This window comes from Taurulus bubalis (genome assembly GCF_910589615.1).
Source record: "Taurulus bubalis genome assembly, chromosome: 12".
NCBI classification, from domain to species: domain Eukaryota; kingdom Metazoa; phylum Chordata; class Actinopteri; order Perciformes; family Cottidae; genus Taurulus; species Taurulus bubalis.
Window position 1 is genome coordinate 15,947,118 of NC_136600.1, and position 72,089 is coordinate 16,019,206.

General features: G+C 42.7%; 1 protein-coding gene across 1 annotated transcript; it reads right to left on the reverse strand.

Annotated features, from left to right (window-relative positions):
* Window positions 1–2,116: 2,116 nt before the first annotated feature.
* On the reverse strand, window positions 2,117–29,387 carry grik5 (glutamate receptor, ionotropic, kainate 5; the record flags this gene model as incomplete). Its single annotated transcript, XM_079227264.1, has 19 exons — window positions 29,261–29,387; window positions 28,444–28,608; window positions 25,278–25,375; window positions 24,734–24,899; window positions 20,799–20,977; window positions 20,004–20,057; window positions 19,084–19,242; window positions 18,525–18,677; window positions 17,140–17,244; window positions 14,644–14,751; window positions 13,071–13,274; window positions 11,935–12,048; window positions 11,219–11,328; window positions 10,830–11,003; window positions 8,993–9,158; window positions 7,616–7,841; window positions 5,360–5,488; window positions 3,971–4,092; window positions 2,117–2,746 (listed from the first exon to the last, which is right to left on the reverse strand). Exons 1-19 carry the CDS (start codon window positions 29,370–29,372, stop codon window positions 2,117–2,119), a joined length of 3,174 nt encoding a protein of 1,057 aa, XP_079083390.1. The 5' UTR covers window positions 29,373–29,387.
* Between the last annotated feature and the right edge of the window lie 42,702 nt (window positions 29,388–72,089).

Here is a 72,089-nt window from a genome sequence, read left to right on the forward strand (position 1 = left end):
CTTAAAGGATAAGGCTGCCAATATTGTATATTTTCTCCCATGAAAAGATCAAAACCACTAATGTGTTGGTGTGTCTCTCAAACACATTCTCACTCCTGACTCTTTAAACACCGACATTTAATTAGAGCTCTTAAGGATCAAACTACGACGCTCTCGGTACCTACCTCAAGCATCACTTCTGAACGTGTCTGAACAGGTCTCTCAATACTTTTCGACTTTTGCCTGTTTGTGGCACTCAGCCACTTTGGTCTCATTGATGAAGCAACATTGGGCACAAATAGATACTTTATATGAGGCTGTGGCTACTTATCAGTCAGATCAGTTCATCAATAATTGTGTGTTTTCGTCTTTTCATTGGATTTGTTGCCAGTAAGAAAAATATAGAATGTAAGCCTCATTCATTAATGCTTTTTGTAATTATACCATCATTTCTTGCTGTGAAAGCACAGGCTACTTAGAGATTGGAGGTAAAGTGTCTAAAATTGGAAATTAAAGGCCTAAAATAATAAAAATCCACAGGGTATTATCTGTATGCGCCATAGCTAACACATGGCTAATATACGGTGGTGTTTAGTTTTAGTTGGAGTTGCTGTAACATTAACAACATAATTAAAAGAGGCCAGGTTCTCTTCGGAGCTGGAGTGAAAAACATGCATTTCTTCTAAATCTTTTCATCAGCATGTTTCCCAATGTTCAAACCCCTCCTGAATGAGCCCCCAGACACCGAGGGGAGTAATTAGGCGATCAAAAGCTTGAGACAGTATTGACAAGGCTGTGTTGAGTCTATCACTCTGGCAGGAGCCTCTACTGTGGATGGCCAAGTCTGTCTGTTTAACAGAGAGAAAGGAAGAAGCTGAAGCTACAGTCTGCTGGCACGTTAACAAGCCCCTTAAAAGATGCCCAGAATTAACAGATCAGGACAGATCTAATAATGGAAGTAGTTCAGTTAGGGATTTCTCATTCAAATTCAGTAGTGTCCTTTTCACTCTGCCTCTTTCCATCTCCTCTCTTTCTATTCTTCTCTATCTTGCCTCTTTGTCTCTGCCTCGCCTTGTCTTTCTATCTCTTCCACGCTGTGTGAACAGAGGTGAAAAAGAAGTAAAGGCTTGGCAAGCGTTACTCAGGATAACGAGGAACATTAATTTCACATTTCAAAGACTCTTGCTCTTTCTCCTCTTTTTGTGGCTGTCTGATCATTTAACATTTATAGAAAATTGCTGTTTCTGGGAACATAGTTCTCCTCACTTGAGTAGTCACAGACTTACAGGAAGCAGACATTTTTACAAAAGCACAGACGCACAGCGTAAATGAAGGCAGACAGTTTCCTCTGCTACCGTTTGCATTACATTGTCTTGAAGTAGCTCCATCCACCTTCCCTGATACCATCCAAAAAGCAGCTATGGGTCACAGGGAGGGACACAAAACTCTTGAACACAATTAGCCTCAGCCAAGTGTCGTACTATGTTATGATTCACCATATTGTCACACGTAGTCTGTATTTAACTCTGTAATTCCCACTCAGAACAATGGAAACAAAACAAGAAAGACAATAAAAGAAAAAAAAAACAACAGGAAATAATTCTCTGAAAGTCTTTTAGTTGCTGTTTTAAATCACATACAGATACAGTATGTCCTCCAACAAGGCTTAACTTTACTACAGGTGTAGAGGAGAGAAGTGTCTGCGGAAGAAAAAACAGCACACTCCAATCTAAAGGTGAAGTGAGAGGGAGAATGAGGAAGGAAAAGAAGGCCAATAGAAACCATCATCTGGTCATGTGCATTTCCGCTCAGATTTGTTTAAACTGAACTGATCTTCAGAGTTGAGTACAGAAGCTTCACAGACAAACATCTCACAGCGAGCTTGACGCCAGTTCTGTATCTGTAGGACTAAAGCAAGAGGCTCTCAGTTTTACCTCTTTATTCTCCTTTTAAAGGTTGTTTGATTTTTCTATTGGCTGACCTTGCAGAGTTTTTTTCCCCTCCAACTCTCCCTCTTTTGTTCTCCGATGAATTTCACCTGTGGAAACAAGCAGCGTCTCTTTCAGCAGCACAAATGTTCCTCAGGAACATCACCGTCACTTCCTGCTGCCCTCTCACCCGCCCATTGCTCCTGGTCTCAGTTCTGTTCACCCAGTAGGTCTGTGGTGTTGCTGTTCTGTGGAGATGGAATGGGTCGAGAGGTATGAGGTGGTGGGCTGTGGTGTAGCCGCCTTGGGCTGGGCCCCCCTCCGCCCTCACTGTCTGTGTTGGATGAGGATGGGGGTGGGGGTGGGGGTAGCCTGGGCAGGGGTGCTGATGAAGGTGGTATTCTTGTTGTGGTTGATCCTAAAGTGCTGCCCGATCTCACGCTCTGGATCCTCCGGCACTCTTGGCAGATCCGCACGTGGGTGCAACTGCGGGCGGGCAGCATCACAGGGGTAGGGGCTGGTGGAGGAGGGGTGGTGTTGACCCCCAGTGGATCCTCAAGGATCCGCTGGGGCCCTGGGCCTAGGTCGGGGGGCCCCGTCCCCCCTGCTCCACCTCCTCCAGCTCCACCTGTCAGCGGGCCGGCTCCACTGTAGAGCTTGCCATTGCTAAGGCGCATCTCCCGGACCAGGCGCAGAGGTCGAGGGGCCCCCAGAGCGATGCGTGTGGGATGCCTCAGGGCTGCTGAGCTGCTGAGGGGTCGGCGGCGACGCATACGGGAGCTCTTCTTACAGGAGACGGCGTTTCTGAACTCTGTGATCATCTCCTGACAAACAGACACCTAAAGGAGAAAAGAAAGAAGGGAAGAAAGAGGGAAGATGGAAGGGAAGGAGGCAAAGGGAGGGAGGGGAGCCACAGACACAAAGTAGGCAGGCAGCAGAACAAGACGGTGGTAAAGCAGTACATAAATAGGAGAGCGGAGGGACAACAAGTAAATTGAAAGGAAAAGCAAAAATACAAAGCGGGAACAAGTCAGAAAGAACAGACACAGTGAAGCATGGTAAAAGAAAAGTCGCAGGACAAGCGAGGGCACAGAGACCAACAAATGGTGGGATGGTTTTTAAACAGAAATGAGGAGGCGATGGGGGAGAAGGATGTGGAGATGAATAGAAATGGGAGAACATCCAAGGAGCAGAGAGAGTTATTACAATCCAAACACCAAAATGTTGTTTAGTTTATGGGCACTTCAATTATGGCACTATGCACTATGAACGGACAGGCAGGCCTGCAAACTCAGGTGCATATATACAAAGGCACACTCACGCACACCCTCAGACACGCCCACAAATCAAAGCATTATTCCAACAGAATGACCACTGTAATTTGCACAAACAACAATCAAAATGCATCAACAAGTCCACAACAGACAAACAACATTCTCATTGAAATCATAAAAAAAAGAATGTGCTCACATAAACAGAAACAATACTCGTTATCTGAGAACAGACACTGGTGACAGGGGGCGTGTGTGTTTGAAAAAGAGATGGAGAAAGACACACAGTGAAATGGGTGAGAAGTAATCCAAGAATGGAAACGAAGAATACCAGCGTACATGTGAGGCGTGTAAAAGAAGATACATCGTGACATTTAATGCCAGGGAATAAGATCACACTACTTTTTTTATGCAAGCAGATATTGGCATTTCTCAATATTGCTTATCAGTACCATCAAGTTTAGCTCACAAACACTTGCTGCCATACTGTTAAACACCAAACACTACAAGGGCACAATGACTCCAAAACAGGCAGGACATGCAAAGTGAAATCAAATTCTCTATTTGTTTTATACATTTTGGACAGAAGTTCAGTGCCACACTGGAACATCCTTCTCATCTCACATGCACATTCATTGAACCTCAAATGTTGGAGCACACAAACAAACAAACATACAAATGGAGGCAAAAGCTCTCACACACAAAAAAACAAAAGACAAAAAATGGCGGGATGCCATGGTAACCTACTGGGGTGTGTCTGTGGGGTCGGCGTGGGCAGGTATGGGGGCATACCTCATCGGTCTCTGCAGAGCGGCGTGTGGACCACACAAACTCCATGATGGCCACAAACACGGCAATGATGAGACCACAGATCAGCACCACAAAGATGCCTCCAATGTTCTCCATGCCCAGACCTGGGGGTGGGCCACAGGGGACAAACATTAGTATGCGAACGCAGAAGCATGGTTTAAAATGTTTTACTTTACTATTCAATGTTCTGTCATGGAGAGTACTACACAGACTGTTAAAACAGTTGTGTAATGTTTTCTGTGGCTCTGTGGAAATACATTGTTTGCTGTCTTGCCGAGAGTTAAGTGAGAACGTAGATTTCACTCTCTTTCACTATCTGTACGATCAATATGAAGCTAATGCAAGGTAGTTTATCTTTGCACAATTTACATTTTATTTGCATATAAAAAATCACAAATTTGCTTTGGAGGGCTTTACAATCTGTATAATATACGACATCCTCTGTCCTTTGACTCTTGCATCCTAATATTAGTAATAAGTAATAATAGAACAATTATTAATACTAATATTAACAGCATCAGTGGATAATTATCATAGTATCTACTTTCTACTTTCCAGTGTCTATTCTAAGCTAAGTCAATCAGCTGCTGAGTGGTAGCTCTCTTCTCATCTAACTGTTGGCAAGAAAGCAAATAATCTCTCAAAATGTCGAACTATTCATTTATTTCTGGTTGAGGACTGAAGACCACAGACGTTTAATTGACAGCCTGTGTAACAAACTGCAGGGAGTTCGAAAGATACGGGCCTTACCACTTCGGGTGGGTCTAAAAGGGTCTAAGTGAAGCATAAAATATATGGATTTTTCAGCCTTTGAAACTCAAATTTTGACCACTTTAAACACATCTGCCCCCTGCAAGTATCTGAATGTTATGTCAGTGAAGTAATAAATCGCTGGCTCTTTGAATTAAATTAAAAACACAAAATGGCCCATCTTGTGCGAACTGTGCGCTCAAGAATGATAGGCCCCTGAAACACTTGAGATTTGTTGCCAAACAACATTCTCAAATGAGATTTCCATCTGACAACAGTGGCATACATGTTGAGACATTATCATTGTCATTTTGACACACACACACGCGCACAGACACACACACACACACACACACACACACACACACACACACAAACAAACACACGCGCGCACACACATTAACATGTGAACAGACAGACTCACTCTAATAAAACTCCCATTACACACCACCTGAGACCAGCAGACGACATTTGGGAAGGAAAGTAGAACGTGCTAAGCACCCTTCACAAAGACATTAGGTTAGGCATAAGCCATTAGCTGGACTCAAAGAGTGAGGAGACTATTACTGGGGAAATTAGAGAAAAGGTGGGAGAGGAGACAGACAGCTGCGGTCGACTGACCCTTGGCACGGTGGTCCTCCTCTTTGGGGCATTGGCCTCCCTCCCACCACCGCCTCTTCAGTATCTCCAGCCTGTTATTCTCGTGCAGCTGGAGGATGGCCAGCGTGATCTCATCTCTGAACGGAGACCCTGGGAAATGACAGGAAAGCAGGATAAGTGGTGGAGGATGGAAAGAGCCCAGAACAAGAGCTGGGGTTTATTTCACAGGAGGGGAAAACATGAAATGTGAAGAGAAAAAAAGAGAAGGAATCACAGGGACAGAATTGCTGTTGCAGCCTCAAGATGGCTACAAGTGATCTGAGTTTGAGAATAAAGAGAGGATTAGTGAGAGATAAAGAGCGAGATTACAACCAGACAGAGCCAGTGGTACAGCTGCTAGTCAGACCGCATACAAAGCATGCCGTGAACTAGATAACAGCAAAAAAAGAAAAAAAGAAGAAGAATGGGAGGGTTTAAAAAGTCAGTTACCCAAGTGTCGTTGTGTCACGGAGATAATCAGCACACCACAATGTGAGCAGTTTTCATAAATATCTGCTATCTGCAGAACCGTTGACAGTGTGTGCTTTGAATTGTGATATAGATACTGTTTCTAGATCACCTGTTCTAGCCGTTATCCTCTGGGAGGCGATACGAGTCACTTCCCACCATGACAGACCACTTTAAAAACACAATTATCTCCCACTGCATTACAGAGCCTGAGCTCCTCCCTCCAGTGAGATGGTTGTTGCAGTGCAGTGATGTTGATAGAAATGTGCTTTTACACACAGAACCAAAGTCCACCTGTCTGTGTGGTCATCAAAGTGAATTATATGAATTAAAAGAATAGTTCAACTCTCCGTAAAAGTACGCTCATTTGCTTTCTTGTCGAGACGTAGATGAGAAGATTCTACGGTAAATATTAAGCTGCAGCCAATTAGCTTAAACTGGTTATGTTCAAATTGTAATTTAAATCTGTCTACCAACTACAATAAAGCCAACTAATTAACATGTTCATATCCTTTGTGTTTATCTTTTAAATAAAACTAAATGGGAAAACAACGAGTTACGCTTTTGCAGGGTTTTAGTGTCGGACCATTTCCTCCTGAATGCTTGTTGACTTCGGAAAGGCAATGTTCCCTGCGAAAAAATAGTCCAAAACATAACTCCCTGTAAAACCGCATTGTATTAACCTTTGGGCAGAGCCAGGCTAGCTGTTTCCCCCTGTTTCCAGCCTTTATGCTAAGATAAGCTAACCATCTCCTGTCTGTAACTTCAAATTTATTGATGGTATCCATCATTTAATTTCTGGAAAGAAAACAATCAATTTTATTTACCAATATGTCCAACTATTCTTTTTAAATTGTAAGAAAACATGTTTGTTTTTTTGGGTGAACCAACCATTCAGTATTTCTAAATATTTGCCTCAAACATCTTTCTCCTCTCTAATCTCCATCATGATGTACAGTTAATCTATTTTTCTCCACAGCTTTGGTCCATCAAATCTCCCTTTCTGTCATTTTCCTCCCTCTATCTCTCATTCCTTCTTCCTCTTTTTTAGAATGGATCACTGTGACACAACGACACCACCTCTTAGTGCTTGAAAAAAAGGAGCTTCAGAAGGGCCGGACGTGTGTGAAAAAGCAATTAACTTAATGTTCATTACCAATTGAAATACTTCCCCTCAGATAAAAAAATAAATCAAGCACGTACAAGACGTTTTTCGGATTTAATCTCTCACCAATCAGTACTACTACATGTTTCTATTTAGCATAATTGATCTCATGCAGGTGTTTCTGCTTCTCCCAGTCAATTAAGTTTGTATTTGTAAGAATATCACAGTGATTCTCAATCTAGGGGTCGGAACCCCAACGGTCGGAAAGATGAATCTAGGGGGCCTGATATGATCATGAATTAAATCTAAATTATGCTGCATAATATTATGCTTAGTTTCTTTTTAATTCATTTTCTTCTTTTCTTGTAAAATGCTAAATAGTTTAAACTCTCTGGGTCTGTATTTGACTGAACTGCCCACAGTTCAAACACATGCATATATATATATATATATATACACACACATCTATACACACATATCTAGCTATCATCTATATATATATATATATATATATATATATATATATATATATATATATATTTCAAACATATTTCACTTTTTGAAGTTTTCAAAGTTATTTGAAGTTATTACCTGGTAGTTATTGAATTATCAGCTGCTACAAGCACGTTGTAACAGATTGAAAAATAATATATTAGTAGTATTACCCAGTGGCATGCCGATGCCGTAACCCTTGGTGTCCAGTAGGCCTCCTATCTTTGTGAGGTTACAGTTGAGGCCGCGGTAGTACTCGTTCATAGTGCTCTCCATCAGGAAGGCGTACTTCGAGTTGACCACGCGGGCGATGCCCTCCTCTGTGCTTTTCACAAATACACTGGGCTGCTTGGAGTTCATGTAGTTCCACATCCGCTGGTAGGTCTGGTAACGCGAGTTCTGCAGAGGAATGTGAACACAACAATGAGAATTAAACACTGATTACAGATTACAGTACACTCGCGGTTTCCAACATGTCCTATCATCTGTCTTTGAAGCAAAAATGAAATGGAGATAGATAAAAGATAAAATAGGGAAGACAGAGGAAAAAAAGACATGCATCCTCAATGAACAGGGAAGTGTGAAGAATAACACTCAAAGTAAAACATCAATGGCAAATAAACAACAAGAGGAGTGAGGAGAATAAGGGGAAAAGGCAGCATGAATAAAGGCAACAGATTATTCGCTCATGGCGTAGCTGATGCATCATCTTTCATACAGATTGAGGTAAAAGAGCACACAGGAGGTGGTTTCAGCACTAAGCAAAATATGGTAAACTCTAAAACAGGATTAAGTGTTTAAAGTGCACAATTACATGTTGCATCTCTGTGTGTGAGAAGAAAGGAAAAGAGTAGAGATGGCGGTCTACATGTGTGATCATCTGTATATGTGTGTTTGTGTGGATTAGCCATTGAGTGGGGTAATGTACTGTAGCATTGAAACTGGCTTGTGTATGCAAACATACACCACTCTTTCTTATACCCCCAATATGGACAACAACCACGATACTGCAAAACACACACACTCACAATTTGGCATGTAGCCATTTCCATGCATGCACACAAACAAACAAATAAAATGTTTTTTTATATACACTCACCTACACACACTCCCACATGCAAACACACCTACACACGGAGACAAAACACACACGCTCTTTGACAAACACAGATGCCGACACAGATGCCGCAAGCGCTCTCATAAGCAAACACAGGCAGTCATCCACTTAATACAAACAGCTATAAAGAAAACAAGAGAGAAACTCAGAGATATAGTAGCAAATATGGGGAACAACTTATTCTAGGCACAGCAATAAAGACAAAAACAGTGCACTAAATCACACATATACACACAATCGCAAATATTTTGTGAAAGTGTTGTGATAAATAAAGACAACTCAGGAAATTGTCATAATCTAGAGTAAATCCAACTTTCCACAAAATAAACACAATTTAACATGATAGCACGGATACAGAAACAGACACATAAACCCGTTCAAATCACCCAAACACAAAGCCAACCAGAGCCATGGCTGCTGCAGTGGGTCGTACCATGAAAAAGGTCATGGTGCTCCCTCCGTGGATGGTGCCATACTCGATGTTGGTCTGGTCGGCCAAGTCGTCCGGAGACTCGATGGGAACCTCCATCCTCTGGACGGTCAGGAAGGCGGCCAGGTTGGCCGTGTAGGAGGAGATGATGATCAGGGTGAACGCCCACCTGAGAGGTGGAGAGAAGGGGAGGGAACATGTGAAAAGGGTAAGCAGGGATGCATACAACTATGTATCACGGGATGTCCTTTCTGGATCATAAAATTATTTTATTTATAGTGATGTAGTAAATTGTCTGGAAAATGGCTGGAAATACAAGATATTCTATCACACTGAAAATCCAATAAAAATCCAATATAACTACAAATCAGCCCAAACGGCCTAATGTAACGGGGAGGAATAGCTCAGAATAAACCTTATACAGTAAAAATGTCCAAATATACATTGTCATACAGTATTGATCATCACATAGCCTACCTTTAACTCTCAGTTTTCCAGGACTAACAGATACTACTCTACACCCTCACATTGAAGAAGGGACTTTCTTATGACCCTTCTAGTCTTAACTTTCTTCAAGCACATCATGTACTCAATATACTTAATAATATCCCCCTATCCCATATCTTGCTCAACTCAGTGTAATTTGGTCTTCCTGTCTTCCTCTACCCTTTATCTCTTTAGCTCTTAGCGATTATTTCTTTACTGTGTGTGTGTCTCTTTCACAGTCACTCCGTCGCCACAGAAATATCATCAGGCTAATGTAATATTTCTGTGAACTTAGCATTTTTGTACTGTTTGCTTGGTGCTCAGGGACTAAAAGGTATAGGCAATATGTCAAATGTAAATGCCATTGTCTCACAGAGAGCATGGAAAATGCACGTTGTTCATGAAGATATTAGCTGAACCATTGAATTTTCTTTAAAGCACTTGTATAAAAGGGAAGAGCTTTTGCAATCATGGTCCCCCAAAAATGGCTGATTCTCTTATTAGAATTAGTAGAGCTTGGACTTTGTGATGCAATCTCCATATAATTGTTTTTATCATATAATCTTATCTACTAGCCTTATTATCATGTTAATGTGTTTTATTGTATTATGTTACTGTTTTATTACAATTGCATTAATGTTTTATCTTAACTGTTTCTACTATTCAGCATTCCTTTGTTTCTCATTTTGTTTATCCACGATCTCAAGTTTCCATGGATCGTGGCTGTCTGGAGCTGGTCCTGTCTCCTGTCTCCTGTCTCCTGTCTCCCGTCTCCTGCCTCCTGCCTCCTGCCTCCTGCCTCCTGCCTCCTGCCTCCTACCTCCTGCCATAGCAGCCCTGCTGATGCCCCTCCTCTCTATCTCCTTCTGCTAACATGGATCGTGGACCATGCCTACTACTCATTATATTTCTGTCATATTAATTGAATGTGCTGTAACTCTGTTACGTTATTCATTCTGGTCACATGACATCTATTGCTTCTGTCCATCCGGGGAGAGGGATCCTCCTCTATTGCTCTACTGATAGTTTCTTCCTTTTTTCCCCGTGAAAGTTGTTTTTCAATTTTTTTCTTGATCCGATGTGAGGTCCCGGGACAGGGATCTACAAATATGCAATTTTTTTTCATTTGCAGTTTGTGTTGAAAAGTCTTTTCTCTGGAGGCTTCAGTTTTGACGTTTTAAACTCAGATTTAACATGAGCACAGAGTAACTTTACCCCTTCAGCAGATTAATGTGAAAACTGCTTATTAGTGTCGAACTATGAACTTACACTATTCTGCACAAAAACCTAAAACCCAATTTTGAGTGGTAAGGACTTTAAACTGGCACATAATTGTACCCATTCAGTAACTTACCACACCCCGCTAACACATCTGGTGGACAAGGCTCTGGGCATTATCTCTGATCCCTGCTGCATAAAGCCTCCAACAGGGAACCACAGGCTGTTTCCTAGCGTGTACTGGTTCTCCAACATGTCCTTGCGGTCTCGCAGACACGGGTGAGGGTTGTACCACTCATATGGGCTCAGCCTGGTGGGGAAACACAGGCATAGTGGAATGACCTTGGGGTCAAAAGCACCTCTGTCAAATCATTCGAGCCACAGCCAATCAGTCATTCAATCCCTGTCAATCTGTCTGTGGGAGGATCTTTTGAGTAAAGAAACTGTGTGACAACTTGTGTTCAACAAGATAAATGGCGATGGAGCTGCAGACTATTGGTACAGTGTGTGATGTAATGTATTGACCTTGCAGCCAGGAAGAGCACACAGCTGACAGCCAGGTAGGCGAGCAGCATGAAGAGCCAGACGGCTGGAGAGAAGGGATCGAGGAAGGAGAAGTAACCTGGCTTCCGACCCTGGTGCAGAGAGAAAGAAGAAGAGGAGAAAGAGTGGTAGAGAGATGGATAGTGCAACAGAGACAGACAGTGACAGACAGATAGGAAGTTACAGCGTCTTAGAGAACAAGGTGTCATGTCTCAGCAGGCAGGGACTGTCCCCTCTGCACCACAGGAGGGCAGTGTCCTTCACTGCACGCTGACAGTAAGTCTGCAGTGCTCTGATACGCTAATGCTACGATCCATAAATGCACCGATTCGCGATGCCTGCTGCTGAAGCATACTTGGCTAAGACCCAAAACCTAATTAGCAATGTAAAGCCTCCACTGTTAGCCAGTTACAGAGCAGTGACTTATTGAGCAATTTAAATTACACCTATAAATTTCACTGTGGACACAGTGGATGCAGCATACTACATAAACACAATCCTCGGCTTCAAAGATGATATCAGCTGTTATGTAATATGCGGTCTGATTCCATAAGAATCATCAAACAAGAGAAGCTCGTCGCCTTCTGTGTGACCCGGCCAGCTTAAAAGCAGCGCAAATAAAAGAAATGAAATCCAATACGAGATCTGTAGTGAGAATCGTGCAGCGGGCACCCTACAGCCCCAGATAACACCCTCACCAGCTGAACTCTGTACAAGATGCTGATCCCCAGGGTCATGAACGGCTTAGAGAAGTCGATAACTTTCTCTCTCTCTGACGTGATGGTGAAGCCTGCTACGGCCAGGTCTGCTTTCTGTAGAGTTGACATGGAAAGATAGGTGGATTGATAGTAGTGGGGGCGAGAGAAAGGTAGAGGTAGTGAAGGAGAAAAAAACGACAAGTGGTCAGGTAACTGCTTAAAAATAGAAAGACACTCAACACTGCACTGGGTAGATGAGAGAGCTCTGTTTGAAATGACTTGCCAAATGAAAAATGAAAGGTTTTGACTGCGGCACTTGAAAATACATTTGGAAAAACATACAGACGTGCACTCTGTCTCTTTCCCTCTTGCACGCACACACACACACACACACACACACACACACACACACACACACACACACACACACACACACACTAGCCACAATCCAAATTAGGCTAATTGCAAGTAAGCACTGGGTGACTGGTCTTTCCACCTGTATAAAACCTCGCAGGTCTTTCGTCGCTCAGCCTCCCCTCCATCTCTTCCATTAAAAGCTAATTGATGAACATGGGCCACTAATTAGAGCTGAGTGATCAGGCAGTGGGGAGGACATGGAGGGAGAGGAAGTGTGGAGAGCTGGGGGAGCACCAGTGTGGCAGGCCCCACACAGGGACCACAGTCTGGTAATTGAAGTATACCGTATGGTAATTAAGCAAAGAGGGGCTCTCATTAGCCTGCTTCAACCACAGTGTCTGTCAAAGGCGCACTAGGCCTGGACAGGGAGGGAAAGAGGGGGGACGGGAATGGAGAAGGGTTACTGTGAGGAAAGATGGTGCAGACAATTTTAGGCAATGCTACCACTCTCTTTTGGGGAATTATCAAGTCAGCTTTTGTCCTAGATAAGAGTCCTACTCCCCTCTGAGGGCAATTTAAAACATGGGAAGTTACAGCAGAGTTTTGGTTTGGGTCTACAGCGAGAGTGAGTGTGTGGGTGTGTGCATGCATGTGTGTGTGTTAAGCCTAAGTTTCTGTTTGTAGAGACACTGGATAGAACATTGGAGCATGTTTCTGTGTTTCTGGTTGGTTTGTGAGACAGAGAGGGCCATATGGAGGGCGAGGGAGAGTATACTCACCCTGTTGATTAGCTCTCCCACCATGCCAGTCCAAGAGCCGTTGGGCTCCGGAGCCCCATACTGGCCATCGTCCACCAGCTTGATCTTGAAGGAGAATTTTAAGATGTCTGCCAGCTCCTTCAGCATGTCGACACAGAAGCCCTCGTACTGGTTGTTGCCCTGGAAGTCCTGGTAGTTGTCTCTGCGCATCACATATGGGTTTTCCTGAGCACGGGGGGGAACATGAGGCGTTTAAATCCCAAACTGAGAATATCCAGTTTGAGCAGAGATTACTGACAAAAACAGGGATTTATATTGTATTGTAAAATATGAACTGTAATGTCAATGATATATGGTTCAACGTTTTAGGAAATTTGCTTTCTGGCAGAGACGATTAATACCACTGTTGTACTGAAACAGGATGAAACAGAGCTTGCCCTGCTCTATCAGATGTTCAAATCCACCACAACACTTCTAAATCTCAGTTATTAACACATTATAGATTAAATAAACATATTTACTAAAATGTGGAACTATTCCTTTAAGATAGCACAATTTGCGATTAGCATATTTTTGGTATCTTTTAAACCATCTAGAAAGCATTTTGAGTCTCTACTCAAATTAAATGAAATCCCACCAATTGCCCACATCAGCATGTAGAGAATCACTCCGTCTGTCATGTCAAGCCTATAAACAAGCGTTTTGGGTTTTAGAGACATTCTACTCTTTAGTCTTTACAAAATATATATTTAAACTTGCATTATGGGAATAGTAGGATTCAGCATTTTTGGAGCTTGAGCAATACTTTGGACTGCAAGAATCAGTTTAGACTATTCTTTTTTTCCCGTCTCTTGTGAGCCCCCAAACATGATGGAAGTCCAATACTAAATTGCTGGAGAACTCCTTTAAAATACATGAAATGGCTTCCAATCACTGGACCTGTCGACCTCCAAATCTCATATTTTATTTGCAGGTCTTACAGCTGCAAAAAAGGGGGAGGGGAAGGGAACTGTGTGGAAGTCCTAGCGGAGAATTATTACAGTGCACTATATAGATATATGGCGATTTTGTTCTCCTTTTTTGATATGATATAAGAGAATGCAGACTGTGTTCTCATTGATAATTTCACTTAATTTATTGGTTGTCCTGTAAATTTATATATGTATCTATTTGTCATTCATCTTTTTAAATTTTCATTTAATTCTTTGGTAAAAACTTCACGTCAACATTCATGCCAATAAAGCCTATTTCATGTTATATCACAGCGTAATGTGATGCAGGGTATTTATTTACTGTATCAGGGTTTTTTACACATCTGCACTGACCTGGAGCATCTTGGAAGGGATTTATTGATTTTCTGATATGACATTACTCATATGGAAACCAAAATGAGATAACTTGTATTGTTCAAACATTACCAGAACAGGCAGTTTTTAATTCAGTAACACATCTCTCTCAATGCTCTGTCAGTTTCTATGACAGCTACAGTGACAGCAAAATTAGCAGAAACAGACCACAACACAGCATGAGCTGCAGCACCAAAACAACTCTGACCTCACAAGCGTGATAATCCAGAAGATAACTGTGACCTTACCAGTATCGTGGTGACAATGAGTGTCTTGTTTGCCAGTGTCTCTGAGACATTGATATCTAGACTGGAGGAGTTCATTGCCAGAGTGTTGTTGGAGTACCAGACCCCGATCTAACAGAGAAGAGAAAACGAGAAAAAATCAATGACTATCGTGAGATAAATAATGTACTTTTACGTTCTGACTGTACTGCAACTGTTTTACTGTTGTGGCAGGCTACACACCATCTATAACAATCAAGTATTTCAGTGAGTACATTAACACTATTGCTCTATTGTCTAGAGAACCTTTGTATGTTGAATATTTTATGCTTTGTCTTGATATCCATACTGCTACATACCGTAAATGCATATTGATTTAATTGTCCCATTGGAGCCATACACACACCGGCAAATAGCATGCATAACAACAACAACAACAAACACTTTTTTACAAGCAGAACAATGAGCTGGGAGAAGATGAAACGCATTCTTGATCAGGAGTTTTATTGCGATGTCTATTGTCCTTTATAAAGACTTCTCTTAAATTGTATGAGAAACAGCTCACATATTTCCTTTTTATGGAGACAGTATGTAATTTATGTACATAAGTATGTGATTATGACCTAACTAGTGTGCAGAGGTGTAGCCACAGCTCACAGAGGCATTTATTTGAGTGATGTTGCTGTACATTTTTCAATAAATAAGAGGAGAGGTAATGACTCCTCAGACAGAATCACAGGGTTTCTATAACACTCTTTATCCTGCCCTGGCATTAAAGAGTAGTCTTTTCTCTGTGAACCACCACTGTCTGCTTACAGTGTGGGGGCTGTTGTGCAGAGAGGTGGGCTGAGTTAAAATGGTAATTATTGCAACAGAACTCTCTCATCGAGTTAAAGTCTTGATTTAAGAATGGTCATCAGGTGGTATTTGGGAGGCAGTTGGCCCAGAACCGAGCTCGACGTATTAAGGGAAGGTGAAGAGAAAGTCTTTCCTCCAGTCAATGAACCGCAACGTAATTCCCTCAAACGGGATCTGCAGGGATGTGTGTACTTCATTTAATCTCGACTTTGAAATGCTGGTGAAATGCATTTTGATCTTTATCTTCCCTCACCTTTCCTTCTAATGCTCACTGGAGTCGTCTGCATTGACAGAATAATGGCAATTAAATGCTCCTAAACACCTCATTGGCTGGGTCTGCCAACATTTTATTTTGGTTCCCCACACTGTCCAACTACCCTTAACAAATGTGTTGTGGCATATAACTTGTACATCAAAAAGATGAAATGCCCAGACTGACAGCCGAGGTCTGGTTCAGGAAAAAAGAAAAGAAAAGGAATTCATGTGACAAAAACTGAAAAGTGAGACTATGATTCTCTTACAAAGTAAAAGTCGAAGTCTTAAGCAAAAAAACACCCTCTTTATTAATTCAATACACTCTGGGGTTTTGCTGCTACGGCCTTAATTGTTATTGTATGACTTCAGATAGATATTGATTTGTAACTGGTGTTACTGAGTAAATTGGCAAACTTGCCTCTTCACTAATTGTGTTATTCTTACGCTATGTTTAAACATTTACAATTATCCTGTAATTGCCATAGTCCCATTGTCACACAAGTTTTGTTGGAATTATTCATATAAACAACGTGATTTAATATGATCATATTGTCACAATTCCACTGAAAGGCAGTAGATCATAATATGGATTTAATTCCTTGCCCGAAATGCAACTCAAACCCAATTGATTTGACTGGTGTGCTGCTCAAAAGAAAAGTAGTTTCAAAACATATGACTTCAAGAGGAAGCATTGTAGTCATGACCACTTTAGTCTCTGTCAACTGCAAGACCCGATCCACTAGAGCCCAAGTGAAAAGTAAAACAAAAAATCCAATACAAACTAAGCCTGAACAAATCCAGTTGTCTAAAAGACAAAGATAACATTTAACTCCATTAAACCTCCATATAAGTAGTATATTATAGATACAGTAGGATGAGCAGAGATGCAGATATATCTGCATATCCACTGAGACTGAGCTGATAGATCTAAGTCTATGAACAAATGTCATTGTTTGTAGACAACAATTAATAGAATGCTCCCACAAACAACAACAAGCAAAGCGCCTGGAACAGGATCAGTCCAAACATCAGAACACATTCATAAGACATTGAAATTCACCCAAAAAATTGCAATATCACTTTGCAACTGTTTGAAATTCAATTGATGAACAAAACAAGAAGCTAATGTATTCCAGTAGCCTGCAGATGAGATGAAAGTGAACACGTATTTGCAGCTTCAACATGACCCACGTCTGATGGCAAGCGACACTACAGGGCTGTCAGGTGAACCGCATCAAACCAACTTCACAAAGTGAAGATATTTGGCTACTATCATGGGAGCCTGCAATGGCTGACTGTGTTAAACAGCTCCTGCGGCATCGTGAAATCAGACGGCTGACCTGTGTCTAACCCAAAGCCTGAGGGCGGTGTGACCTGGCTGCTGCATGATAACAGATGACTCCTGACCTCTTTGTGGCCTCCTCGGTGTTTCTCCAGAATCCGCAGGGTATAGTTGGTCCTCTGACCTTTGCTGTTGAACTCCACACGCCCTGTCAGACCATCGTACTCCACCTGGCAGGCAGACGGAGAGAGTGAGGTGGGAAAGCATGAAAGAGGAAGGGAAGGGAGGACAAGAAAGGATGGGAACATGAAAATAGAGGAGGTAGAAATAAAGAGAAGACACAGGAAATCTTCTAAATAAAACAGCATGTATACAGACTTTCTACAGTGATGAGGAAGAAAGAGAGAGTGAAAGACACAAAGAAAGAAAGTGCAAGAGAGACAGAGGAAGTGTCTGAGACTGGACAAGACAAGGTTGATTAGTTTTGGATCAACGAGGAGAAAGTGACTGACTGAGCGGGGCTCAGATAGAGCAGCAGAGAGAGTCAACAGCTCCCTAATAAGACTCGGGACGGCACCTCACAGCTCAGCTCTGTCTCTCCAAAACCCAGGTGCTGGCACAGTGAGCAAGATCTATGACGAATGGCACGGCGCTGAAGATGGAGCACACCATGATGTTGACTAACAAAGGCAGATGTCGGGCCGGTGGGGAGGACGCAATGAGAGATGGGGCTCAGGCTGCCTTGACAACAGGTAGTCGATGAGAGGAGCACACAGACGACCGGAGATGGGAGATGACAAAGAGTAACAGGAGACAGAGGTTACATGCAACATGAGACGAGGATGATACAGAGTGTTGCTGTACTGTAGTCATTAATCAATAAGCCAATTAGAGAACAAAATAATCAATCACATCTTATGAGGCATTTTTCAAGAAGAAATGACAAACATTTGCTAGTTGAACATTCTCATATGCTTTTCTATGATACATATCATTAGAATTTGAAAACATTTAGGTTTTTGTCTGTTGGTGCGACAATACAGGGCTGCAATGATTGTTTTCATTATTGATTAATCTGCAATTAATCATTTTGTCTATAAAATAACAGAAAAATACAATCACACTTTCTTTGAGTCAAGGTTTTTCTGTGTTGTTTTAGCAGACTAACGGTCCAAAACACGATTCAAATTACTGTCACATACAACAACAAAAAAAGAGGCAAATTCTTCAAGCAAGTAAATGGCATTTTTGCTTGAATAATGACTGAAACGATGAACTGATTATCCAAAATAATTGCCAATTAGTTTTATTTGAAGGTGTCACCTCAAACTTTGGGAAACATTAATTATAAACATTTTCTAACATTTCATTTGAATATCACAGGCGCGGACAATCAACAACATTCTAACAAACTGAGACCATATTCTAAACTCATATTTGAATGCATGTACATGTGTATGAGCATGTACTGTAAATCAGCAGGTGATGTTATAATACTTCAAGCATTTACCATGCGCAGGTAGTTCATAAGACTGGTCCCATGTTGCCAGATCTGGGGTGAGCTGCAGCTGAGTGGCTTCACTCCAATTTCCTGACTGCGGTTCAATTCCCTTACCGCCCCCACCACCACATGCACCGCATCAAACATCAGTGCTGATGAGAGCTGTGGAAGGGAGAGAGGAAACAAGAGAGAAACGGAGGGGGAGAAAGGCAAAGGGGGAGGAGGGATGGAAACACGGTGAGGAGAGACAAGGAGTCAAGGGAGAAGATGCAATGAGAAAAGATGTGCGAGCAGAGATGATTGAATGGTTAACAGGGATGGAGGGAGGGAGCCAGGGAAAAGAAGAGAGAAGAGATGTGAAGTATGAGTAAACCAGTGGGGAGGAAACACAGATGGATACATCAATACCCATTAAGTACAAGCAAAAGACTAGCTGAATCTCTTTAACTGCTCCATGAATCAGTGTGAGGAATAAAGTAGCTTAATGTTTTGTGGCGTACAAACAAAGCTTTAAAAATCCCTCTTGAATGTGCACACGCATGAGTATTGAAGTGTCTGTGAGACTGACCGCAGGGCCGGGGTACGTAAGGTCACATCCCTCCCTCCAAGAGAGGTTCAGGCTTCTGATGAACTCCAAATAGAAGGGATGGGTGGTGTTAAACATGGAGAAACCCACAATGTTTGACTGCTCGTCCACTATATCATCCAGTCTCAGGAGTGGAAAGTCCTAAAAGGAAGGGGAGGAGCATTGAGGGTGTTTGCAGAGGGAGAAAGAAAATGCAGGTAAGTGACAATGTTGACAGTGTATAAAATCTTCGCACAGACAAAAAATACTGTGCAAAGGAGAATGAGATAAAGAAAAAGAGTGTCAACAGGGGGGTGACAACATCTAATCTCAGATGGAGAGAGAAAAACGGATATAGACATCTATAAAAATGGGACAGCAGTGATACAGGGGGAAAGACAGGCTGCTGGAATGGCAGAGATATACACACAAGATATGGCATCCAAAGCACAAGAACATGTCATGTAGAGAAGAAAATTTAAAAAATCAGACGCACAGCAAAAAAGTGACACATTCATTTGAATGGTAGAAGATGAGGTGAGTGTATCAAAGGGGCAGATGAAAAACACCGGAAGCGTAGAGAAGGTGGCGGGTGGCAGAAGAAAAAGGGCACATCACGTCTGTCATCACCTTCACCTCAGACCCCTTTTCCTTCAATTTCTTTGCCATCCTCACCTGCACTTCCCCATCTTTGTACAGTGGGTTCATTTCTCAGATCCCTCTTTCCCTCTCCCCACCCTTCATCTCCTCTCTCTTTTTTCTCTCTCTGTCACCTCTCTCCTCCCTTTATCTCCTACTTCCTACGCCTAAGCACCTTTGCTCGCTCATAAAGGGACAGGAGAGGAGGAGCAGGAGAGAGGAACAGGTGAAAATGGAGGAATAGAAGACAGAAGACAGGAGGGGTTGAATTGGTAAGCCCTTACCATCGTGGTGAGTATGTACTTGTAAAACGCTGATGTCATCCCCAGTTCAGACGCCTGTGGGACAAAGAGAAAGAGAGATTAAAATGACTAAATGAAAGTAAGGGCAGGTGGGATACAGAATGTGGAAAAAAAGAGACTGCAGGAAGATGTAGGAAGATTGATAGAGGGAGAGAGATGGGGGCAAAGAGGGCGAGTTATTGAGAAGCAGGGAGCAAAGGACACAGTTGGGGGACAAAGTAAAAAGGAATAAGGAGGAGGAGAGGGAGCATACGTTAATCATGGTTTTACATCATCAGGCTAACACTAGGACATTTCGCTGAGGGCAGACAGCCGCTCCAATGTGCCCAGTAAAAATCTCCCATACACATTCAAACTATGACTCACTGCGCTGGCTATCGGCATTACAGGCCGTACTATGAATCAGAATAAGGCCGGGTTACATCTGCACCGCATCCCAGCAAAAGATGTTCTTTTGTCAAGTATTTTCTTAAGCGTGCAAGTGATTGTTGCTGGCAGACGTGCATACATACTGTTCCCTATGCAGCCCCGGAGGGCAGAGAAGGTAAAAATGCATGTTAATTATGCGAAGGCAACAAACATGCAGCCCCTGAGAGAGTTGTTTTATCGTTTTGACAGATAGGAGCTCTGCATGTCCTTCATGACGATAATCTGTATTTCCCAAATGGGTACATTTGAGAGGAAAAAAGCAATTGTTACTGTGTGAACTGGATACGACTTCATATCTTGCACGTATGTGCGGCTGTGAAGATCTGAGATTGATGCTTGAGAACTGACCTTCTTGAGGATGAGATAGGAGACAGAAGCGTTGGCGTCGATGATGATGGTGGCCACTTTGTCATCTCGGATCTCCTTCAGAAGCGGGGTAGGGTCCAGGTTGTCATCCAGCATTCTGATTGACAGCGTCTCCCGAGATATGAGAAAGCGGCGGATCAGTTCCTCCAATCTCAGCAGGCCTGAGGCAGAGCCAGAGCACAGATGAGCTGCATATCAACGTCTGTATCAGTAGACGTAAACTCATATTTCCAAAATGTAAGCTTTGAGGGACCTTTGAAAAGCTTGATGTATCCTCGGGTGGTCATGTATTTGTGTCATTGTGCATCACATGATCGATGGTTTGTCTAAATTAAACATAATATAATGTGGAGTCCACAGCGTCTGCATTCCTTGTTTCTTAAAGAAAGACTTAATTTCATCTATTCTGACCTCCACCAAGGAAAGTTTAAATCCAGTGCCATATGTTTGGTTCTCTGTTAATGAACAGTGTATCTGAAAATGAACGTGACACATTTTGTTCGTTGAATGCCTTTACACAACGGGGGTGTGACGGAAGTAATGACTCAAAACAGTGGCACTTCTTTTCGCTGCAAAAATGCATTGACGTGCAAAATAATCGCACAAAGAAGAAAGAAAAGGTCTTTGGGGGTCATGGAACAACTTTTAGTGTATTCTGTGTAGCTCCACCATGTGGCCATTTATAAAGCACTTTACATTTTGCTCTTAATGGCTGAACAGTGAGGACAAATTCTTCCTCTGGATTCTTTGACACCACATGATTCTTTCAGGCTAAGGCATTTACATATTGTCATCACTCCTCCTACATACACACTGATGAAGGCAAAGGTACAGATAGATGTTGGTGTGACTTTAAAGAGTTTAGAACAATACTAAAGGTACTCTGTTTTGAGTAATGATTTGTTTCAGCTATGTTTAACTACTAGACACAAGACGTCTCCTGCAGTGTAGATTTAAATTAGTGTTTGATGACGACACAAAGGTTTTCCTATAAGTCAACATTGTACTTGGTTTGACATAAACATATGTCAAACCATTTTAAATGCAACAAGATAATACATGAACATATGAAGCCCTAATGTATAGTGTTACATCAAAATCTGATGACATTTCATCCATATGGATCCACACCAACATGACGAAAAATAACATAGTGCTTATGAGTCTGACTCAACTGAAATTCATCTCTGTACAAAGCCCTAATATTCCCAGAGAGGTTTGAGGTATCCTACAAAATTGATGAGGGCCATCAGCCAATCAGTATGACAAATTTCTAAACATGTTCTATTAATAGAATAATAAATCTAGAGAGTTGTTCAGCCTTGGCAGAGGTATGCGCTCTTTGAGTGCTTTGTAATTCACTCTGTTGTCCCATCCATCAAGCAGTGTTTTTCAGTTCTTTGAGTGATGTGCACCATGAGCAAAATAGTATATGTTAAAAAAATTAATCCTTAAAATGAAAAAACAAAAAGTGGAGACTCAAGGTGCGAAAAGATGAACAGAAATATCAGCAGAAAGACTGATATACAGTATTTGAGACAATGCACACACTTGTGAATAAAGTGAATTACTCTCCAAAACAAGATTATGACTCACTTGACATTGTGTGTGGAATGAGCCTTTACCATGAAGTCTACCCTGATGTTTCCTAATTGTAATTCCATAGTAAAGCACTCCTAGCTATGTAAATAAGTGGTGGGGCAGGCATCTGGGGGACGGAGGGGAAGGAGAGAGGGAGAGGGAGGCGTGGAGGAGGTGGAGAGGCAGAGCACGGAGCCCTTCAGCAGGAGAAAGCCTCTGTAAGCAGTGGGGTAATCACTGAACCAGGCCAAAACTTTAATTAGTTTGAAGAAGGAGGGGAAGGAAATCAATGCACTTTACAGCTTCCTCGCCTCCCCTCTCCCACTTTCACATATTCTCTCTCACACACATAAACTCTAACCTCTCCATCTCTCTCGTCTTTGCCCTGTGCTCTAGTTACCTCTCTCTGTCTTTATCCATCTCGCTCTTACGCCGCCACCATCTCCTCCTCCTTGTGCTCAGTCGCTCCCTCTCGCTGTCCTCATCCATCTCATGAAAACTGCATAATGGAATTAGGCTCAGATAGCGCGTTGTGACCCAGGCATATGTCGGAGCGATATGTCGGAAATGACCCAAAATCTCTGACTCACTCTCATCCAACAGACGATCTGTTCTACATCCTCTGGCTGAAAAGGAAATATTGTAAATAATGCTATTAACGGGGTGTTGCAGAGATAACCCGTTTCTAAATACAGCACTTAATTAGGATGAGTGCATGGTGTCAATGAAATGTGTGACTTCACATGTTACTCGCCTCACTGATAAAAAAGAGAGAACGTCTACTTCACTTGAGCACACCACTCTACACCGGGGTAAACAAGATGAATAAAACAAGTGGGCTGGTGGCAAACATTGTCTGATGTTGAACCTCTGCAGCGTCTCAGCAGAGCCACACACACAATCACACAAGCACCCTAAAACCCCACTCACACTCAGAGACACACACGGACGCTCAATACGCACATGCACATATACACGTGCACAAACCGGCAGGCACATGTACAGACAAAGTGAACCAAGCACTCCAAAATATATATCAAACGCACACACACACACACACACGCACACACATATCGTGCCACACACACCCACGCGGTCGTTCAGAGTGTGGAACAAGCCTGTTGAGTGGCGGTTAGCACCTATTCCGCAGCCATGGCAACCAGCTCCATGGCGATAGATAACGCAGCCAAGTGGGTCAGAGTCTGCGAGCGAGATAACCTTGTAAAGATCACCTTAAAGCAAAATACATTACAAACACACACCACTCAGTCTCTCCAGTGGTAAAAGTTAAATCTTTTGACCCGGACAGTAACGATGATGCGATTTGTTGCCTTTAATTCTCACGACAGGAAAAGCCTGGTGAAAGACGGGGGCTCTTATCTGCACATTCAACTGATGATCAAAACCGGAAGGAAGATAAAGAGAAGTTTGATGCCATTTCAAAGCTCTTCTAGTTCACTGAAGTGACAAGTCCACAAGGAATTCAGCTTACGTTCTGGAAAGCACGAGGCGGCTGGCTACCTACTGCGGAGATAATGATAGCATCTCAATGACTGAATCAATTTTTCATAATGTCACAGCTCTTTGTTTGTCAAAATCTACCCTTTTCACGTTGCCACGAGAAGTGTTCACAGACTTCAATGGTCCCATTTATGCTTTATGTAATTGTTGCATGGTTCATCTTGGCTGGTTTGAACAGTCAACAGCTGCACAACCGCTCAGTATCACACACATCTATTCACAAAAGTTTAGTTTGAATACTACAGCCACCATCCAACCAAGCCCTTGAATTCCTGCGACTCTCAAGCATTGCATAATAAATCAATAACGCACTCTTTCAAAATGAAAATAAAGAGTGCTTGTGACTAAGCCCTGAATCCCATGTGATGCTAAAGCTCTCTGAGTGCCTGGCAAGTTAAATCAAATGTGCCCTAAGTTCTTCCAATGCTGGAAAGCATTTCAAACACTAATATTTATTAAATTGGTTTGGCCTAAAACCCCTCTGAGGTGGATAAGAGATGGCACAATCAAGAAAAAAAGAAGAAGGCTGCAGCAGAAGCCATGTTCTGAACAGACAGAAGTTCATGACCAGACCGTCAACATGAATGACCAACAGTACAAAACAGTCATATCCGCACAAACAGTGTGATTGTGCCAACACTCTCACAGAGGCGCGCGCGCACACACACACACACACACACACACACACACACACACACACACACACACACACACGCGAGATGAATAAGCTTGCAAGAACACCCTCCTAAACAACAAACAGCCCACAGTCACACATAATGTACTGCATGCCTATAAAGAGCTGCATGTGTACTCACACTCAGCCTTGGCACAGACCAGGCTGACTGACGGGTAACTGAACGAGCGCAAGATGGATCCTATGGCCAGGCTCAGGTCCTCGTTGCTAGGGTACAGAGTGACAGAAGCAAAGCGCAGGTAGGGCAAGCGGGGAGTTTCCTCCGGACCAATCTTGACATGAGGGATCTGACAGAAGGGGAGAGGAGAGGAGAGGATAGAGATACATTAAGGAAGGCAAATGTGTCCTGATTAGCTCCCCTCCAAACACACTCCAGGGACAAAACAGAATATTGAAGCTCCATTAGAGGCTACAGGGTAAATAGAGAGAGACCTGCAGGATAAAAGGCTACAGGAAGAATAGTTAGAAGAGGTGGCTGATGGTTAATTATATGAGAAGAAGTCCAATAAGCAAGAGAACCAGATCTTGAGATACATTTATCACAATGTATGCGATTTGGAGGCGTAATAAGTCAGAGAGGAGGTACGAGATGTCTGTTCGTACATGAGACACCGATACACACAGATTTGTACATATTTGTGTGTGTGTTCATCTTCCACACTCACCTCCTTTTCCCCACATATATGACTGACAGTAGAGCCAGAGGCGGGGCTGGAGGCGGGACCTATCACAGAGACGATGCCTTTGGGTAGAATCTGACACACTGAAAGGGGAAAAGGGAAAATAAACATTGGATATACAGACACCTTTCGCTCTGCTTCATTTTGATGGCAGCACAGACTTGGCATACAGTAGAGGCTGTACTTCGGGGAAAGTGTTAAAATGCAGAAAAAAAAAGCGGATGCATTAGGATTTCACTTTAACCGCTGATTCTAATGTAGCAGCATGATCCGTCTCATTATAATCAGATTTATTTTGTGATAAATACTCCAAGGACCACAGCAGGGCAGGCCAGGCATTGCCTGCAGCTATTATTTACTTATTTAGACAACTGCTTTTAAAGATTTTTAGGACTTTTTGCTTTAATTATATCTTCGGCATCAGAACAATTCTAACAGATTCGGGGGTCGCCTTTAATTAACAAATGCCATGTTATATCATTATCCTTTTTGCAGGAAGACATTGATGTGGGGAGACCTGTTTTACACATTTTTTTATTACAATAAGTACTTTGTTCATGTATGGCTAAAGTAAACACTTATTGATCTCTATGATTCAGTTTACAGTCTGTTCAAGCATTGATTTCAATCCTCAAATTCCCCACATGACCAAAGTTTAGATATGAATCTGATTTCAGACCTTTTCATGATACATTTATCTCAACTTGTTTAATATACTGTAATAATGACACTCATTATCTCCCACTTTCTGTCCCAAATACCCAACGAATCAATGCATACAGAGATGAGGCTCGGGTATTGTCTATTCTTTTGAACTATGAAAAAGATCAGCTATGGATTTAAAATTGTTTCATTAATAAGCCATGTGTCTAAGCGTAACAAAATTTGTATTTTATTCTATTTTGTATCAAACGTCTCCACTATGTTGAATAGAGACATCCATGATTAAAAGTAAGTAAGACACAAGCTGTGTTCATCGGCTGTCTTACACTTGACAAATTGACCAGCCTGCAGTCTGTGTTACTGATCAATACACTTATTCACTTTCTTTCTCAGGAATCAGATAAGAAGGCCAAGTCTCATGTCTGTCTGTACGATAAATATGAAGCCGCGCTAAACTAACCCGGCTGAAGTCTGGAGTTTCGGATTTAGACTTTAGACATGAGAGTGATCTCATTGAACTCTCGGTAAGAAAGCAAATGAGCATATTTCTCTTTAAAATCAAACATCTGCCATTGGCTAGTAATCATAACAGACAGAAGTTTGATCATGACATGTATTCAGGGTTTTCATCCTTTAGCACAGTGATTCTCAAAGTGGGACTCCCAGGAGTCATAAATAATTAGCTATAAATCATAAAATTGTGCTTTATCATAACAAAGTGCATATCTACAGATATGACAATTTGCCCCAGTGAAAAAAACATACTATCCATTACTCCCAACCAAGTTAGCTTTGGGCCAACTCGTGAATGTAACACACAGCAATAAGTGAATTAGTTTTAAGTTAAAGCACTTACTGAAATATTAAAGTCCAAAAATTACTTGAACGATTAATTACATGACAAAAAACATTGAAATGGCATGGTTCAAATTTAAATGTGTTTGTGTTCATCCCCATGAAACCGTTATTTAGGTTGAAACATTTTAGAATACAAATAATTTGAATAGCATCAAAATGTCCATATGGTAGGTTTTTCATCGGTTTTACAATAAGTAAATCTTCTCCCCTGTCAAAGGACCCTGACCCAAAAAGGTTTGAGAACCCTTGCTTCAGCAGACAGAGAATACTTACCTGTTTGTATACAGTATAATTTGTTTGTGCGGTAAGTACATGTTTATTCATGTTTTCTGTCTACTCACTGAAAATTCACAGATACAGCACCCATGAGTCTGGTGACTGAACTGTGTTATTCTGATAATCACACGCAATTTTCTTGTTGGCATATTGGGTTGGTATTTTAATTCATCCCAATTAGTTCTCTTCAGTCCCTGCCACTGTCGTGTGTGTAGCTGTGTGTGTGTGTGTGTGTGTGTGTGTGTGTGTGTGTGTGTGTGTGTGTGTGTGTGTGTGTATGCCCAAACTGTGACTGTGTGTGAATGTGCATGTCTGTCTGCAGAAAGGGATGTTTGTGCATGCATGTGTAAATGCCTGTGTATGCTCGTGTCTGTGATTGTGTGTGTGAGTTTGTGCATGTTTGGGTGTGTGTGTGTGCGTTCGTGCGTGCGTGCTTGCGTGCCTCAGAGAGCCGTAGCTGTAAGACGATGAGCTCTCTGATCCAGAGACGAAAAAATGCTGCGAGCAACCAAGCCTATCAGAGTCTCCTGCCCATCGGTCAGGGGCACGCACACGCACACACACACACACACACACACACACACACACACACACACACACACACACTTCATGCATGCACATATGTACACGACCCCTCTCAAGCACACATAGACATTTTGCCAGTAGCTTGTGGCAGGGTCAGTGAACTATTAGAATAGGAGCAGAGCGCCTTGTCTCTGTGACTGGATTCAACAGCACTGCTTTTGTCTTTACGGAGTCCATACATTTTGTTTTAACTCTGGATATCAATACAAATTCCATGGAGCGGCTGTGCTCTGTGCTTTCTGCTGTCCTGCGCTGCTGATCTGTATTAATATTTGATGATTTGTTTTTGTCGTGGATGGCACAGTAGGCAGTGCCAGCTGTTACTGGAGGGCACTGGTCCACTGTTTTTAATGAGACAAGCTTACTGGCCCATTACTGGTCTCCAATGACGTGTAAACTAATCAGCACAAGCCCTTACTGGCCCCTAATCACATGAAAGTGGTGGAGGTTTATCGTTTTGGTCATTATTTGAGGATTTTGCTCAGAAAAGGGTAGCTTTTTTGGTATATCAGTGCCCTTTTTAAGTGGAATAAAACCTGTAGTAATCTGTAGACTACTCTTCTTTTATACTCTATACCGGTGACTATGGATATTAAGAGTCCATATTAATAATAAGATCTACTGGTATTTTCAGTGATCACTTTCTGCCTGTGCTAATTAGAGACTATGCCCTACTAGACTATAATAGATTCAGCAGGATTTAATCACTCTGATGGGTTGGGTGAATCTGCTCTACTGGTTCTCTTTGGCGAGCATCGGCTCCACTCACTGGTGTCAGTAGTGTCGTACTGGGAGTCTTTTTGCAGCTCGTATATGTCCACCTCCACTCGGGCTCGGGCCGGACCCTCCATCACACTGTTGATGTTCTCCCTGGCCAGGGCCAGAGCCAGCCGCTCCCCACGCCCACAAACAGACTGGTCATCCAGGATTGCCGCTAGAAAGGCAAAAAGGGAAGGAGAGATTGGTAATGGTCTTCTCATCTAACTCTCCATCAGAAAGCACATTTGTGTATATTCCAAAATATCAAACAATGTCTTTAATGTTTATAATTGTGATTAGGATGCTGCAAAGCTCAAGTCCTTCAGTCTATCATATGTTTACAGTATGTTGTCTATCCTCTGTGTTCATGAGTTGTTTGATGAGATAAAAATGTTTTGTGTTTACAGAAACATTCTAATTTGCATCCTGGATTCTTACAGATAAATCTGGGAAATCCACTAATGTTTAAAACAGGTGCAGGTGCTCTCTTCCTGCTCTTGATGGAGGCTTTTTTTGGAGTAAGCACTTTTATTCTTAATACTGCATATATACACAGTAGTGCAAAATGATATAAACTAATAATAATTCTACCAAGATCTTTTAATCTCTCATTGCATGGGGAAATATGTTGCTGTATAAGGACAGTTTGGACACAATAGGTATATTATCAATTATTAAGGCTCATTTGGCAAAGTGCTTTGCTGTCACTTTATCTCTTGCTGCAAAAGCCACTTTGAGGCACCAGAGCAAAAACAAACCATGACAAGTATGTTGAGAAACTTTTCAATCCAGGTGTAGTAAGGACGGATGGACGGCCGGCCACTCACCCATTCGGACGGAGGAGAGCAAAGGGGCCTGAGTGAGGGAGCTTGGCAGCATGGTGACTAACAGGAAGGGAAGGACGTGTATTGACAGCAGCAGTGCTGGCAGAGCCGGCATCTTCTACTGCTCCTCATGGAGAATGTTCTGCTGGCTGCCTGTACCACCACCTTCAGGATCGGAGGACACACTACACGTTACTATACACACAATCATTCTCTCTTTAAATTGTCATCCTGCTGCTTATCTTCAGTTTGCACTGTCACATTTCCATGGAGTGGGAGCACCTGTAATTTGACAGCATATACAATAGACTTTTATACTGAGCCATGAAGATGTTCACTGTCATATTACAGAGGCAGCCAAGTTCCATGCACACTGACTGTCTAATAATAAAATACAGTACACACATCTCTATACCATGTCTGGAGAGTTTGCTGCTTAAAAGTGACAGGACTCAAGCCTTGAAGAAATCTCCAAGGGGTTCAAAGAGGACATCACAACAGCTAGCACACACGTCGCCACACATTCACTCAAACATACACATAAGTACATATAAACTAAGCCATACAAACAGTTACTAGAAACACTTTGTACAAACATACAAAGAGACTCACAAGGACAAAGACAACAGCCTTGAATACATACACAGCCATGTACTATACACCTACGCACGGCGAAACGCACTTTTCCTTAAACTAGCCCCCTACCCCAACTTCCAAACAGACACGCAACCACCAAAAAGAAGCACTCAAAGAGAGCTCAGCTGAGCTCCACTGGTGCTAAGCATCCCTCTTCAGGAGTGACAAGGCCTTGCTCTGACAGACATGTTGACAAGGCACTGGCGAGATGAAGGGAGGGATGAAAACAGAGAGGGGAAGGAGTGTTGTGTGACAGACAGGGAGGCTGAGGGGGTGCTGGTGGTGGTTGTTGACCTGGGAATGTTGCAAACGTCTGGTTCACCGATTAGAGCTAGACAGACAGCTGAAAGACTAAGTTTATGACCTCCAATTGACCCTTGCAGCTGTAAACATAGGGTGGTAGTAGGCTGCCCTGTGACCACAACAAGTACATGAGGGAACAGAAATGACTTGGCGTTGTGTGTTTGTGAATACATTTGTGTGTACATCAAAGAGGAAGAGGAAGCGGACTGTCAGTCACTGTGTTGAACCTCCATCCTTCTTCTTTTTTCTATACAGCCTTTTCACTTTTAGATCGTCATTTTGTCTATTTTCTCACCACTCACCTTTCCAGCACGTCTTTAGCTTTGATGTCTGAAGCACATCAAAAAAAGAATCAGCAACCCTGCTTTAAATCTCTCTTCACGTCTCATAGACCAACCATACTTCCCCTTTTCTCCTCCTTTGCTTTCGATGCAATTACCTACCCTCCTTTCTTCCTGCCTAGCCATATTGGTCTTTCATTCTTGGGTTTGCTGTGTCAAAGGGTGGGCATGCGTGTGCACGAACATGTCTGTAATACTAATTGCATGTGCCATACTGTGCAGATGGCTGTGTTGCTCTCATTATGGTTACAGTAGCTCAAAGCGGGCAAAGGTAGGGCTTATGCTAGGCCATTTGTATGTGAGACACAACATATAATAACTGGCACACAATGGGAGTGTTGTTGTTCATTTTTCCTTTACAATAAATTGTTTATGTTGTAACACAATGGTACATGTAAAGGGAAACATAAATAAATATTGCATGAAAAGGTAAACAGTTCTATGCTGTTGTCATATTTGTGTCCATGTTTATAATGGTGTAAATGTACAACAGAGACACTCATGCAACAGCTGATTATTCTGACCACACATTGAGATGACTACGGCACACTGCTGTCACACAGTGCGCCATTGTGCAGGCTGTTGCTACTGTATTCTGTTTGCTGCCCACATCAGTGGTCTCTTTCTCAATTTTCTCAATTTACTCTTCATCAAAATATGTGTGTGTGTGTGTGTGTGTGTGTGTGTGTGTGTGTGTGTGTGTGTGTGTGTGTGTGTGTGTGTGTGTGTGTGTGTGTGTGTGCGCGTGCGTGCGTGCGTGCGTGCGTGCGTGTGTGTGTGTGTGTGTATTATTGATCGAGCCCAGCTGAAGTGGCGGGCCTTCAGGTGCAGTCGATCAAAACAACGGGGAACCTATGATGGGAGCGCTGCATTTCACAGGAGCCATCTGATTGGCTATTACCAAGAAGCAGATTGCCATGATGACAAATAAGATCCTAACTGGGGATATGCCTTCATCAATGATGGGATGGAACTGGTGGTATTTCATTGTTATTGAGAGCTATTGACAGCATTAGACAGAAAATATTACAGTATCTACACTCCAAGCAGAAGAAGAGGGGGGGGAGTGGAGGAGATGGAAAGCTGTGATAGAAGTAAGGAGAGTGAGAGAAAAAAGAGGCAGAGGGAGCGGTGCTGGGGACGATGAGGGAATAAAAGAACAAAATTGAATACAGAGAGAAGAGATTGGAAAATGTTTCTGCAAAGGGATGCGGTGCAAGATAAAGATAGAAAGACAGAAGAGCAGTGGCGGAAAGTAACCTAGTACATTTACTGAAGTGCTGCACTCAGGTGTACTCGCTACGTTTCAGAGGGAATTTTTTTAGTTTTTAGTATAACCTCTATATGTGAGTTACTTTGCAGAAATAAAATGAACCTACAAAAAATACATGATTAATATATGAAATGGGATACATCATCAGCAGTACATTAAAATTAGCTCCAACTCACCAAGTTGCCGCATTAAAATGCTGCTTTTACATGACAGTAATTCACAGGGATCAATAATAAAATGTACTATATTGGAGAACACAGTCACACTACGCCATCTTTACTTCAGCAGCCTGCTACACCCTGTTTATCACGATGTGTTACGCTTTACGGCCAATCACAAATGTCATACTCGTAACTGCTGTGTAACTAATTTGTATGCACTCTCTTACTGACAAGAAGAAATAATCATCCTATTGTATTCAATTCTCAAAGCATTACAGCTAAAGCTTCTAAACTACCTCTCATCTCTTCTCTCTCCGCAACTTCATTTAAGTCTTGCAGCTACAGTGCATGGTCCACTAACTACTTAAACGTGGTGTTAGACTCTAAATCTAATGGCTAGTGGAAAGGCTGAGTGAGTCCGAGGTTCATTTTATGCTATTTAAATCTATTTGTAGATTTCTCCATTAGTTTGCAGGTTTAAGCTGTGCAAAGAGATAACATTATTAACAAGAAATCAAATTTCTCAAAAGAAAGTGTGCAATAATAAACAAAAATTGACTTAGGTAAATTAACTTACAAGATGCTCACAATATGGCTGAAGTCAGAAGTAAAGTAGTAATAATAATAATAATAATAATAATAATAATAATAATAATAATAATAGAATAAAAGCACCAAGGCAGCACTTATAGCCGCTCGTTTGGATGAAGTGATTGCACCTGAGGGGGGCGTGTCCTTTCAGGGCAGGAGCGCTCCTGCTGTCCTCCCTTTCTCAGGTAAGATCATGTGACTTCTTGATGGAGACTTCTGACACTTACAGGTACTTAGATATCCTATAAATACAGTGCTAACGTATATGCAACATTGGACTGGAATAAACGGCAAATTGCACTAAGGCTAAATTATATTTTTCCCTTTTTAAAAAGGATTTACTATCCAATTCTGTTTTACGATTCTTTTACCACTCAATATTGTTTTTATTGATTCTATTTCTTGTTTTATTACAGGTTGTTACAGATCATGTGCTGTTATTGTATGCAAGGTGATTCTCTTAAAAAAAAAAGATCTTGATCCAAATAAGACTACCTGATTATAAATAAAGTTGGTGACTTTTGATACATGATACATTTAGACTTTTTGCACTGTTGCTGTCGTTGATTGTTGTTTGTCTCGTCTAATGTCTAATGTCTAATGTATGCACCTTCCGCCCAACTAAATTCCTCGTCTGTGCAAACATTCCTGGCAATAAACGGTTTCGGATTCTGATTCTGACTATAATTATAAGTATAATGTACCTCTTCTTTACTTTGATAACATTTTTAAAGCAGGGCTATTTTTACATTGTGGCATTCGTGGCTTTACTTAAGGGTCGGAGAACTTCATCCACCACTGCAGGAGAGAGAAAGAAAGCAAGTATAATGTGTTAGTGAGGAGGGGAGGGAGTCAGAGGTAATTCAGTCACAGAGACAGAGAGAGAGCAAACGGTGAGATGCTATTGGCGTGTTTAATCTGCGAGGACTGTGTGTCTGGCCGTTGAACGTGCTCTGTTGCTGTGGCAGTACACGGCCGAGTCCCTGTAGTTGGGTGTCAGTCGGCAGGGAGCTGGAACAGCGAGAGGGCCAAGCGGAGCCAGACTAGTCTGAGTTGTATGTACAAAAAACATTGCTTCTAGCCCCCTCACTCACTTTCATTCTGCACCCTATGCTGTAAATCACCCGGCATGCCGGCACCACTGACAAATACACAAAAGCAAAAATACATAAATATCTGGACTCGCTGTGTGCAAGAGTGCGAAAGAGAGAGAGAGAGAGAGAGAGAGAGAGAGAGAGAGAGAGAGAGAGAGAGAGAGAGAGAGAGAGAGTGAGAGAGAATTGGAAGTGTGAGAGGGGACATTCATCCTAGTTGGAGATTTAGTTGTTTGGTGCATGTATTTATTTTAGTGTGCATATAATGGCATATGCATATTTATGTATGTTTGCTGCTTAACGTGTGTGTGTGTGTGTGTGTGTGTGTGTGTGTGTGTGTGTGTGTGTGTGTGTGTGTGTGTGTGTGTGTGTGCAGGAGACTTGGCATCTTGCTTATAGTGTCTGTAGTGCCTATTATGAAAGAGAAAACCGTAAAATCCGAGATCTTAATTATCTAGAAAGAGTGTGAGGGAGAAAGGGGGAGTTAGTGGTAGGAGAGGGAGGGGAAGCAAAGCGAGATCCAGAGTGGAATGAAGGGAGGGAGGAGGGAGATACAGAGAACGAGGGACGCTATCTCGCCTCACACCCCCGGGCAAACGAGGAGAGGATGAACAGAGACTAAGGCAGAGGAGGCAGGATGAGCGATAGCAAGGGAAGAAGAGAGGGATGCAGAGAAAGACAAAAAGAAGTGAGAAGGAGAAAGGCAGCTTGAGGAGGAGGATGGGTGAGACGAAGGAGAGGAGAAGGGTGTCGGTGGGGGGGCTGGCAAATCATTTGTTTTTCCCCTTCTGCCTTATTGTATGACACAAGAAAATCTGACAGTTATCATAATGGAAGGATGAATCATTCCCATAATTGAATTTGCAAGTGGAACGGCTACAGAGGCTGTGGATTTAAGATGACTACACCGCCGGCCATTACGGGATAGAAGTGTTATTCTGCTCTTTCTTCTCACAATTAAAAGGCATTGTTGACGACAAAGCACCGGCTGCAGACAGCTGGGCTGCAGTCCCTGGATGAGCATGGTCAGGCCATTTAGGAGCATTTGTCTTCCCCCTCGACAATATGGATGAGCAGGGAGGTCCGGTTGGTGTGTGTGTGTGTGTGTGTGTGTGTGTGTGTGTGTGTGTGTGTGTGTGTGTGTGTGTGTGTGTGTGTGTGTGTGTGTGTGTGTGTGTGTGTGTGTGTGTGTGTCAGTGGTAGAGGGAAGAAACACCAAGGACCATTGGTTCCCCGCTTTTGGCTTTTTGTGGGATTAAGTGTTGAGCACTTTGTGTCTGCATCTAATATCAAAGCGGCAGCACATGTTCTTGGTCGCATTGACTCAGCATTTTCACTTTGCACCCATTCAAACCTCCTCTCCTGTCCTCTCTTCTCATCTCCTCTCCTCTCCTCTTACATGTACCTGTATAATCTCACCATCTCTGCCTTTTACTTGTATCTTACCATTGTCCTCCACTCTATACCACCATCTCCCTGTTCCTCTTATCCCTTTCCTTTCAGTATTTGGATGTTTTCTCTCACCTCTCCTTCTTGTTGTCATTCTCAGTGATAGGGCTTTTGAGAATTTGTATTCGAAGCATGCCTGTAAGGTGAGGTTAAACATTTTGAGCAAACATGATTTATTCATGTGATGTTGCCTACCAGGAAGCTGGTATGTATATCTTAAATAGGATTTTTGAAAATGTTTACTTGACTGCAGGATGCTGGGTAAAAGGTATAATATTGGCTCGGCCATATGGAATCAGAAACGACAATAACACGAACAGCTATTACAAATAATGCAATTCAATACAAGTACTGCAATAAACGCAACCTTGTGAAGCATATAGTGTTGAATGTTTGTTTCTGAGAAGAGTTCCCCTAACTATAGCAAGCGGGGAAATAAAATGAACATCTAACAATGCAGTGCAATCTAATACAGCAACATCACCAACTGCAGCCTGAAAAATGAGTGGAATCAACGGCCCATTGCCAGACAGGACTCTGACAATACTGGACGAGTCTGCAAAACCACACAGTTTATCCAATGACAACATTTTCTCCTGCAGTCTTCTCCACAAAACTCATAGGCATAACAGTGTTACTGCCACATTAGAGGGCACACTACTTTCCGCATTGTTACTATACTATTGGCACCGAACACTGGCAATGGAGATAAATTATGCACCACAGAATTCTCCAATATGAGCAGAGATACTGGGCCGCTCACTCAGAGTTTTAAAACAAGCTTTTAGTTTAAAAAAACGCAACAAGTTGATAGTTATTAAATGTCTGAATCATTTATAAAGCACACATGTAAAAGGTGCTGTTTCCAGCAACTCATATATGACAGTTCTTGCATTACTTTTTTTCATCATTGTAAATTAAGTTTTTTTGGAGTTTCGGGCTGTCTGTCGCACAAGACGAGTCTGAAAATGTTGCCTTAGTTTCAGGGAGAGTGCATTTTTAAGTTCATGACAACATAAAGAATCATTTTGCTTGCAAATTGACTCCAAACCACACATTTATCTCATTTATATTACGTATTAAGTAGACAGTGTTTAGAGCCCAGTTGGATCAGGTCAAGAAGAAAGAAAGTCATGGAGAAAATGCTTGTCCAACTGGGATCGAAACGTTGTCTTTGTTGGTTTTACAAAAGCCTCGCACCACCATGTGGCTAACTAACTAACACTTAACTAACTAACACACACAACTAACTACATACCTTCTCATTTGTCAATCAAGAATTAGTTGCAACCTTATTCAAAAGCGTCACTATATTTATTTCATGACAGACATATTGTGGGTTGCATCAAGTGTTTGTGTAATTGTGTGACTCCCCCTCACTTCCTATGTCTTCACCTCCACCTCCCCTCAGCAGGGCTGCGAAGACTTTGATCTCTAATTTCCAGCCTCTCTTCCTTCCCCTCTCTTTCTTTCTCTTTGTCTCCCTCTCTTCTCACAGGGCCTCTATCTATTTTGTCTCAGGAACACTCTATACCCCTGTCTCTTTACTGACCTCTCTCTCTCTTCTCCTCCTACCTTAGCTCTCACTGGTCTCTTCAATCTCGACAGTGCACTTTCTCTGTTACAGTGCCCAGCTCTCTCTCCCTCTCTCCCTCTCCCTCTCTCTCTCTCTCTCTCTCTCTCTCTCTCTCTCTCTCTCTCTCTCTCTCTCTCTCTCTCTCCCCCGTCTTCCTTTCTCACTCATTGGACATGGACAAATTCTTCCCCAGTGTTCTCCTTGACAAAGAGGCCCTCAGTCAGTGACACAGCCTGCTTGGGGAACCACCGTGCTCCTCTGACACTGTCACATCCGAGTATGTCATGCACAAACATACACACACGAACACGCACAAGCATCCACGAGCTGCACACACGGACACCAACTGTCGAGGAAGGTTCAAAGAACATTGTGCGTCTGCTTGCTTATGTGTGAGCGTGATTCTTTTTGCCTGCGTATTGTGTGTTTGTGCGCGCCAGCAGTGAGTTTGCATTTCAGCCTTCCTGCATGCATATGTACCACCCGCTGTTCGGATCAGTGCAGTTGGGGGTTGGTTGGGGGGGTGAAGCTCGGTGCACTGCTTTCCCCAGGAGCTGTTTAAAAAAGATGTACTGTTCAGTGTCACTAGCTGTCGACGCAGGTCCAACTTGTTGCAGCTGGGGCTTATGTAAGCACAGCAGTTTAATCACAATTAGGAAGCTCTCCTTGAACTCACTCGCCCCCTGGCTTGTTTGGAGAGCTAACATTTGCATTCAGAACAAAGCCTTGGAAATACAAGAATGATATTATTACACCCGACACTGAAAAGAAAACAATGTCGGGTGAGAATAGAGTGCTGTCGATTTAAATCAGTGTTCGCTATCAGTTAGTGATTTCACGTTCATCATGATATGGGTTTAGTTATATTATATGATAGCATTGGATTTATTATAAACCCATTGTTGGACTAGAAATCCCTTATGATTTAATTTTTTACAAGCTGTTACAATGTCTTGCTCTTTTTTATACTTCTTTTTTCCCCCAACTGCTGCTCCTACTGAAGAAGCGGCCATCCGAGGAGGCATGTCTTTTTGAAGTGCTTCTCCCAAGGCTTTGCTCAATTTTTTTTTGCTCATATGCGAAAGGTTTTTTGTGTGTTAATAGTAGTTTGCTTGTCTTTTTAGAGAACTTAGCACCAATGATGTGAGCCTGTGAAGCCCATTGAGAAAAAATGGGTTTAATTTGGTGCAGTGGGTTTTGGACCTCGTATCGTATCTTCTGTAACGTTTCAGTTGACTATTGACACAGAACATTTTAAATAACGTCTGTTACTGCAAAGTAAGAGAGGCTTTGGTAAATCAAGAAAGCGATTCAGGCAGGACTTGACTTTGTTCTCTCTGTCAGAGCCCAAAGGCTTCACAAAAGAGATGTTTGTGAATCACTCAGAGGGCACTTGCTTTAAAATAACACAATATTTGCAGTGAACATGAAATAGAAAGCGGAAACAGCTCTGCTTTGTGCAGTAAGACAGACAAAGGTAGAGTGTTTGCCTTCGCACTGCCGGCGCTCTGTGATGAACCGATGAACCGACTCCACACAGCTTCCCACTTAGACACCCACGCGCCACACACACACACACACACACACACACACACACACACACACACACACAGATGTACACAAACATATCCAACATATTCACCTACATGTGCACACACACACACACACACACACAGGTTGTGGATTAAATGACTCAGATGGTATTTGGTCACTCTGTCTCTCTCTCCCGCTCGCTCTCTCTCAATGTCAAGTTTTGCTGCCGTGGCAACAGAGTCGAGGATGAGAGGAGGAGGAGGAGGAGGAGGAGGAGGAGGAGGAGGAGGAGGAGAAGGGAGTGGGAGTGAGATGGGGAGGGAAGAGATAGAACAGGTAAATGAGAGATTGGGGGGGTCAGAGCTCACTGGTCATGGGAGGCGGGGCTTCATTTAATTTTTTGGGGATTGACTGTGTTCTAGTAGCGAGAGGCAGAAACACAAAGGATGTGTTCGTGCCACGTGGCTGGAAACAAGTGTGCACACTGCCCATGACTCGAGTGGGTGTGCCATATGACTCGGACATGTTGCGTGTCCACTCAGATCGTGGTATAGTTCTGTCACCCATGACTGCAGCTACAATTACTCATCTGAGATCGAGCCATCACACTCTCAGTGCTGATAGAGAGCGACTGAGAAGGGAGAGAAAACAAAACAAAAACATGAAAAGGGGCAACTGAGTGTTGTAAAAGTGCTCTTGTGATTCAAGTTTACATTTGGGGTTTCTGGTTTGTGTTTTCGTCTGTACTAATTTGCTCTGCAGAAAGCAGCATGCTCAAATTTGGTTTGTTTTCAGCTGCCCCGGGCAAGAGACAAATTCTCTCTGACTGCACTTCTCAGACTCAGTTCAACATCTGAGAAGGATTTACTTGCAACTATGCAAAGTAATGCAAAGACCAAAGTATGAAGGGCAAGCCTCTGTTGCTCATTCAGGAGAGGAATGATCATGAGTGAAATAGTCGATTATTCATGTAGAATGCCAAATCTTACATCATGCTTTTTTTTCAGAGGATTTGTATCTGATCTTTCATTTGAGACGTTTCACGGTGAAATTGATGTGCATCCATGTGTAACAGATGAGCAAGAGTTGAATCATCTCTGAGTTGTATGATCGCTACAGGTATCACAGAAGGCTTTCATCAATATGACAAAATGAAAACATCATTATGAGTTTCCAGTAAACTTCCTTCTGTGAGCAGACATTTAATGATCAGACAAGGTGATGATTTTTTTAACAACAGCACAAGAACAGTGAGTTCATTTTAATTGCCATTTGTAAGTACTTTCTGGCCAGTTCAGCCTCCAAGCTGAATCAAAGCCTTCTTCATATTATTCACTTCTTAAACCTGTTACTGTAATACATTTTTAAGTTGAGACACCAGGCCGTGAATGGAAAAATAATGTTATTTATTGAGCACAAATGTAGTAATTATCTTGTTTACTTCACGTTTCTTAGTCTGACATTGTTTTCTGGGTGTTTTTAGGATTGTGCCTTGGGATAAATATTTGTTTTTCTTTTGATGCTGCTGCTAAAATAGCTGAGAACTTTGTATTGGTGCCAGATGGTGAATATAAGCCCTGAATAATGCTGTGTGACTCGAGACAGCGCCAATCTGTGTTGACAGCGACAATCTTAAGTCTGCGTCTTAATAGATGATACTGACTTTGGCCTTCATGTCACTGTAGCAGGAAAATCTCACTGTCACCGAAAACAAATTCTAAATACGGCATCTACAATTAACGGAATAATTAACTCTATTCATTATCCCTAAACGTGCATGTGCACAGAAAAAAGAACACCAAACTGTGAGCACTCCTGTTGGCTCTATTGGATTAGATAATTGATAAAATTATTTATGAGCAATTGTATTGCAACAGAGAAAAAAACAGCCCCATCCATTTTAAAAAGGTCACAGAAGCGATAGGATAACACAATGAAGCCCTGAGGGATTTATTTTCATTGTGTCTCATGTTGAAAACAACATGGGTATGAATATAGCTCATGACCTTGCTCGATGTCATCCCCTCTCTTCCATGTTGTCTTTCATTCTGCACTATGTAATATCCAGCACACTGGAAATGCCAGAAGAATATTTTTTAATAATGTCCTTTGTCAGATTGGTAAGTTGCTTTAATGCATAGAAAATGCAATGTTGCTGGAGGATGCAACACAATGACTTCCAGTATTCCATTTGTGTTTAGCCATAAATTATCCTTTTAATCAAATGATGTCATCAGTATTACTCTCCTTTTTCAATTTTACTGCAAAAGCCTACGGATCATAAATACATTAATATCTGTACTCTAATGGTGACCGTGAAAAGCTGCTTTCATCCGAACAAATTTTATCATACTGATCCTTGGGCTCTGCATATGTTATTGTATGGCTGCTTGTTTCAGATTATAATTATATTATATGAAATAAAAGTATTTATTGGTATTTATGTTTATTTATGTAAATTGCAGAGAGATAGTTTGTCAGATCGTTCTCAGCCTGGTAGAGTTATTTTACTGGCTGTGATACATATTAATCAGATCAAATTAGTCTGATAACTATGTCTTTAGATTTGTGGTCTAACCACGGGCTAATGGTCGATATTTTTCTGAAATTTATTTCAGTATTTCACAGTTTTCTTGAATATGTTGTATGACATCATGACTCCTCAGGATGTTGTGTAATTCTGTCACCCATGACTGAGTCTAAAATTGGTCATCTCCACTCGAGACATCACACTATTAGGCCTGATAGGGACTGACTGGAGAGGGGAGAGGGAGGGGCAGCGAGATTCAGCAAAATAACCAAAAATGGAGTGACTGGGCACTTTCAAAAATACTGTTGTGCATCAGTTTTGCAGAAAAAGGTTTTTATTTGTGTATCCATCTGTGCTAAATGCATTACCGACAACAGCATTCCCAAATTGTTTCCAGATGCCCCGGGCAAGAGGCATTTTTCTCCTTTTCTGTATCTCTCAGGCCCAGTTAAGAAACAAAAAAGGACATCATGCATGAATCAGTGACAATGATTTTTAAGGATTCAACCACTGAGTGTGATTCATGATCAAAAGTTTTCTATCCATGTTTGTGAAAAGATGAATGCTGTCGTTAAATCAAATAAAACATGTTTTATTGTAATACAACAGCTGTGCAAACTTCCAAAGAAGTATTTTTTGCAACATGCCATGCATTGCTGTTCTGTACATTACTTACAATTTGGAAATAAATATCCAAGAAAGGATTTAAAGGAATGCAAAAGACTTCTCAGCTACCAACAGTAATTACAAACAATTGATTTAGAAATCCTTATTGTATTGTAATATGAGAAAATACCACTATATCTTGTAAACAAGTATAAATAAAAGTAAACGACTGTCTAGGTAAACCAGATGAGTATGTTATCAGAGTTTTCAGCTGCTCAGATTAAAGAAGTCAGCTGTTAACTTTAATATATATTTCATCCTAACATGGGTGTGATGGGATCCAGGTCAAAGGTCAGCAGTAGAGCACTGGAGGCCAGAGGTCTGAAGCATAACAATGGCTAAGATGATCAAAAACATCGTATCAGACAAATGATGAATCATTTCATGCCATTTGGGCCTCGATTTTATCTGAAAGTCAATATTTAATGTCCCTCTCCAGCAGGACAGAATGGCCCTTCAACCATCTGCATGAACCAGCTTAGTAGAAGAGCTGCTCACTGCAGAAATATAAAACTAAAACAAAGTACCATACTGCTTATTTTTAGCGAAAACTGCAGGTCACTTTCAGACTGTGTGTTTGTGTGTCATCATGACCGGGTGTCACCTTCACAAGGTCAATTAGGAGATTCAGTTTGCCATTCAGTGGTCAAACACTGCTGCTCTACATTCAGTTCAGCTTTCTCATGCTAAATTGTTGGTTATCCCTCCGCCGGCTGTATGCTAATAGATGGTAGCATATGCTAAGAGCGATGTCTGTTAGAATATTTATGCAACAGCGCCGTATTTAAGGAGGATTAGCATTTGTTTGCTCCATTGTTCAGTAAATCAGTACCAGGCACTAGTGAATAAATGCATACTCAGTTAGTTAGCCCATGGTACATTAGCCTTGGAAGTTCCACAACTTACTACAGAATTATGAATATCCACATTATTATTTTTTTTTTTATATGTCGCACTACTGGCATTTCAAATTAAAATCGCTCTTTTTAGTTACTTGATTTAACTTAATTATGAATGAGATATGTGTGTTTATTCAATTGCTTATTTGTTTGAATTACTATTTGTAGTGTAGTATTACCTATTTTCATGCCTGGCAGCTGTATTTTTCCACTTTTGGATACAGTCTGCGTGAAATATATTAAAATGACGTGGTTTGGAGATAAGAGTCATATAATATGCCCTATAATGTCCCATCACACAGTGGGATTTCATGTCTATTAGCACGCATTTATGTACTATTTGTGCTGCACATTATGCCAGCGGGAATGATGATCACACCTATGTGTGCTATGTTAGGAATGATAAACACTGCAATGCACTGTTATTTTTATGGAAAGCACATACTTAGGCAGTTGGGATGCAGCACATGTACCAAAATTAGGTTTATCTATGTACAGTATTCATAATAGCATCCAGCCTGAACCCAAATGTCACAGACTCCCTCTATTAGATCAGCTCCATGACAAAAAAGTATTCTACCGTCAAAGGACCTGCTGCATAAAGCTCTTTAATCAGTATGACAATGTCCAAAAACTGCCAGAAAGAAGAGAAAACAAACTCATGTGTTCATAATAATCCATAAAAGAGTGGACGCAAAACACTACAACATGGTGTTATGGGCGATGGAAAAGAGATTGTTTTAATTGAATCGCCCATATTAGCATTTTAACTGGGGTGTCTGTCTGACGTTGCTGTCCATGCTGCAGTGTGATTATTGAGGAGCATGCTCAGGATTGTCGCAACAACAAAGCACACTGTGTTTTTTGATATCCTGAATGTCTGAGATAAATAATGTAAAACGATATAATATGACGGCAAGGGAGACTAGTCAAAGCAGTTACTGAGTTCACGGGTCTGTTTTATTGCCAGTGTTTCACATGGTCAAAACACGTTCCCCGGGGAGGCAAAAGGGTGTGATTTGAAAGTTGCCCTATAGATTTGGCTGAAATTGGCTCAGAGGCTTTCAAATGCAGCCCGTCAAGTTCGCCTGCGTTATGCAGCACCTTTCCGTCCGCCTGCCCGCTTGCCTGCCCGACGGCCGTCCGCTTGGTCAGGTGAGTTATTGCAAGCACTGTTCCTTAAACACCCCCAACAACCACCACACGCGCGTGCACTCCAAGCCGTCCATTACTGAGCCTGTCAGCCAAGCGTGCAATCAATACTCCCCCTCCGACAGCATGCACACATGTGATGGAAGGCAAAAAGTGAGCAGAGAAGGAAGACAGCAACGAAGGGATGTTGGAGGGAGGAGATGGGCAGAAAAGCTGGGGAGGAGGGAAGTGTTAGTGATGGGGAGTGTAGGGCTCGGGGGCAGTGGGTGAAGGAACAGGGGAAAGAAGACAACATAGAGCGGTAATATATAACAAAACGCAAAGATAGAGTGAGTGTGGGAGTAGGAGATGGAGGACATAGATGAGGAGTGGCAGAGGAGAGATGGAAAATAGAGGCAAAAAAAAGAGAAAATGTGTATGTGAGAATGAGAAATGGAGAGAGGTTGTGGGTGGATGAGAAGAATGCTATATACGATGGCAGAGGTTCAGGAATAGATCAGAGTGATTGTGTTTTGTGATTACCTAACACTCACATCTGCAAACAGTTGCAGCCACCAGCTGACATCAGAGACCACACACACGAATACTCTACACACACACATGCACGCAGGAATACAGCCGGCAAAGTAACACTGGCACACGCGAGGCGACAAACCTCATCTTCATGCTGAACTGAACTAACTCTCCGCTAAAGAGCTTCTGTCGTCTGGCCTGGATTGATAACAGAAGCCAACAAACACAAACACTCGGACACAAACACACTCTTGTTTTGCTACGAACACATCTCATACACATAAAAAGATGCATAATCACATATAAACACAGGGCTGTGTCGTAAACACTCCACCCAAGCAGCCCCACTACGTTCCTGCCATACACTTGCAGACACAAAACACACACAATGAGCCAGCAAAGGTCTTAATTGTTCATTTTTAGCGCTGCGGGAACTCCAACCTTTTTCTTCTGGGGTTTGAATGGAGGGCTAACAAGAAGGTTTGGATTCTGACAATGGAGATCCCGTTATTACCTGAAATAAAATGTTTCAAGAGATAAATAGCTGTGGGAATTCACTGTGCTTGTTCATATTTGTTGAAACAAAGAAACTCCAAACTTCATTAATGCTCATGTCAAATAGTATTATGATAATACGACTGAGCGGCTGAATCACACATGCAGGCCTCTATCCTCAAATCGGCTTAAGCATCAAGTGTAGAAGACAGTGACCACGATAATGTGTGTGTGTGTGTGTGTGTGTGTGTGTGTGTGTGTGTGTGTGTGTGTGTGTGTGTGTGCGTGCGTGCGTGCGTGCGTGCGTGCGTGTGTGTGGATCTCAAACAGCTTCCTTCAGCCTCAGGACGACCTGACCTAGTCCTCATCGAGCTACTCCTACTCCTTTGATTCGCAGCGATCGGGGAAATTAAATACTTTCTGCGTGTGTCTGTAAGCCTCTACGGTATGCCCCTGTTTGCGTGTGTGAGTGTGAACCATGTGTGTGTCTGTTTCCTTCCAGTCTGAAGCGATGAGAGGGAAGGCTGAGGGCTCAGAGGAAATGCTACAGCCGGGGCACAGGAGGAGCCTCTCTCTTCTCTACTAAGACAACAAATTACTAACAAAAGTCAGCTATCACTGTGTCTCCTTACCAAACAGTAGAGTCCAAAATATCTGAGGGGGGGAGATAGGTGGAGGTGCTCCAGTTTCATGCCTGCATAGAGCAGGCGGTGAGCTGCACGCAGCCAAGGTGATCCCTGCCAGCCATTTTGCCCTGCATTTAGTATTCATTTTCCAGGCGATCAAACCCGCTGCCAGGAGGTGAGAATGTATGTGTGTGCGTGTGAGAGTATTAACAGACACACACATACCGAGTGTGTGTAGGAGCGCGCCTACACTAACAAACACATGGGTGTGGGTGTGCAGATGTAGGCTTAACACCCTCACAGACTCATGTATCACAGAAGTGTTGGTGCACATGCGTGATGATGTGCGTAAGTTAATGAATTTGCAAACACGTGTGCATCGTGCGGCAGGGCTGATTAGGAACACAGGGATTGAGCCAGAATAGGCCAGGGGCCAGCAGACCCCGGCTCCCTGTACACAGTGGAGTAAACCTGGATGCACACAGCTTCCTGCTGGGGGAAGGATAAGGCAGAAAGGGGGAAACACAGGAAGTAATGAGAAGGGAAAGAACAAAGGAAGCAGTAAAGTGGGGTGAAACGGGGAGAAGGAGGATGAGCGGAGGAAGTGGGTTTGGGGAGAAAAGACAAAACAGCGCAGTAACAGGATGAGCAGGAGAGGGGAGCAGGGGAAACGAGTGATAAGGGGCAGAGTGAGCAGAAAGACAAACCAAGAGGGGGATGAAACGTGCTCCGTTCTGGTGGTGCAGGAGGAGAAGGAGGAGGAGGAGAACACAGAAGAAATGGGGATAGACGACAAGAGGGAAGGAGCTGAGCAGCAGTGCCCTGGCAGCATGCAGGGGAGGCAGGCAAGATGGCTGCAGGGGACAGAGCACCCGGCCAAATATGGTCATCGGGACCCAGCTCTGTCCTACTTTCTCTAATGGGCTAAACCAAAGATGAGGCAGGAAGAACCATATATGGTCAGTGGGCAGCAGCGGCGGCTCCTGTCTCTTTGATGTGTCGTGCTACAATGAGTGATGCAGGACTTGGGCCTAATATACAAACAAAGCCCTACAGCGTGCTCACACACACACACACACACACACACACACACACACACACACACACACTTATCTAATTCCCTTTCTTCCATGGCAAGTTGACATGCCGACCCCATCTCGAGTGACGGTTCTACAGTGCGTTAGGGTGACTGAGCAGGTGGTGAATACATTGGACCTGACTGTGTGTGTTTGTGTGTGAATGTGTGTGCTTGCTTTGCTTTTGTGCGACTGTGGTCACGCCACCCAGGGCTCCACCAAGCTGTGTGAACGCTCATCAAGCGTTGAAGGCTACCCTCAGGTTTCCTTCAGGCTATGGTGTGTTACACTGGAGACACCGTTCCCACACCATGTGGGCAGGTCAACGACCCTCAGCTGTAACAGCTGTATGCATGGCGGGCAATCAGGGATGTACAAATACGGATTGACCAAGGGCATCGCTGTAAGTGGCTCTCCTTCTGTTGTTGTCTGTGTCCTCTCGAGCTTTAGAAGTGAAGGCAGTGCTCTCAGATAAATGCAACAGTGCATCTATGTTGTAAACATAATTTTTCTTTTGAATTATTCCCACTCCTAATTAGCTTATTGTGTCCACTGTGTTTTTCTTGGCAATGTTGTCTACCCCAGAATGTGGGGACAAACTGACAAACACTGATTACAAAGGCGTTGCCAGGGCCAGGAGATAAAGCATGCCAACAGTAAAGCACTGCCACTGATTCATCTCATCTATTTCAGTTGTCCTACGCAGGTCTTGTTGCTATGTGAGTTGCTATGATTGACCAGGAGGTCTCACATCCGTATATGCACAACAAATTCCATTCCTGCCTGAATTAAGCCATTATATGAGAAGCAGTGCTTAAAAAAAAGGGGTCTCTTTCATTATTGCTTCTGTCGCAGGAGCTGCAGAAACAATCACGATGCTGCAGCTGTGGAAACAAGTTACACAACGGATGTACTGTACAGCAAAGCCAGTCAGGCTGCAAGAAATGAAGGAGGTTCCTAGGTAAGATGGCTCTCAATGTGACAAAGTGAAGTGCCTTTACACTGCTCCATATATGGACACATAAAGGGAGGTGTCACTCTTAGTGTCAGTGAAGCGAATAAGTCTTAAACGATCCCATCACAAGGGCCTGCAGGCTAAAAACAACAGCTGAAAAACTATATACAAGCTGTTAGGGCAGTCAGGAAAGTAGCACATGGATTTCAAGAATTGTGACTTTATTATTAATATTCAGAGCAGTAAACATACATTTTAGGGAGAAACTGAAACATACACCTACGATGTATCTGCCAGCATACTGTAAACACTGGCACACCAAAGAGATGCTGTCTACAGTGTGTTCTGTGACGGCCCACACACAAATGTGCCCATTATCATCACAAAAAAATGCAGAATAACAGCACATTCTCAAATCTCTCCTCTCCGCCCAAGAAATGTTTTCAACAACAACCCTGGGAATTGTTCAAGTGTTGAAATGTCACTTGCATTCTTCTGCAAGACATCTTCTTTATCAACCGCGCATCTGGTGTGCACTTGAATCAAGCCCCAGTGTGCGGCTTAGCTCCTGTTCTTCCTGACAGCTACACTTACAACGAGGCCTGTTGGCATCACAGTATTGGTTAACATTCAGCTACAATGGTTCTTAACAACTCCGCAGTGGCTGCTAAGCTCTGTGTTAAAGCATAGATAGCACGCCAAAATACTTCTCTGCATGCCATGTTAGACGGGAACGCTTCCCTTCAGAGTCCTGCTGAGCTGGAAAGAATTACACACACACCCTGAAAACCAAAGCAAACAAACAATTTCAAGTAAATAATTAAGTGTCCAGTGTATCATGGCAACTGCTTTATAATTCTTTTTTTTTTTATTTTGAGAGAGACCCCTATAATACTATATACATATATATATATACATATATATATATATATATATATATATATATATATGTATATATATATATATCACTAACATTGGGTATATTTTACCCGATATAATGTACCTGAAAAATAATACTTCTCATCAAAATATATTATAGTATTAAAATACAACAATACAAGGCAAATTGAAGTACTCTTCTTTTATTTTAGCCTAAATAACTTCTCATGAAACGAAAAACAGGTATCATGGGGGGACCCTAAAAAAAGGCTCAAAATCGGGTGAAGAATTAGAGAATCGTCAATAAAACATGATTCAAAATATAAATAATGGAGCTATGAACTTGTTCTTTGGTCCACCCGTTCCTGGGACATGTGAGCCTTGTCCTGTGAAGGCACAGTCTCACCCAAATTAGTTTTACCCTCTATCACTAACATTGGGTATATTTTAGACGTGCCTGTTGAAAAAAACAGGGATTGGAGCAGGAAGACACGCATACCTTCAATAACGTCAGTGAGCAGCATGAAGCTACACAAGGACCCACGCAACTCAGACAAAAGCAACACAGTGACAATTAGGTAACCACAATCGCAAGAGAGACAGTGTTAAGTGAGCATATGTCAACTTCAGTTGAATTTAAGTGCAGAGGTTAAGAGTCTGCCTCAGGTTAAATGAGGTTGGACTGAAGGAAAATGGGATAGCAAGGGAGGAAGACAGCCCTGAGTTCCTGTCAGGTGAGCTGACACACACTCACAGTTTCTGACAGTGTTTTGTTACGAGTTTGCATAACATGGACACTCACCGACAGTGGGAGAACTGACAGAGCAGGAAGCATGTGCGCGCACGTGGGAGCATGCGTGTGTCCTGTATTTGCGTATGCTCGCAGAATGCCTAATAAGGGGTACGTTACACACGCAACTGTGTGTGTGTTTGTGCACATTTAAATATTTTTTGCGTTTGTGGAGGTGTGTGCATCTCTGTCAGTGTGCAGAACGTAGCCAGCAGTGTGCTGATGGCTGCGCTGCGTGGATGACACCTCCCGTTGACAGCGGGCTCGGAGCAAGGACGCTAGTCATAACATAACAGCAGGAAGGTGGGAGGACATCACTTCCAAGCGCACACACATACACAGTGACACACTATGACACAGTGTTAAAGTCATATCAAGGTCCTCATTTAGATTGGCTATCATCTCTGACCTCTCTCTCCATCCTCATTAGTCGGACTAGACAGCCTCTGCAGGCCTGACGCTGCCACAGGCCCACACACAAGATGTCACATTGTCTCATCAGTGGTACAGTAAATAATGCACACAGCCCGTAGGTTTCATCCTACTCGTTTGTTGTGCCATAATTGACTGTTTGAGTGACAGGCTGGTTCTTATGATAGCCTTTGTGCTAATCTGGAACCAGGTTCCAAATAAACTCAACATTGATCTTGAAGAATCCATTTCACCACCATTTTCGCAGAATTTGAAACAGATGACAGTGACTGTTATACAACACCGGGGCACAGACATTTGAAGACTCCCGTTGTCATTGGAGGAACAGTTAGAGGTGCAGAATGACTGCAGAGCAGGGCACAACAAGAAGTCAGGCAATGCTCCAGTACTGACATGAGAGCCAGAAATGGATTTAAATCAGGCCTGTGTCACATTTCTCTCTCTTCACATTTTAGCTTCAAAGTACTGTGCAAAAAAAATTAAAATACTAATAAAATGCCAAAGTGAAGTCCACTGACTACTCCTTTTAAATGTCAGATGTCAAAATGTCAAATGCCCCTCGAGTACAACCTTAAAAATCAAAATGAAGGTTGAAACAAGCATTATCTCGGGACCCCATCCAGCCCATAGCCTTTAAATATTAATGTTAGAACGGGTGGCAGAAGAAAATGGCAGGTCTTCATCTGGAGGACAAAACCTTTCATTATCTCTTTCTTTCGTCCGGTCTGTGTTCCTAATTCCATTTCTCGTTCTCTTTTTTTCTTCTCCTCCCCCTTTCTCCGCATGTCTCAAGTCAATTCGGTTCAGTTCAAAGGGTCTTTATTAGCGTGACCAACCCTGTGGCGAAGTGCCAGCTCACTGAGAAGGAACGCTATGATGAAACATCAACAAACCACAGGAATCTCAGCACCGCTACGTATCAGGTGTAGAACAATCAACATGGAGATGAGAAAATACATGAGTGTGTGTGTGTGTGTGTGTGTGTGTGTGTGTGTGTGTGTGTGTGTGTGTGTGTGTGTGTGTGTGTGTGTGTGTGTGTGCGTGCGTGCGTGCACGTGATCTTGTATCATATGTTATAATCCAGGATTATGTATATTTAGCAAATATTTCATCAAGCATACACAACAGGTAAATGTGAGAAAGCTCTCGCCCACACATGTCTAGCTTGCTTTGACTGGCAGATATATTGTGTGTTCCATGCATTAGTCATGTCTGCAAAAGAGGACACATCCACAGCATGCCAAGCAGCTACCACTGAAATACCAGAGAGAGAGAGAGAGAGAGAGAGAGAAAGAGAGAGAGAGAGAGAGAGGGAGTAGTAGTGATTGGAAGGACTCATTGACTGTAGCAGAACAGGGGATTAGCATCTGTGACATCACTTTAAGGTGTCTGATGGGAGGTTTTAAACCCTGAAGTTGGATTAATTGCCTTAGATACCAAAGCCAGAAATTCTCAATTTTGGCAAAGGCCCAGTGGCTGTGTGGAGCTGACATGGTTTAAGCAAGTAGAAACCACCACCGCAGTGTGCAGTAGCTTTAGAAACCTGCTTTAATTTGAACTTTAACATCCCCTTAATGGAGCAATCATTTTCTAAATCACCACCGAGAAACACTTCGGAGAAAGTACAATTAGCTATTGAGACTGACTTACTGTGTAATAACTTTGGGTTTCTAAACAGGAGTTCAATAGGGGGTCAGAGTCCTGATGTGACACTGTTTCACTAGCTTCTGTACATCGATGCAAGGTCCGGTTTCTTTTATCTGTCTTTCTGAAGAAGTTCAACATTAATTTTGTTTGTTCTATACGTTCATTACCATAATTGTTTCTTCCTGTTTCTTTATGCTTTTTGGACCATCGCTGGTGTGTGATTGTTACAGCCATGTCTCGACTGAAGTATTCCTTAAACCAACAACAAGCTACAGCATGTGGGTCAGATACAGGCCCCTGAAAACCAGTCTTTTTGTTTTAATTAAATGGACAACGCAACACAAATGGAGTCCTGCATGACATACTGCTCAGTGTGTGTATGTTAGGTTACAGGCAAGATTGTGTATGTGGTTACAAATGTCAATGTGATCTTGATTCTGGTTTTTTTCATCTCTAGAGCAGGACTAATACGTTCTGGTTTAACTTCAGCTCTCTATACAGCCTAAATGTCCAGGAGCCTATGTCGTGGCCATTATATAAACATATTAATAAACATACTATATTCAGAGCCTTCGGAGGCAGTTGCAGCATAGTTCAACTTGTGCAGTTAATGTTCTTTGATCTCAATATTTCAACCACTCACGGTACCAAAGGATAAATCATGTGCTGCATATTGCATGTTACCTTCCTTAGTGACCTTATGTAGAATGTACTATGGCGGCTCTTGTGAATCGTAATTTGGTAATGAGCCCTATACCGTCCACATAATAGCTCAATGCGTGACACTTGAGAGCCCTGTAATAGCCTAATGAGCTCAACCAAGGGCAAACGCAGCTACGCACTCTCACACACATACACACACACTGCTGTCAAACATGCCCAGGTGGTCCCATATACTCGGTGTGTCTCAAGCCACCTTACCCATTAGAAAACCAATCATGTTCTGCACCTGGGCCTATCAACGGTAGAGATTTGGAGCTGCGCTTGAAATCTGCCTTGTTTTCCTGCAATCTGCTTGTTTCTTGTCCTACAAATGCTCCATTTGTCATAGAAGGAAAATCATGAATACTACTGGAAAATCTGAGCAGCATTTGGTAGATTGTTTATATATTAAATAAATGTTTTGTGTCAGGCAGGTACATATGTGTGTGTGTGTGTGTGTGTGTGTGTGTGTGTGTGTGTGTGTGTGTGTGTGTGTGTGTGTGTGTGTGTGTGTGTGTGTGAGAGAGAATGTAATAGAGAGAGAGAGGGAGGCTAAACAAGGCAGGGACAGAGCACACAGTTTATGTGAACAGAATCACTTTCAACTCATAAATGGAGATGGTCAACAGAGGTCAACACCATCTCTGTGTTGTCACTTTTTATAACAATAGAGGGTAGAGGGAGAAGAGTTGGTAAGTGCCCGCTGCAAACATTATGGCAAATACCGGGGTCACCGCCTGTATGGTATAACATAATTCTAGGACAGAAACTACAGAACAGCATCACAACAGTAGTGACTCCAGAGTTTATGACCTAAACAGGATTATTATACAGGGGTTGGTATCAGCATACTATGCTACGCCTTAGCAGGCTAATGACAGCATTCAGGGAACAATATCTGAACTTTACATAAAGCTGCGGCTTAGTCAGATCAAAGTTGAAGCCAAAGAGCTGAGTCTGACAAGCTGCGCCTGAGACGTGCTAAAATGGCCACTGAAATAACGCTAAACGTAACAATATGACTTTTCCTCTGATACCATTTTCAAGGGCTGTCATTATATATTCCAAGTTCAAATTACCTTTCATGTAAATATTGGATCTGGTAGGCCGTGCCTTTTACTCCAGAAGGGAGCTTTGCTAAAATTCTCTCCTTTTTGGATACAAAAATGTCTCTTTTTTGTATTGCATTGAGCAGAGTGTACATCACATGTATATATGAAGGAAAAATGGGCAACACGTTCAAAGACAAAACCTATTAAAGTTGCTAACTTTTTGCTGGCCGAGCTGGCCAACTTCCCGTTGGCTCCCCTCACACATTAATGGGATAAAACCATTATATCAAATGGTTCTTCTAGACTTCCTAAATGTTACTGTACCAAATAAATCCTTTCAGAATGGTTAAGATGCTCAGAAAATGTAATCAATGTTTTGCAGCCGCTCCTTTTTCAATGATTGTGCATCTTTTTTAGGCCAGCGTGTGTTGCGAGGATCCTCGACGCTGGCACTTGGTACATCACATCAACAGTGCACTCAAAAATCAAGCAATCTTTGAATGCTGACTGTTTTGAGTATGAAATAGGGACACCACTTTAGTCTCGCTAAGCCCCTCAAAATATTCAAGTTTGACAAAATTCAGACATGAGACGCGTGACCTCTGTGACACATATTAGCAAACGGCAGCCCTTTAATTATCCTGGGCTATAAATATTGCATAATTCCATATTGAGCCCTGGGGCCACACATCCGGTACTAAATACCACTGATAAGAGATGACACAGACGCCTCCACCTGTAGCCTCACCTTTCACCTGTCTCTCCACATGCATGATCATCCTCCTTCTCACACACACACACACACACACACACACACACACACACACACACACACACACACACACACACACACACACACACACACACACACACACAAACCACCCAGTGTGCCATCCACCACAATCACTTTCACACCACAGAGGGACAGAGCGAGGGAAGAGAAGCAGAGACAAATTGTGGCAGAGTGATTAGCGTGACATCACACAAAATACGGTTGTGATAGAGGAGGGAGCGGCGGGTGTAAGAGAAAAATGAACAGGTGAGATGCAGGGAATGAGAACAAAGCTAATGAGACTGTGAGACAGAACAGAAGCATAGAAATGAGAGAAGACGAGATGAGCAGTTGCCGCTAAAGATGCCACGTCAGAGACACACAATGAAGGCAGACAATGAAAATCAACACGGTTTCATTTGTATTTAAAAGAAAGAGGCAAAGGAGAGAGAAGAATCCCTTAATGGTCGAGGAAAAAAGAGCGATAGATAGAACATGCCTGGAGGATATCACTATATTTATACTCTACTATGCCATTATTTATTTATTTCTCTCTCCCTCTCTCTCTCTCCCTCTCTCTACCTCTTTCTCTCTCCCCCCCTACTCCATTGCTCCCTTGACAGACCTGATTTTTAATAACATGCATATCTTTGTTCTTCTTCTTGATTAAGGGATAGAGATTCAGAAGACAATGCCGCAGGGGCCAGTGAAGACACACTCCTGCTGGATGGGACCCCCCCACCACCGTATGTATCTTCATCCTATCATCAGCATTCCCTCTGGCTTGACTTCTCTCCCCTCCCTCATCCTGGGTAGCCTCCTTCTGCCCCTCCCCGAATCCCTCTCTCCCCCGTTGCCTGTCTACAAACCCCTCATCTTCATCTCATCAACCACTTTCTGCATCCACTATCATTTGGCCGCTTTTCTACTTCTCTGTGAAATAATTTTGGGAATACATCACGCCCTGAAGTTGGTCCTCAGAGCTGGAAATTATATTTTAAATCAATAACAGGATATTAATATCAGTATTTTTCACGTTAATATTTAGCAAGATATTTATGCAAAATCACATATAAATAGTCAATGATGTCCAGCAATGGTCCCCAGAGGACAATGACCAAAAAGAGTAACTAATGATTCAGTAATTAGTAATTAATGAGTCGTTACAAGTTTGTGCCGCTCAGCGAAGTTCAGAGTTAATCAGGAACAAAATGATTAACGTCATTCCGATTCACAGATGCATATGAACTGATTCATTATTATAGTATCTTCCAGTCGCTCGTAGCTCCTCATTATCTGTTATAGTCTTGAATCAGAGTTATTCGGGAACAACTCATTAAAGATGTTTTTTATATATAAAATAATTTTTGTGCGCTCAATTACTTTTCAAGACTAGATGTCAATCTTTGTTAAAGAGCTGGATATATTATTTTCTTTTCCCCCTACACCACCCCCCTTCTTCTCTCCTCTCCTCTTCTTCTCTCCTCCAGCTCATCCTGCTGGTAACAACCCAATCCTCCAGCCTCCTTGGCATATTAACATGACAGCCGTCAGCACCTCTGTGCGGCGCGGCCTTTGCTCTGGGAGTTTGTAAGGATGCGTGGATGCCAGTGTATCTGCAAGATGTGTCACGGCACATGTGGTTCAGTCAAGTGTGCTGGAGTTGTGAGCGCAAGCACCCAATGCATGCATGAATACTTAATTCCAGAGTGGAAAGTTGTGTATTTTGAGCTGTTTGGTGCTCTTTGATTTATCTCACTTTTTACTCCACCACTTTAGTTACCGATAATATACATAATAATATAAGAACTTTGCATAATGAGTATTAACTATAATTTTTATAGTTTGGGCTTTAGTTGGTTGGAACTTGCTGTCAGTGTTTCTAATTGTGACTAATTCAAGGTTAAAAAATGCTTGTGGATCACCCAGAGTAAATGGGACATTGTTTCTGGAAGGGCACGATGCTGCTGAATCTTTAAAAGGTAATAATTCATTGCTGTGAGCACCACGCCAACGTAGGGGAAGGGGAGAGGAAGCAGTAATCTCAGGGACGGATGTCTTGGGTGATCAAACTATCTTAAGCAACGGATCTTAACACTTCCTCCACCACTGCTTTCTGCCTTGGCAAAGCATCACCACAGCAACCAACCCCAGACAGGCCTCTGCCTGCTATTATTTTATTGGTTCAATAAAGCTTGAACAGCGCACTGTTGCCTACAATCAGCTGCTGTAACTAAATATGTGGGCGCGTGGCAATGCATTTGTCTTCTGTGAATGAGTATAGAACACTTTGTGAGTCTACGAAATGTGTCATATATCACATTTAACGCATCGCTTCACTCACCAGCCATTGTTGCAAATATCTGACTACCATGATGATTATCTCTCATCTATCACTTGTTTCTTTTTGCCATTTCGCGCTATCTTTCTCACTGTGACGCATCCCCCCACCCCTTAAGCCTCTAATCACGCGTGTATATACACACACACACCCCCACGCGCACACACACACGGATTGCAGATTTGCTGACACAAGGGTATTCTTCCTTCCGCATGAGCCTTCTCCTCTAAGCTTCTGGTCAGGACAAAGCATCCACACACCAGTAACAGCTTCAAGACTGGATTGCATTCTCTGAAACCCACTACACAAACACATGTGCAAAGAAACAAACACATACACAATAACACATATGCTCTATTTATTTTTTTATTAGCCTTCACCTTTGCTGGAACCCTCCCTCCCCCCACAACACTTGCACTATAGCGGTCTTTCCCTCCCTCGTTCCCTCCTGGAACAAAGGTGAAGGGCACAGAAAAGATCCGATGAGGGAGGGAAAGAGAGGGAGACTATAATGTTGATGTTTTTCAATTGGGTTGATTTATGGCTGGCTGTTACCATTATTTTACCATTTACTCCAGCGGGTTAGAGGAACCAGGCTGGACAGCTCAAGCCGGAGGGGGGACAGAGAGCGGAAGAGGAAAAGGAAAATGCCACAGCAACAGGAAACATACAGTATAGGTGGGACACAATGAAGAAGAATGCAGCCAGGCTTTTAGGACGAAGGCAACCCGGGCAGTGAAAGATAGGAGAGAATGAAGGAATAAAGGAGTGAGTGGGAGAAAGATAAAGAGAGGCAGAGGGGAGAGCAGAGGGGGCTTAATGAATGTAAAGGCTGTAACAATGAGGTGAGGTAAATTGTCCATTAACTCAAGGGTTTCTCATGCGTGTGTGTTGCCTCACCATAACATTCCAATTTAGCAGGTTACACTCTGATGCTTCCTGGCCAGAGACATGCAAAGCGTCTTTTGGATACGGAGTTAGGCTAAAGTAAGAGAGAAGAGAGCGATTGAGGTGGACAGGTGGAGAGCAAGGAAAAGGTGGGAAAGTAAGACGGAGAGAGCAAGATGGAGGAAATGTAGTGGTGAAGGAGAGATAAGAGAAGATAGTGAAGCCGGAGAGGGAATATTGAAAGTGGAGAAAGAGAGCAATAGGGGACGAATGGTTAATTCAGCTGGTGAGGAGGAAATTCACAGGGGGAGGGAGATACCATCAGTTCTTCAGATACGGAGGGAGACAGCCACTGCAGAGGGACCGGATCGAGATTTCAATACAGCCTCGAAGGGAACAGAGAGCACCGCATTATCACACAGCAAACAACACAATTATTAGTTTCGAAAGGCCCTGAGAGTGAGGAACAGAAAAAAAAGATTGAGGCTAGGCAGCTATGATGCTCAACAAACGACACAACAATCTGGTGGCAGAAAAGAGCAAACTGGGTGGGAGGTTAATCCGTTTTAATTGGTCTGTGCAATCACAGGGTGCGAGGAGGAAGATAATGACAGGAGGGATGAAATGACTTCTCACTCTGATGTGGCCTAACAGGCTAAATTGAGTCTGTCACATCAATGTCATTTAAGTGATTCAACAATGGATATCAAATGTCACATATCAATTAATTTTTAATGAGTTGAGCAAGTGCGTGCGCAGCAATAGATAAGGCACCTCATGCTATAGAATATTTGCACACCGCAGCGTTTGACGCGAGTGATGGCAGGAATTTGGCAACATTTCCATCCCGCAAACCAAACACAAAGGACACCTGTCATTAGCACTTATAATGAGTCAATTTGGATTCTAAGTAGCTTATAGTGCCACGCCAGGAAAAGCCACACACACACACACACACTTATTTAGCACCTTAGCTGTTAGCATGAGCGGAGCAATACTTTCTGCCAATGGTCTTTGTAGGAGGACAACATTTAGCTGGCTACGGCTGCCTGAGTAGTTTTGACAAATGTCAAGTCGAAATGATGAAACACGTTAGCAACAGTTCAGTTCAGCCAAGGTTACTTCAATGTGTGTGTATGCACTGTTCTACTTATGTGTGTTCAGGAATGCATGTGTCTGTGCCTCTTTCTGTGTGTGTGTGTGTGTGTGTGTGTGTGTGTGTGTGTGTGTGTGTGTGTGTGTGTGTGCGTGTGCGTGTGCGTGTGCATCTGTGAATGCGTTTGGATGTTGCCAATGTGTGTAGGGAAGGGAGACAGACAGACAGGCACACACTGTATAAAAAGGATTAGCTCACTATTATGGAGGAGCTGTCAAATGCCTTTAAGACCAAAACACATTCCCCCTCCCGTCTCCCTTTAACCGATGTTGCTTAATCTCCACCCAGATCCGCCTCAGAAAGACTTAAGGGCTGTTACTGATTCTTCTAATGCTTTCAAATGAACCCTATGCTCTGACGTGTATTCAGTTAGCAAGAAAGAAAACTTAAAGTGCATAGCAAACAACACTGAAAGAAAGGCATAGAAAACTGTGTGTTTCACCCTGAGTGGTGTGGGGGTGGGTTGGTTATGCAGCGGGTTATTCATAACCAGCAGCCTGCCATGCTGGAGGCTATCGAACTCCAGTGAGTTTATTAGCTGTTCACCAGGCCAGGTTTCTAATCACACCCCTGCTGCACAGGGCTGCATGGGCTTACACAGTGCTGGTTCATATTCTCCACCTTGGGGGAATACTGGGTTAATATTCCAACTGCTTATGGATGAGTTATGATTTTGAGTCGAAGTGCAGGGAGAGTTGTGTAATTTGGCGCTATCGTTATCAACAGTACTCAACATTACCATCAGTTTGTTTCCGTCAACCTATCCCTACAAAATGGCATTACAGTGAAAGTCAAGAGAGATTTATGGTGTTCTTAATAAATGTACTGACAATAACGTATCATTATAGTAGTCTACAACATAATTGGAGGGTATTTTGAAATACTGAGCAACAGATAATATAGTTGAGGAGATGATCTCTGATGTTTGCATGGTTCACTTCAGCTTTATGGATAATTATTTTTAATTTGTGCCTCCATTTCTTTTTTTCATCAGTGCATGTGCGATGAGATGAACACAGCGGTTAAAATGACAAATGCAAGCGGATAAACTTGCAGGACTTGATCGTAGCTTCTTGGTCTCTAATGAGCTTCACACCTTCAGCTTTGCTTTGCTCGAAAGCAAACATTGCTCATGTGTATTCATGATATGCCAATATGTGCCACTTCAAAAGATTGTCCGGTTGGCACTTTGAAGAGAGTTGCTCTCTTCCTCAAAGTTGGCCTCTCTTTTTCTTTTTCTCTCTCTCTCTCTCTCTTTCTCTCTCTCTCTGAGTTACAGTAGCTCTCCTTTGGCCCAGCCTGCTGCACCTGTCTCACTGCCAGGACTCTAGCTTTATTTACCGTAAAGATTTCACACTGATAAACACAGCAACTCAACAGCTGCCGTACACACACACACACACACACACACACACACACACACACACACACACACAGGCACGCTCTCTGATTTTGGCTTGCGATCAGAGCAAAACAAAACACAACTGTTCTGGGCTTGGATGCTTGTTGGATTCCTGTCTTTCTTTTTGTCAATTGTTCTCGCCCAACACATTCATTTTTGATTGCTTTCCCTCCATCTTCAATCATCTCTCTGCTGAACCTGGATGTTCCCGTGAGAAGGCAGCGGCCTGAGCTGGAGGAGGTGGTCAGAGATGGAGGGAAAAGGAAGGATAGGGAGAGAGCTAGCCCGCCCCTCCCTCTCTGTCTCTCCCACGTTCCTGGCGGCTAATCGATGTGTTTGGGTTTCCCCCTGTGGCTGTGGCCCAGCCGCCTTGAAAGGTGAGCCCAGCAGAGCTCTTGCCTCCGTCCATGAGGTCAAGGAGAAAACCAGCCGCCCTAAACCTGCCAGATTAGCTAGCCACTGGAGGACTTTACACCTTTCTGCTGAGCTATCGCTTCCTATCTTCTCTCCCCCACACCCGCCTCCCCCTGCCTCCAACATCCCCTCACTAAAGAAGCCACGAAAGATATGGTTGTACACACACACACACACACACACACACACACACACGCACACGCACACGCACACGCACACACACATCCCTTTATTAGCATATTTCTGAATTTGGGGTTTCTCTTAAAATTAATTATTGGACAACAGTGTTTTAATATCAAAGCCTTAGAGGGAGAATAAATCAGGTTTGCCGTTGCAATGGCATGGTGTCCCGTGAAAGGAGCCCTACGTTATCTTATATTAACACTGAGTGAGATGGATACATGGCGGCAGCATTGATGATGGCCTACAGGTAAGCATTTAGGTGACTCACACACACACATACACAATCACACACATTACAATCGTCCAAATGGTGCATTGATCTCTGCAGCTCTGGCTCGACAGGTCTGATTGCCGAATGAAAACAAAGGCTGCATGTACAGTGTTGACACACACCATCAGTCACAGAACGCCTGCGGTCACAATGATTACCTGCTGTATGTAAATTGAGCAATAAGGCAGGTTATCCCCTTATGAGAAGCAATTGTTATTATCGTGGACAGGATATCACCAGGAAGTGCCACTGGCCAACTGCTTGCCACTGATTATGTCCCATTGAAACGAGATGGTCAAATTGGAAAATGGTGTTATCATGGGGCCGAGGTTACACAGATCTTCAGGCAGTGCAAATTATGGCAAAAAAATAATCTGAGTGGGCAAATGTCTGACATTGTTGGGTAAACAATGAATCTTCCCTGGGGAAACATATAACTAATTAATGAGATGTATTTTCTCTGCCATACAACAAGCCTGACATCTTATTTTTTGCATCTTATGCAGATCATTCCTAACTGTATCGTTAAAGCTGCTGTATTTAATGTGAAATGGGTCATTTGTAGTTCTGACACAGACAGTTATCATCTGACTCTGCAGTTCCCCTCAGCCCCAAAGAGCTTTTTAGCATCTTTGAGCTCATTGCTTCGGCTTTACTGGTGTGGTTAACTCTCGCACCTGGTGGATAATATCTCAAATCCATTCCTGATCCACAATTTGTTCATTAACCCCAATTCATAACTGCTTTAATCTAGCATCTTTTAAGTAAGACTCACAATATGTTGTGCCCCACGTTATCCCTCTGACTGTCTTATCATCTTCTACTCCTGACCTGCAGACAGCAGAGAAAGGCTGATTGCAGGTGCTAATAAGCTGGCATCACCTGTGTGGATCCGCAGATGATCTGCTCTCACAGCCTGTTGTGCTTTCAGATCAAAGACTGTCTCATGGAATGAGTCTGAAATTGCCCTTGCCTCTCAGCATGATGCACATTACTTTGATTCTGGCATATACCATACACCAGCGTAAACAATGACCGTCGAAAGCACAGATCAAGACCCCCCCTCCTGTATTTAATTCAAAGAAAATATAGACACACACGGCAGCAAAAAACTCTTTTGAGAGATCTTGACACAGACGGAAAAAACGCCTACTCAACATTTATATTACACATAAAAGCGTGGCATGCACACACAAATGCTACATCTAATATTCATGTATACACAGACATACAACACGCTCACGCAAAAACCCTCTTGTAGTATTTTTATTATTATTGCGATAACATATAGCATTTCTGGGTTTGGTGAAGGTGAAAAATCTCTGCACCACGAGGAGATTCAGGGAAAAGCACAAGAGAAATTGCTTGGGGTTTAGACTTTGATTCCTCAGCAAGTGAGCAGCTTAGGAGGACTTGAAATAAACAGTGGTCAAACAACTCTGTGGATTATATCAAGTACCACTGGAGCAGACACAAGACTTGTTTTTCATTTTAACTGAGCTTTTTGGATGATGTGCTGCTTTTGTTTAGTGCAAGGGAAGTAGAGAAGTATCGCCCTCAGGAAGGCGTCAAGCAGTTTAAAGAGTTACTTTGCTTTAGTGAAGCATTTTTACTTTATGTCACGCACACCTCCATATGAGCTGAATTAGTCAACACTTCTTTCCCTGGGTGTCTGATTTAACATTATACACCGTTAATCTGAAAGTTATACCCCAAAAAGGCACTGATGCAGATAATATTGTAGTATTTTGTGACATCTCTGCATGTGGTTGCAGTGGGAGGCAGTGGTGGGGGGTTGTCATCGCAGCCAAGTTTTGATTGGGGAAAAAATGCTGCCACATTTTTTCAACCCACCACACATCAGTGGAAATATAAAGCCCATACAACCAGAATGTGTAAATTAATCACATCTGTTGTGTTCTTTTTATTTTTTTATTCAGTTATGACATAGCTTGAGCCTATTTGGAGTATTATGTTTCATTGAGCCAATTACATATTCAGCAGTCTAAAATCAAACAGTAGCTCATAATCAACTGCCGCATCACCATTTGGACCGAGGCGGCTGAGCTGGAACGGACTTGTGTGTTAATACTTCTGACTGGTGGAGCTGATTAGCAAGCTCTTGGCTCACAATCTCAAGTGTTGTGGAGGCAATGAGACGTGACAAAACATGGACATTTGTTCTCAGATTAAGAACAGAAAGCAGAGATAGCATCTTTTGTATTTAAGACACTAAATTAAGCTTTATTAATGATGTAACATGTACATACCACTGACAAATATAGTCATAAAATGCTGTATATACTGCATGTACTATATGTTGACATGTTTACAGGCACATATTGTACATATCCACCTACATCATGTATAGAAAGCAGCTGTTACATTTGTCATTCAATATTAATTCCAGTATATTTGCACTCTGCACTACTGTATCATCGTTTACAATTTACAGAAACAGCCTGTCTTATAGACACTGATTAATGTTATTATTATTGTTTGTGATGTTGTTGCTAGTAGTGTTATTATTATTGTGTTGATTTTATGAGTGTTATTGGTATTATTATTATCAATTTGTTTTGTTTTCAACTGAAACTGTACAAGAACAAGATAACAGTGCAGCAGTTCTTATGACTTTAGTTTTATGAGCATTTTTTTAGTTGTCTTTACACACAAGAAGAGAAACAGTTTAAAGTGCTAACCTCTAATCGCTAATGTGACAAAACCGAGCCAGAAATCTAGGTGCAGTAACATTTTTCTTAATGTGTACATTAAGAAAATTACAAAAATGAGCCTACAATAACCTTAAAAATAAATCAAGAATTAAAGCACTTATGTCTCAGAAGGGTTCAGAAAAACATCACTCCTGTTCTCAGATCTTTACTGGCTTACTGTATTTCAAAGACTTGATTTTAAAATATAACTGTGGGTTTATAAAGCACTGAGTGGTGCAGCGTTCAGCTGTTATGAATCACATATTTGGAACAAAACTCACAGAAAACCTGAGATGTGCTCTTCTATTTTAGTTTGTTTTATTATTTTTAAAATCTTGTTGCATTTTTATTTAAATATACATTTATCTCCTGTTTTATTGACTTATGTAAAGCACTTTTAATTACTGTGTTGTTAAAAGGTTCTCTAGAAATAAACTTGTCTGGCCTTAAAGTGCTATATATCAGTAGGCAGCCGTTTGGTTCGTTTTAATTAAGAAATTGTTGAAAGACCCGGGTGACTAATTGAAGAGTCCAAAGTCCCCAATGGATGACAACTTCTTGCTAATGAAATTAACATTTTACTGATTATTTAACAGAGGACAATGCATCATTCGTGCTGTCCTCAACCACACAAGTATTACATAGCAGGTTTTTTTGTCCAAATTGTTTGAGAAATATGTGTAAATGATATCTGCTTCAGGTCCAAGTCCCACTTTTTTTAAATTACAAACCATCACAACACATTTCACAGGAGCTATTTTCTATAAATCATGACAAGAGTGAATTTGTGTGTAATGACCGTTTTCTTCTGCATAACCTTCTATTATCGTGAACAAATAAACCAGCAATTTCTTTTTGCTATAAGTTTGATCAATCACAACTTTCTTTGATGCACATATTATTGAAAACAGGCGGAGTTTATCCGGCTCTAGGTTTTTTTGATGTCATCAGCTAAACAAACAGAATGTATGCTAGCCTTTTATGTTAGATTAAATGTAATAACACACGATTGTTCACCAAAAGTGTACTGCAGATAGAAATGTTAAATAAAAGACTATGGAAGAAGTTCTGCAAATGTATTTGACGACCCTTATAAAATCTCCTGCAACCCACCTGCGGGTCCTGATCCACTCTTTGGGAATGACTGCTCCAGAGTCTATAGAGCTGAGCCGAGTATATACGTACAGTATATATTAATGACCGGCTACAGAGAGAAGCGATACCTGTAGATATCATGATGAGTGCTATTATTACACTGTCAGGGAAACTGCTGCTCGGCAGGAGCCACAGTGAAACATTAAAATATAGAATAGATTCACTAGACCAAGGCTGACAATAGTGTTACCTGAATGTTTTTTTTACAATTCTTCACACAAAAGCAATTATATAGAATTGGACAGGAATGGATGGAGTACAAGACTGCTTGCAGGACGCTTCAGTTTTTACATCTGTAAGAAAAGACATTGCCCTTCTACTGTGGCAGCACTTACTAAATATGTGGTTTCCAAACGTCTTCACAAAAAGGTTCACCAAACAGATGCACTCCACTATAGTTTACAATTGTTTATACTGTTGACTAACGATAATGAAACTGCTGATCACAGCAGTCACTCCTATAATATCCCCTCACTATCCTATCTCAAAATAAAATAACAAGGAAATTAAACCAGTTTTCCTTATTTTGCGGCTTAACTCCCACACGCATCCTCGGGGGTCTGCACACAGGTTTGATCAGTGATTGCAGGATGACATCCCCCGCTGAGTCTCCATTTTCCAGCTTCGCCTGCTCAGTAACTGATTAGATTAAAAGGTGCGCTCTTTCACTATGAAACTTTCAGATACATGGGCTGACACCATTGGACAGATAAATATGGTTATTACCCATGAGGCTGTCAAAGATGTGCAAGTAAACAGTGTAGTAAAATACACCTCAATTTTGAGCTAAGTGCTTTGCAAAGTTGTGTGTTTGTCAGACTGTTAATATTATACAAAGTTTAGCAGTCAAACTATTGACTCTCTGTCTGGGATAATTATAAAAAATTGCTCTGATCTGTATAATTGAATAAATAATGTTACGGCTGCCTACAAACTGGCTTCCCCTGTTGGTGTAATGAAGGTTGCATTTCATTGAATACAACAAGTGAATGAGATAAGCTGGACCGCAGCTGAAGTTAAAAAACAGGATGAGCACAGTGACATGAGCAAACCCTCTGGTAAGAATCAAGAAATTGACATAGAAATAATGAGCAGTCGTGCCACCATGAAAACAACACGCAACACTACCCAGTATGCCTTTCGCCAGCCTCGCCACATTCTCTCGGGGACACGTCCTGACATGACCTCAAATCAAGCCTTTCAGCTTTTGTCGCGACACTTACACACTCGCACAAACTAGCGGTGGAACCTTATAGCTGTGACTTTCTGAGCCTGCGCTAGCTGGCTGATTAGGACAAGCCGGGTCAGGACTGAGCCTCAGACTGTATTACAACTACACTGATAGAATAATGACCTTTTCTACTGATGCTAATGCAAAAGAGTGTCACTGCTTCCTTTAGTGTTGCCCTGGATGTATCTCCTGGGTGTATCTAGTGAAGCACTAAATAACTAGAAACAGTAACAGGACACATATACAAACAATCACACTTCCACTGGGTTCACACATATTATACACATTTCTTTTATCTTCTTGCAATCCAATCTTAATGACTCCATTAACCGAGAGGCCATTAGCAGCATTCACTTTATGGCCATCCAAACTGCCCAGCCGGGAGCACATTATGGAAGGGGCATGTGTGTCCTAATGTCCATTTGTTGTCATCCTCCTCGCTCACACACTCACACACACACACACACACACACACACACACACACACACACACACACACACACAATCACTCGCTCACTCACTCACTCAATCTATCCCCCCAAGGCCAGCAAGCCTTAAGCAAGCAGGAGTGGACAAACGATAAGCAAGCAGGGCCATCTTTTGTGCTCCATTAGGCAATGAGGAGCAAAGGTTTAGTGCAGGCTGCAGTGCCTCGCGCTGGTGGTCAAGCGGCAGAGGATTGAAAGCAGAGGAAACTGAAGTGCTGCTCAGTGTTAGACGAGATCTCGTATCCCAAATTAGCCCTGCTCGCTTTGGAGCAGAGGCTGTCTGAGACACTTCAGAGGTGAACTACTACGCAAGAGGCAGCATGGGGCATGATAGCAGATGCCAGTCACAGAAAATTATGGATTCAGCGTTGATCACAGTCTAACAATGATCTTTTCCCGCAATAACACCATAAATATACACATACCTGTTGGAGAAGTGTTCCCTGCTACATTACAGCTCAGTTAAAGAAATTACAGCTTCTGATCACCTTTAATGAAAGAACAGCTGTTGCCACCACAGAACTGCAAAATGATTAATGATGCAGACAAAGAAGAAATGTGTTTTTGCCTTAACAGTAAGTAGTGAATCATCAAGGAATGCTACTGTGAATTGGAAACAGCAAATACAAATCTGCACAATGCAATTAGAAAATCCAACCCTGAGGGATGATGGGACCATTGATCTGAAAGGACCTAACTGGTAACAAACAGGAGCGTTGGGAAGCTCTGAAACCCAACGTGAAAGATTACCGTGTGCATCTCTGCTAGGATTTAGATCAAGTCGAGTGAAATGATTGGAGCGTACTTTACCAACATAGTATACTGCTGCTGTGAAAAGCACTTAAAAAGGGGAGACGAATGACAGGAACTCAGAACTGATCATTTGGCTCATCGTGTCCATATTGCCCTTTCTGTTTCTGCATGTCTGGACACACTGAGCAGAGTGCATGTAATTCAACATGGATGCTTTTTGACTGGAGCTGTACTGGTTCTGCTGAATGACTCATACGGTTACTTTGTGACTGTGGGGCTCAGCTGGGGAGGGTCTGGGGTCAAAGTTCATTTGATGTCACTGAAGCAAATACACTCCATGACATGGACATGAAAGCTCCACTAGATGACAAATGTGCTGCACAGGAACAGAAACTGAAATGAATGGTTGCCAACTTGCAGTGGTTTGAGGCTGTTTTAAGCTGCATGTTTGTGCCGTGTGTCATATTTCATTGATTTTGTTTTGTGCCCTCCGCTCTGGTTTGTTATTTGTGACTCTGGTACTATAACATCACATGCTAAATGCATCTTTTCTATTTCTTGCTTCCAGCTAATCTTAAGCTCTGCAGGCAAATGGTTGCTCCTGCTGAGAGCAGAGTGGAGATATTGTTTATTTCGTAGGAGGGGGTTTGAGACCAGCCCAACTCCGATTTTAGCTCGCTACTCCGGGAGCAGTGGGTTTCAGGCGGCTGTACTTTACTTCCGCTGAGCAGAACTGGACAGCGGTTTCTGCTGCCTGCTTGTTTTTCCATTCTCCAGAGGGGTGTGAGACCATTTATCAGCTACCAGAAGAACACATATCGATGTGCAACACAGCCTGGGAATTCAGCTTTTATTACTCTTTAAACTGCAAGGTCAACTTGGCAGGAATCTGTGTCAAAGCTGTCAAGCGTGGAAACATGAAACAAATAGCCCACGCAGAGGATGAGGTGTAAAACACCGAGATAAGGGGCAGACGTCTCACCGTGAGAGCCTTTGGTTTATGTTTACACATCCAGAATCAGGTAATAAACTGTAAGGTTCCTCTGTTGTTGTTTTTTTTGTCCCTTTTGTAACTGACATTAACGGGAGGAATATAAGGCGAGTCAAAATTGATGTCACATTAATAAACATAATGACAACATACGTCAATTTAGGGAGAAACATTATATTTTTGCCTCAGCGCCACTTTGTTTATGGCCACTTGTCATATTCAAAGTCACGCCATGTCTTTCCACTTTCCCTCAGTGGCGGGGGAGAACACTTGTTGTGAAGCATTGGCCCTTGTGACAGTGTAATGTAGTCAGTAGTGTCACGCCTTTGATGCCATCATATGCCAGTCCTCCTCTCTTCTCTGGGTTTTCTGACAGTGACAAAGAGGATCGGCAGCAGTGTGTTATCAGCGTGCAGCTGCAGTAATCGTATTATTTAGTAATCTTAATACTGAGAGGCTGACCAACAGTGTGAACAAAGCGGGGTCTTGCTAAGCCCATCAGAGTGCTCCCCTGGAGCAGAGGTCTTTTCCTGCTTCGCGGTCCCTCTAGACCCACACCCTCCCTTCTCCCTCTGTTTCTCACCTCCTCTATGTGTCCTCCTCTCTGTTGCTTTCTGTCTCACCCTCTCCTCTCTCTCTCTCTCATCCCCCTTCTGTTCTCGCTCTTCAATATCCAGCATGTTTCTCATTCTCCCTCTCTCCTGTTTTTTTCCTTCATTTTTTTTTCTCTACCCTCACAATCTTTCTGTCTCTGTAACGCTCTGAGCTGGGAGTTTGTGTAATGGTGTTATTCACAGTTCATTGGTCTGTTTGAAGGGACTATCTTGATTGAGCGTCTCCCGGTGCAGGGCCTGGTGACTGTGGGAGTGTATAAAGATGTGGATGTGTCCACGGAGATAGATGGGCTTAGTAATATGCAGGACATTGCAGAGGCTGGGTATACGGTTTCATCCAAGGCAACACAAAAGGAGATAAAAGGAGGCTGAAATTATATGCAGCCGGGATGTAATGCTCAGGGCATTAGATGTGAAATGGAGGCAACAAAGACCTAGTCAGGAAATCACAGTCATTCCCATTAGCTGGTTCACCCTCTTCAGTTGTAGCCCCTTTCCATCTCACCCTAATGAATGCAAGTACACTGACACAGAACCCAAAACTGCTCTGAAAAGCAAAAATACTCACCACTAATTAGTTCAAATTAACCTCAGGACCAATATGTAGGCATGCACACACACACACACACACACACACACACACGCACACACACACACACACACACACACACACACACACACACACACACAGATCCACACATACCGGGAAAGGCCCCTCCTTCTCTTTCTGACACCCTTCTGATGCTGTTGTAAGCTTGGCTGTAAGATCAAAATCTATTTATTTGCCCCCCCCCCCCCACACACACACACACACACACACACACACACACACACACACACACACACACACACACGCTCAAATTGCCTGGAGCATAGGAAGCACAGAAAAGCAAATCCGCTGTGAAGACACCATAAAACCAACACTGCAGAAAGACGGACCACGTCCGTGTTTCTGCATACATGAGCAAAATACACGGTAATGACATGCAGGGTACATCTGAACACACACACATAAAGAGAGAGAGAGTCCTACTTACAGAATGAATCAGACGGTATCAGAAGCGCTGTGCCATATTATCGCTGTAGTAGTGAGTCAACACAGGCATGGAGATCTGAGACCACAGGGGGGGGGGCACCATGGGGGAGTCCGAGGGGTTCACACTGTGTCATATGGGGGGTGAGGACACAGAGAGGGAACCTGGAGGAGTCCAGTGTTTATACTCGGATGGAGAAAATAATCCCTTTAGAGCAAGGCAAGAAAAATCAACAATTGCTGAAAGGAGAGGTTCAATTCTGTGCACAAAGAAGACGAGGGATTGATTGGTCCGCAGCTTTTCCTTTCCCGATCTCTAACTTTAAGAAAAAAAGTGAAAAATACAACAACAGCCCATCCCCGAAGAGGGGGGAAATTAGTCACTTAAAATGGGTCCCCCACCTTTCCTTTTATGCTGTCTGTGTTTTGCTTTCTTCTGTCTGCCCACCTCTTGTTTTTATCTGGATTGCAGAGGGCCTATGAGCAGAGGAACCACGGCATCAGAAAACCAATCACCTCACCAGACAACCAGAGAACATAAAGAAGTAAATGACAAGCAGATGAAGGGGAGGATTTCCAACACCTGCTCTCCCCCTCTGTTTCTCTGCCTGCCCCTGCCTGCCTCTCTCTCTCTCTCTCTCTCTCTCTCTCTCTCTCTCTATTACTCTCTCTCTCTCTCTCTCTCCCTCTCCCTCTGTATTTCCTTTCTCGTAACAGCGTCCTGACTTTTTAGTGCATGGGCTTGCCAAAGTACTGACTGAGGTGGATGCAGATGAGGTGAGATTCTCCAGAAGCTACGAGCACAGGGATGTTCCCCTTCTTACTTTCTGTCTCTGCTTTCTTTCCTTCACTCTGTCTCTTCCTCACACACTGCATAGAATGACAATGAATTGCAAGCTGTCCACTGTGTCGGCACTGGGTGTCTGCCTGGCTGTCTGCCTGACACTTGGAAAAGGCTGTGTACCCGTCTTCCTGTCTGTCTGTCTTCCTGTCTGTCTGTCTTACCAGCCTCAGAGCTTGTCTGTCAGTATAGCTGTCTGTTTACCAGGCCATCTTTCAGTCTGTTGTCCTGCCAAACACTAAGATACAGACCAGGCTGGTGGTGCAGGGGGGGCATAACCCGACTCTCCTGCTCAAGTGCCCCCCCTGGTGTAAATCCTGACCCTGCCCATCGCGCTAACTAGCCTCCAACACAGCCCAGAAAGAGACTCTGAGTCTCTGAGTCTTCTTCTTTCTCCTTCTACCTTTTTCCTTCTATGTCCTGCCTCTTTTCCCCCTTCTCTTCTCCTCAGTCTCCTTGCTCGTTATCTATTCTGGACGGTCTGTCCCTCCTCTCGCTCCGTCACAGAGGAAGGATGAAGAAGAATGGTGCTGCTTCATAATGTATTTCACCGCAATGTGTGAAAAAAATTGGGAAAAAGAAAAAATCGGAAAGTGCGGGATAAAAGGGAGGGTTTCTTTTTAAATTGTTCTTTGGAAAAAAAAAAAGAGAGAAAGAAATCCCTCCTCCCCCACAACAAATCAGAATAGAGACCCTCTCGAGGGGGGATTTTCAATTACTCGCTTTTGCCCACAAGCCAATCTGTAAAAGTGGCCCAGCTCTGAGGGGTGCGCGAAAATGTTGTAATCTTGAGAGGATATCCAGGCGATAAATCCAGATTTGTCTGAAAACTTCATACCTTTGCTCAAGCATCACTGCAGCCTATTTCATTTCAGATGAAGTCCAATGATGAAGCTTACTCGTATGCTCAACAGGTTGATTGGTTTGTTGTAGGCCAACTCCTCCGAGGCCCGTCACCCGCTGCGTTCCTCTACTTCTACTTGTAGACAGCTTCTGGTTTCTCAGTCTAGCTTGACCAGCCTCAACCCTGCAGGTTCAGTCCTCGCTGGGATGGTTCGAGCTGATGGCTGGAGATGGTGGAGGCGGCTAGGTGTGGAAAGCTAGTCGCTGGAGGGTGTATGTTGGTTTCCATGCTGCCCATTTGGTGTCCATCCCTGCAAGGCTTCAGATCTGGAAGGAGAGGAAGAGGAGAGGCAAAGTAGAGGGGTGAGAGAGGGAGAGTGCATGAAAGGTTAGTATGGTGACATTTGTGTCACTCTGCCTTATCACGTACGTCATTCTCCTCCTCGTCACACTCCACCCTGCCTGTCGTCCTGCTGTCTATTCTGTCCTTGTCACTCTTCCTCCGACTTTGCTGCTTGTTTGCTCCTTCCTCCTCTCCACTCACTCTATGATTTGATCCTTTTACTCTCTCCCAAACAAGCCCCATCTTCAAAACACTCTCCTCTGTCAGGTCTCTTTTCTTTCCCCTATATCCAATCATATATCTACACCTCGCCTGCTTTCATTATATTATTTCTCCGGTGTTATTCTATAATTCCAGTATGGCAATCCATCACACTCCACAGTATCCAAGATGCATGTGATGTGATGAAGAGGCCGGGGAGGGGCCTCTGACTGGTAAATGTGCCTGAGGCAGTCCAGGCTCAAAGTCGGTGCAGGTACAAGAAGTCACACTTGATGGGTGTAGACAGCCTGGCAGAGGCTGTCATTTTAATTTGAAATTCAAACTAGCATACGAACTTGGGAAAACATAAAATATTTGATCTGTTCAGAATTAGAATTTGAAATACTCCGGCTCAGAAGTGCAATAGGATGTGCGTTGTAATCCGGTGGGGTCGTTCCTAAAACAAACTGTCCCTCTGATCCGCTGCATGCCCTGCTGCCCTCCGTGAACTGTCTTTGCTCTCTGTGCTGAAGTAAAACGGAAATGAGCGACATGAGAGCAGAGCTGAATGGATAATCACAACACCATCTTAAAGGTAATTGGAGGAAGCGTTTCGAATTCAACACCATAGATAGAGAAATGGTGAAAAAATGATGTGGGTGTTTGCAACTTTGTTCCACGCCAGCTTGTCACTGAAAGGAGGACGAATGAATGAAACTGTTAATTCATTCTAAATGACATGTCAGTTAGAATTTGTGCAACCTGAAAATGTGACAGCCCTTGTATAGACTGGCATCACTTTGTTTCTTAAACTAATAGGAAGGTGG